Source organism: Aquila chrysaetos, chromosome 26 (assembly GCF_900496995.4).
Source record: "Aquila chrysaetos chrysaetos chromosome 26, bAquChr1.4, whole genome shotgun sequence".
Classification (NCBI taxonomy): domain Eukaryota; kingdom Metazoa; phylum Chordata; class Aves; order Accipitriformes; family Accipitridae; genus Aquila; species Aquila chrysaetos.
In genome coordinates, this window is record NC_044029.1 from 5,768,141 (window position 1) to 5,840,229 (window position 72,089).

Here is a 72,089-nt window from a genome sequence, read left to right on the forward strand (position 1 = left end):
ACACAGAGATGAGCTGAGCAGATGCTGATTGCAGTTTAATTTTAAGCAGCAAGAGTGACAGGTTGTGCAGGCAAGGAAGCAAAACAAACACACCCCCTTAAAAGACTATCCTGCAAATCGGATGTTTTAAAGGCCATTTGCTTACACTACCTTGAAGTTCTGTGAAGCTACCAGGATCTGTCTGTGTCTCTGTGTGTGTGTGTGTGTATGTGTGTGTGCATAAATTAGAAAAACACTTTTGGAAAACACCACATACATTTCAAATAGAAAGTGAAAAGCAACATTTTAATACTTCAGCTCAACCAAAAATAATCACAAAGTATTAATTTAGGTATTTTTCTTGGATACTTGCCTTTAAAAATATGGCTAATGTCTGACCTGTAAAATGGTAGAGAAATTCACATATTGCTCTTCAACCAGTAATAGTTTCCTTCATTGTCATGCTAACAGCATTCTGCACTTTTGCTGAACTGCTATCTGGGTTGACATTTTCTACAAGCTAATATTTTTTTAAAGATGTTTCCAAATATTTAACTGATAGAAATGGAGATCTGGCTAACATTGTATTTCACTCCTGTTTACAGTCACATTATTTTATAGATAACAGATAAAACAACATAGTAATTCTAACAGCTAAAGAAAATTAGTATTTTTCCTTAAAGCCTGTGAGAAAAATCTAGATCCTCACATTCTTTGTGCATTAGTGTCTCAAAGGACATGTTCCTAAGTCTACTCACAAAAGAAACAGTTTAAAGCAGAAATTCAAAACAAATAAACAGAAATATTGGCTGAAGGGTGGTGTGTCTCTTATTTACAGTGTCAGAGGTCCTGGAGTCAGGCTGTGGTTAGCCATGGCACAGACCAGCTCTGTCTGTCTCCCTCCGTGCGACCAGTTGGGTCACTTCTGCCCCGCGTTCCCTGAGTGCAGCATCCACCTCCCACCCTCCCTGCCGAGTGCCACGGTTCCTCCCGCACCTCTCAGCTGCGCCAGTCGGAGCTGACTGGCTGCTGTCAACTGGAACCAGGCACCCAAAGGCTGGAGAAAGCCTGAAAAGCTCTGTTGTAGTCAGGATTGGATCATCTAACGGGACCTATACGCTCTCAGAAGCTCTACTGGGAAATACATCTTTTTAGCCCGGTTTTAGCCTGGTCACCCCCCCCATCAGATGACCTAGTGCTGGTGTGGATATAGCCATTGTATCACTCCAGCTACCTGCATGCATCCGTGAAGCAGGATGGTCTTTCCTCTGGCACATGAACTAAGCTGTGAATGCTGTCTTTTGCTAGGAGGAGTAGTAAGGAGGGCTAGTAAAGTTGGTGTACCTTCTCCCTTCCCCCTCTTCCCACTCCCTGCTACCACGAGTGATCCGGTGGGCCACCGTGGTGAAGCTGCTCCCCTTCTCTACAGCTTATCTAAAACTCTTGGTGCTGTTCCTGCCACTGCATAGCAAGTATGGACCATGGCCTTTTTTTTTTTTTTTTATCAAATATTTCAAAGTCAGAAACTGATAGTTAACAGAAAAGAAAACTTCCATAGAATGGAGAGTGTTACGGGAAAAAAAAAAAGCCTTTTGTTAAAAACCCTCCAACAACTGACTCTATGAAAACATGTAATTTCAAAAAATTATTTCCATGTTATTAGAGTAATGGCAAGAAAACAAAATGTAGACAGTCAGTAGGACTGGCAATAGCAATCTGGCTGAAGTTCAGCTCACGTCTGGATATAGAAACACATCTATTTTGCTACAGTCACTTTCAGCTATCACCTACAGCTCTATTTTACAGTGTATGTATTTAATTAAATTCATTAGAAAAAGAACCTTCTTTGCAGACCTGCATATTTTGAAAATCCTAAATGTAGGGTTACAAGTTTTATTTTTTATAAAATCCTATGAAATATATTCCAATACTATATACATTTTATTTCTGTTTTTTGCAATGGGATAACAATACTTTTTAAAAAAATATTAAAATAAGTTTTAAGATGAAACCCAATTTTTTTGTTTCAAAACACCTGTAAAAATAGTTGGGGGAAAAAAGGGAACTATTTTACCATTCATATCCCAGCTTTATAAAGAACATTTTTCTAGTTTTTTTCTTCCAGGGGAAGACAGTCACATTCAATCCTTGATTCCATAAGAGATTAAGGGAATTAATATATTTCCCAAACACCAGACCAGAGCAACGTAGGTTAATGCCAGGAGATCTTCCCTTGAGATCAATCCCCTCAGAGTCACTAACTTGCTAGAAGAAACAATCAAAAGGAGACAATGCATAAATGCCACTGAAAGATGGCTCTTGCACTATGAGAACATGAGTGTCAACTGCATGTCTGACACACTGGTGCCTAAGCAAAGTATGATAATGACTGGTTTATACACTGCACTAATAATTCCCAGATTATGTTCTGCAGGTTGGAATAATTATAACTTCTTTGGATCACTGTAGGTGAGAATTATTTTCTAGTGAGTTGTACTGACGTTGTAAAATTTAAGATACTACAAGTAATTAATATTCATGCATTTTGAAACAAAGTCAAGAAAAACAGGGGTCATTTTTATGTTACAACTGTAGGATTAAATGAAGGCATTCAAATGCAAACAATCATGCTATCCTCTTTATAAGCATCTTTTGAACATTTTAGAAGCTCATTTAGAGGGCATAAAACACTGTAATATATGCAGTACAAAATGTACACCTAAGAACACACATACAATTTCATATTCAAACATCATAGGAAACTGGGTAAAATTTATGCCAATGAGAAAAACAACTTTAATTCATGACCTCAATTTCAAATTTACTCAGGATGTTCAGGACATTATGGCCCTCATTATGCCACATATAATCTTTTACAGTCTCTATCCATGAAATAAATATAGAGTAATAGTCTTCACTATTTCTTTTGAATAAATGGGTATGTCAACATACAATATATGATACAAAGCCTGTGCTCTAGTGAATTCCAAATCCTTGTCTTATTGGACCTTGTTTCTGGTTTATTTTTCCATCCCAAGCAAAACATCATAGATCTTTTAGTGATAAATATGATAACCCAGCTCTGAACTGTACTTGTTTAGCTAAGCAAAAACACTCTGAAGTTTTCCATCTCTGGGGCCAGGAACTGCTTTTTCCTGAAAGGGTCTAACACCACCAGTCCACAGGCTGGGCTGGAACAGCAGACAATAGCTCTGGATGTTAATAAAAACCATTCTGTGACACCACATGCTTGCATACTCAGCAGTGCTATCTTATGTTCAACTATGATTAAAGAAAAAACAGAGATTTCTTTCCCAACTCCTTCTCAAAACTGATGCAAATTATACCTCTTAAACAGCAAACTGTAAATTTGGTTTTAGAAGAATGGCAGTCTGTCTAATGTGAGTGGAATATAACCCAAGTATGTGAGTCTGAAGCTCTGACTCCCGTTTTCAGCCTCAGTGGGAATTCTTGAGACTGCCTTCATTAACGAGCTACAGTATAACCTGCATATATCTGTCTGCGTGCACATAGCTGATAGACCAGTGAAGCACAAAATGCACACTTGTTGTCACCCAATTAATTTCAAAAGTTTGAAAGCATTAGTAACAAGGTAGAAAAAACCTGACCCGTTATGATTTCTTCAGCAAAATCTTCAGAAAATACATCTCTCCGTGTCTCCTATGCATGTTTACATAGAATAAGGAAAAATGTTATCTTAAGCACCAACCTCAATTTAGATTATATTTCAGTATTACCTGCCAGTTGTGTCCAAACCGAAATTACTAAATATCCTGAGAAAAATACATTCTCTTGAGACTTTTGAATCAAATAAAAAGAAGTGGTGCAAGGAATATAATTTATTACAAAGGCTATTTCAGACCTGTTTTAGCTGAGTTTGAATAATTAGAGTTCTCTGATTTTCCAAGTGCTTTTCTAAGCTAACCATATGGTTTATTTGTATATAATATATAGCAATAATCTGACAAGCTTTTCATCTGCTTGAAAATTTATAACATACAGAAAGAGTGAACAGCATGCTGTGATGGATTTAACTTATGGGCTGATTATACAACCAAATGTTAGAGAGGTAAAATTGGGAATGTATTTAAGGAGAATCTTTGAATTTTACAGGACAGTCAAGCCAGCAAGCCTGGCTAAAGATGATTAAAAGTAATAGTTTTTGGATCATGCTCATAGTTTGAAACAAAGTTTAATAATTTCAGAAGCAGATACTACAGGTTCTAAATCATCCTTTCCAAAAGAAAAATGGGAACCATCCATTCCTGCTGTTGTAAATATGGATTTGTTGTTTGATTTTAATGTAAATATGCATCGTCCTTGTTAAAGTTAATGCTTTATTTGTAACAACTAAGAAATTCCAGGTATACTGAATGCAATGATGAATCAGAGCCTAAATAGATACGGGCTTTACATAAGCAAGAAAACAATACTCTGGGTGCTCATTTAGAAAAGCATCATAGTTTGGTAGACCAGACTGCATTAAAATATTCTGAGATTACACTGTTAGTAATCAATATTAACCAGATCCAGCATACATCTGACAAATTTTAAATAGGCATGTTATTTTTTTTCTGGAAGATTAAAAAAAAAAAAATGCAGCTGGACGGGCAGTACAAAGAAGCAAAAATTAATATTTGAATGACAGGAAAAAAGTCTTATACTACAAGATGTGACAGTTTACATCAACCATGGAAGTAAGAGGTGACAATAAAAGTAACTTTAAAGGAAAAGAATAATAGTATCTAAGCATACGTGAATTGAAAGGGAATTTGCCATCGAGAACCAAAAATCAGGCAAACTGAGGTAAGAAATAAGGCACTTGAGTTGATCCATATGTAATGGGTTTTTAGTTATTTCTGTGACTCATTAAAAAGCTTTTTTTTCCTCCTTGCATTCACTGTTTACACAGAAATAATTAAACCTAAACAAGACTTTACTAGTAAAAACAATTGTAGCTATCTCGCATTTTCTGTTTCACTCTCTTTTTCCTCCTTGGAAATCCTTATGGTGATTTGCACAAGGGATGGAACAGTTGGAGCACTCTAAATCCTTCTTTTGTACTTTGTTTAACTTTGATGAGCAAAATGGAAATGCTAATCCCTTCTGCAGACACATGATTTCCTTCCTTTCTCCTTCTCTCTGAGACATTTGTTTTTCTGTTCTCCAGCCTTTGTTCCCTAGTCCCAGCGAGGTTCATATGATGCACTCCTTTTCCCAAGGTCCTAGGGTGAACGAGGGTCCACAATCCAGCAATTCATGAAATGCAAGTGATACTGAGACAGGCAAGGGATCTATCAAAGCAGCTTCCTACCTCTCCACCCTCTCACTATGCCTTTAGAACAAACAAACAAACAGAAAGAAGAGTCGGCGTGTTCAGTATCTCAGAAGGAAACACTCTAAAATACTGGCCTGAATTTTAGCCCTGAAATTGATTGTAGCTAACTTCAGTGATTCCAGGATTTCCCATCGTGACTTCTCTTTGATCAATAGAATTCTGACCACATATTTAAAATTGGAAAATAAATAAAAATGATTCAGTAAATAATAATGTCACATACCAAGAACAAGCTGAGAAAAACATTTGATTGGACATGAAGCAGACTCTCTGGTACAGTATATAACATTCATGAAAATGTTGGAGGATTCTAGCGTTAAAGGCCTGAGGGAAGTAGGATGTCAAAGAAGATGGATCCAGGTGCAAAAAGGGAAAGCTCTTTGCTATGTGCCTTCGTAAATTTCTTCATGAGCATTCAGTGGAAATAGTTTGGAGTGCTAAATACCACTTTTATTTAGAAAGCTAAAGACTATCCAATTGGATTAGATTGAGGTACCTATATGCAGGTTAGAGGCTACTGGCTGAAAGATCATATTTTAAATTCTAAAATAAAATTTTTACAAGTTCACAATAATAGGTGTCTTTCCAAATAGTTTAGAATGTCTGTAGATGGAGTTACATCTACTTTGCAGTCTATTCTCTGCAGTAAAGTCAAAGAAAACAAGCATTCATTGTGGGCATTTTATTAATAAAGGGCACATGTGTGCCACCAAATAATCTGAAACCTGACCTAAATATATAACAGCTTATAGACATTTAAAAAGGACCAAAAATTTCAAAAATTGAATAATATATATAAAACTGTAACCAAAGTGACACAATGTATGACATTTTAGTACTTCAACTATGAATTCTCTCCTACCATGTGAAAAATAAACTACAATAAACTACATACAGGGCTTTTAAGGCAACAACACAAAGTTGCTTTTTCTAGAAATAATCCTTCATAGGTTTAAATACATAAGGGATCTGCCAAAAATATCAGTTTTGAAGTTTAAGACCAATGTTTTTTATACCCACTGAGGTGACATACCAACTTTATTCGGAATAGGTGGCTCTTGCCCCTGCTTGGTGAGCCAATCGTACAGTCTTTGGCTTACACCCAGTGCTTTATACCAATTAAACCTATTTTTTGCTGCCTTCTTTTGTAAGTGCCCCATATTCACTTCCTCATACTAACATTATTGTTAACAAGTTAATGCTAACTTTAACATGTTAATGTTACCTGTGTTTTGGTCGTGAGACATAGCATATCTTGAGAAATGAATACTTATGGACCTCCCACATACGACCAAAACACAATTGTCCCCATCACATAATGCAAGTGACCCCATGTTATTCCTGTGGTGGATGCAATTCTGGTTACAGAATGTGGAAAAGAGTTGAGGGAAACCCAATGCGTCTTTTTAGGAAACTGTGTTGTCCAAGCAGCTGAACTTACTGTCACCAGTACTGGAACACTCATGTATTTCCTCTCCTTTATGTAGATGGGTCCCTGGCCCAGGAGAAGGTGATCTTTCACTTTGTTACTATTGTTTTATATGAAAATACATCAATATCTTCATTTATTGCTCTTACTATATAGTTTCAGACTGGAAGCATCTTTTAGCCAGGTGCCAAGTAGAAACAACTAAATGAATGACTCATTTGGGGACTCCCCTGTGACTCCTTCCAAAGCTGGATATTATCTTGCCCTCCTTGTTAAAAATCAGCACCAGAACTTTCCAGAGCTGATGCAGTACACTAAAGACCTGTATTTCTATTCAGGCTGGCAGACCGAGAAGGTGCCAAGAGGGAAACTCGGTACCACACACAAACTCTTTCTGAGGGTCAGACAGGATTTTTCATTTTATGGCAAAGCTAGTATTTCTCCCACATGCTCGTTCTTATCACAAGTTCCTGGGGATGAATCTGTGAAGCCCAAAAGAAAACAAAGCAAAGAAAAAATTATATTTATATCAAGTGGATGCTGACAGTCTGAATCAAAGGCTCAGTGCTTTATAATCAAGGTTTTGGAAAAACAAGAATAGGACAACCCTGAGGCTTTGGCATTGAGTTCAAGAGCACAGTTAGAAGTCATTGCACCTCCAAGAACTGGGAGAACTGAAATGGAAACAAAGCCCTCTCAAAAACCAAGGGAATAAATTAATTCATTTAGCACTGCCAGCAATTATACAATGGGAATGCATTTAAGCTAGGAATGTGTTAGGCAATGCCCACAGCTGGATATGCTTCCAGCTGAAGTCATGCTCCAAAAACCACTGGATGCAATGGAACTCTCCATTAACTTTAGTGAGCTTTTAATCAAACCCAAGTTAGTAAGTCAGACAGCAAGATTTAGAGACAACTGAAGAAGTTTGCAAGACAGTAACTTAAACTGCACAAGGCCAGAGCATCTGGAAAAAAACCAAGTGTCAGTGAAGGGACTAATTAGAGGACATGAAAACATCACTCCCAAATGTCCTTTAGTCAGACTCAGGAATTTCATTATCTTCTGTGATAACAGGATTCAGAAAGCACAAGGCACTGATCTGAATCAGTTCCTAGCTCAAGCACAGATTTTCTGTGAGCTTTTTTAAATGCTTATCTTTCTGGTCAGCAGCACCACAAGAGCTATAAGTAGTCTTTCTTTTCCTTTGCTTTTAATGGTATAATATTTTTGAACTGCTTAAATGTTGGGTCTCTTGGGTTTCTAGCTAGTCTATGGTTGCTAGCATCAGGACTTCTAGCATCCAAGCTCGAACAAAATGCCAAACATTAATTCCAGCATCAACTAAGGCATGTTCCCTACAGATATACCACTCCGTCTCCAAGTTCTGGTTCTTTAAAGCATAAATTGAGACAAACAAAACTGTTTTCTTTGACTCTTATTGGAAAAATTTGTGTGCCATATGAAACATCATGATCATAAGCTTGTAAAATGCTTTGTATAAAATATATCTTCTTTCAGATAAGTTTCCATAGGTCTAACAAAAAATAGAAGCAATTTCAATGTTTGTAAGTTAACATTTGCCTTCAATTAATTTTACTTGCTTAGTGTTTCTGGAAAACAAGATCAGGAAAACATATTGTAGTCTGACAGGAATACAGTAAGCCACTAAAAACAAGACTAAGTTAAGATCCAGAGCCAGAGCGGTTTGAACTTCATTGGTGTTAATAAAACAAAAAAGCAAACCTACAGACCAAAATATACAAAAGTTTCAGGCCCTAGGTCACAGTATGTCTAAATCAACTTAGTCGTGCAAGAATGAAGAAAAAACACTAAGATAGATATGAAGAACTTGTTGTAGATAGATAAGAATTTTCCTTTAGTAAAGAATACAAGATTGGGGTCTTTTGTACAAGTGAAATCAATGAACGCTGGGCCTGTCTAGAAAGAATAAGCTTTGTAAATGAAGAAGACATATTAGGAGTAAGGATTTAGTAGAGTAAATCTTAAATGACCAAGCACAGCAGCAAATAAAATACTTAAAAGTGAAATAATGTTAATTACTCCCACATGTGAGGCAGCATAAAAATTAACAGTAGCAGTAAGAAGGTGAAATGATGCATTTTGCTGCAGAAGATACAGCTATTTGCTTTGTTGCCAGGAAGGAGCATACATAGGCACTGAAAGCAACTAAACCACTAACTAAAGGAGTAAACTGAGGCCAAAGCTACTGACCTGAAGAAAAAGAATCAAAACAGGACACAATAGTGTAGCACTCCCACTGTACTTATTGCTCTGATTCTTCATGGAAGAAGCTGCTTTTAGAATGGCAAGGGACTGTGAATGAGGAAATTAAAAATATCTGATTTAATGATTAAAGACCCCATTTTCATAAAAGCAAATCATGCTGAACCTTCCTTAGGAAGAAGTCTGTCGTCCATGGTACTGTAAGGCACTGCAGACTTTACTTGATTGCCAAAATAGCACATGATAGATACCTAGTGCCATTTGATATGTCCTACAACATCCTACCTTCTACCTATCTGCTAACAGAGCTGTTGCTTTTCAACCCTTTGACCTATATATCTGCCAAACCTTTTCAAATGTCTTAGAATCCCTAGACTAGCACTAAAAGTTTGATGTTGGACATTCAAATTATTGAGAGGTGGCTTAAAAATCTTAACATGCTTTCAGTGCCTCATACAAATTTGGCTTTCTAGGATGGTCTCCTTACTGGAAAAATTTTGATCTGGAAATTATATAAAGCAAAGGGAATCAGGTTTGCTTAGCACATTGGAATCTTCTACGTGAATCTTATATTCCTCCATAGATAAGGAATGGGTTCTGCCTTTTCCTCACTGTTAATATAGGACATTGACAGTATTAAGAGGTATATTTCATTGAAGAATTGGAGAAATGATGAAAAAGTTCAGAGGAATGGTTATATGTTGTACAAAATACCAGTAATATAAAAGTAAGCATAGAATTATGGAGGATAATAAAGAAAATACCATTAATAAGGAAAAGAGATAGCTTGACTTCTGCTAACATTGTAAAACCTATTTCTGGTGTAATAAACTGCATGATACTACAGTGTATGCCTACCGTTATTTGCAGCATATTATAGCAGTTCATATGTATTAAGAAGTGGTATTTCCCCTTCAGAAGGAAAACATACTGGAAAGAGTAGATCCTATAAGTATTGCCACATAAGTACTCACAGAAAAGTAAAGAAAAAAAAAGTACCTCTAAATACATACCAGATAATAGCCACAGCACATGGAAATTCATTAAACATTATCACATCCAATAAGCCCCAAAATAGAAATGTTACATATAGGAAAAAATATTCATATGTAATCCAATTTGCTTAAGCCTTGATTTTGGATGTTGGAAAATATACATTTCTGGATTATCAGGACACCCAAAAGATTGTTTCCAGAATGCATTTGAGAATGTTATTGGTATACTGGTATATTGGTAGGAGCAGTAACAAATTTGAGGGGAAGGGGTAAAAAGCTGTGAAATGAAATAAATGCCATTTGCTTAGAACAAACCTTTGTTTGACCTTGCTAAAATTCAGTTCAGCAAAATCAAATATAAAGGTGTTTGAAGTCAGAGAAACTCCCTGGGCTGAGGTCTCCAGTTGAGGGTAGAAGCTGTACCACCTCCCACAGCCCCAGAATGCCACTGCCATTGGTCGGGGTCTAATACCACTGGCTCTGCATTCTGAGTAACGCCATCCCATTTGAGAGGTTGGAAGCTAAAGGTAAGTTTTGGTACTTCTCTCTTAGAACAGTTAATTGGATTTTTAGCACTGGAAATATTTTTATAGTATTTGTTTTATTTTATCATGCATATACTGATTCAAAGGCTGCAGATTGAGGAGACTATTTATTATTCCCTGGATATGTCTCAGTTCCTTCCTGTGAGAGGAACATAATCTTCATCAAAATATTTGATCTTACAGCTACTGCAGATGCCAATATCATTACAGTGTGTTCCAATATATTACACATAAGGGAAGTACAGAGACATGCAAACTCTTAAAGTTAGTGAGGATACTATAGTAATAGGTAAATAATATTTTTTTTCACAGAGATTCTCATCATATTTGCTGGTTTTGCCTCTATATATACAAAACGAAATACTTATCAAGCCCTGTACCCTTAAAAAACTTTTTATTTCTAGGCAATGTGAAATTAAACCAATTTTGAATAATGAGTAATTAGGAATTGTTTGTTCACAGGAAAAATTACACCAGGTATGTTAGTATTACATTTTGGGTTAATAGATAACACCCTTTATAGCTGAATCATTTGGGATAAATGACATGCAAAAGAAAAGCAAGACCAAAAACTATCCTGTCAAAAATAGGAAGCTGAAAATATAAAGACAGAAAAAATCCAAGCTCCAGTATACTTCAGTTTATTTCAGAGATCGGTTGCATTTTTATTTTATTTTATTTTATTTCTTTTCATTTTTTTGTAATGAAGCAGAATACGTTTAGTAATATTGGAAGCTAATACTGAAAGGTGCAATTGAACTAAGTCTTCTCAAAGACAAGCCCAAGTGACTCTAGCTTCTCCCAGCAGCAGCTGAAAAGTCTTTTTGAATAAAGCAAATGAGGGAAAAATGAATGCCTTGTGTTGCTGACCATCCCCAGAGGAATTTCATATCCTCATGCCTAAACCAGCTTCATAAAGACCTCTTTTCATGAAGCTAAAATTCAGCTTGTTGCTTAGCGCACACATTCAAAAAAAGTCTCATGCATTTCTTGTACTTAGTCTATTTTATGTAGCTACAGTTTAAAAATGAAATATTTAAGTGTGTGCATTACGGCATCACATCAGGAGTACAATTTACTAGACTCATGCACTACTCATTATCACTGTCTATGCTTCTGGTGAAATTAGTGGGAGCTGTAGCTAAATCAAGGTGTAAGTAAAAAATGCTGAATAAAACCTTTTGTCAGGCATCTTATATGTTAATAGTGAATACATCACTTACAAGAAATAGGGAATGCATAAACACTAACAGTCAAGCCTAGCGTGAATTTTCTACTATTCTACTATAATATATAACTGTTAAATGGGTGATAATTCAATTTTTACAATTCTATTCTCCAAGCAGAACAGGTGACTGTACTACGCTACCATTTCTCACTACTTTAAAAATGGTGTTGATTGAATAATGAGGGAATACAGAGTACTGTCACTTACAGGGCTATGGAGGGGACAGACTACTTTTTATTTTCCCCAGACCTTTGCAGAAGTGATCGTCCAAATATGCCACACCATTCAAGCAATTAAAATTATATTCTGGAAAAACAACGACCAGGTGAAAAATGTTTTGATTATGCTCATTCAGAGGCAACAAAGAAAGAGGTCCTAATGTTTTCTAAGGTTTTTGGGGTTTTTTTTATGGTAGAGGAGAAAGACAAAATTACATTGTTGTACATTTCAAAATGTACATTATTTATTGTGATAGACACAAATAATAAGTTAGCTTTTGGCTAGTTTCTCAAAAGTTCTTCTCTAATGGTGCAGTGGAAATAGGTGAAGTTAGATGAAAGGGGAAAAAGATGAATATATATCCTCTTTTCACCTTTTCAGGTACTTTCTCACTGAGGCCAGTTTATTTTTATACCAATAAAACTCAATAGGTCTTTCCTAAATTATCTAACTGTTAGTATGGCCAAAGCAGTCTGCAGAAATTCTCAGATCCAGGGACTCTTCATGAAGCAAAACAGAATAAACCATCGAGTCATCATGAATAAATATGAGTTATTGAATAGAAATATTGTTGCATACATATAAGTACTGTATTTGTGATATTAAATTTTCATAGATTCCTTGCAAATACCAGGCTACCCACATTTTGTCCATTTTCTTCTCTTTCAGAAAAGAAAGCAGAATGCAGACCTTTGTAAATATTTTTCTGGGATTTTTTATCTTCGAGTCTATTGGAGCTGCGCCTATCACTGATACTGTAATTTATGATTCTGAGTTCTACGACATACCGCTTGGAGAGCTGCCTCACTCATTCATCTATGATGAAAATGAGCAGTCTGACCAATTAGAGGTAATCAGAACTTCATTTATTCTATCTTTCCAAAGTGCACAAATGCAGTGGCTACTGATGAGTTTTTGTTGGCCATAACAACATTTATGAGACAAATCTACTCATGTGGTTGCTATTGCCTTTGGCTGATCAACAGTTTTCTGTGCTAGTAACACACCATAGTTCATTCACATTTTCCCTAATCTACAAATGTGGCCAAAATATTTCCTGATTATTTTTTTTTTTTGGTGGTAATCTTTGAAAGCAGGTAAAAACTACCATGCTTCCCTCAGGTCTCCTTGTATTGCCACAAATTCTGTTGGAGATTGTCCTTGTGATTTATCTGTCTGGATGAGGCACAGAGGCAGCTGAGATAGGACATCCAGCATTCTCCATTAAATGAGGTTGTAAAATGCTGTTTCCTGAGGTTCTTTCTTATAGTAATAGATATTTTCAATACAAGTATTTCAGGCTATAAATGCTAGTGGTTTCTATTTCTGTTGGGGAAGTGTGCAGAAGGAATTAAAAAAAAGAAAGGGAAGTCACTTGAATTGAAAAATAGGAAAGTAAGATTACTGAAGAAAAACTGTTAAAATTCTGTTATGAGAATATGAGATAGTAATATGTGTTGCCTGTACAAGCAAGGGACTCCATTTGTTGACTTAAATGCCTCCTTCCCCTCCTACATTCCTGCATTTCTCTACATTACTAAAAAGCTACGTTAATTTAATCTCACTCTGCTGCTTAGATACGGACACAACTTCCCTGAAGGTGATATATGCATTGTATGATTCAGGATTGAGTGTGATAGAAGTTGATGGAAATATTTAACATTTAAATAATAATATGTGGGTTTTGCTATTACACAGAATATTTTAGTACTTTTTCAGTACATAATTCCTGAATTCAGTACAAACAATTCCTTTGAGTGATCCATGATTGCAGCAGGAGGGACAGGAACTAGTCTTTCATCAAGTTGAGATCAAAATTGGAGAGCAGCCTTAAAAATCAAAGGACAGAGACAATCTAAGAATAAATATATCCCAAAACCAGAGAACTGAAGAGATAAAAATCACCTCAAAGTTTGCACTAAGATCAAAACCTTACAGTTTGGAGGAAATAAATTTTCTCATCTAAGAAGGACCAAGAAGATCTTTGCTCTAAAGAAATTACTATGCGTTTGGCCTGCTTCCCTGGGCCATGCAGAATCAAAGCTCTTTACATACCTATGTGCTTGAGCTTTCTTCCCTGATAACGTCACCCCCACTTTTATTCACCTGATACTTATGCTCTATTTCGCATTGACTAATAAGTCACAGTTCTTGTCTTTCTTTGCTCATAAAAATGAAGCCTTTATCAGTCCTACAGAAACCGCTTCCTTCCCAGAAATGGGAGAGGTTATTTTGTATGTGCCTCACCCCAGAGATTTTCTCATTCAAACAACAGATTTCTTAGTAATGAATGAATGGTAGGTGGGACTCTCCTGTGCTGTGCTCTCTCTGTGAGGTCCTTTGACACTGAAGCATGAGGTGGCCCCTTTCCAAGTTTCTGAGTAAAGGATAGAGACAAGGCAAGGCTCCTGTGGTTCTTTTCCAGCTGAAAGAAATTCAAGATGATCAATATTGCACCCAACAAGAAAAGATACAACAGGTCCTATCACAGGCTGCTTTCTTTAGGGAAGCATGGAATAGGCAGAGTCCAAAAAGTCTTTTCATTTTGTCTTGTAAACTTCTTTTCCAGAGCAGGATTGTCTCCCATTACTGAGCTCTTCAGGCAGCCTTCTTAAAATTCATCAAGTGAAGGTCATCCATCATAGCAGTTGGAAGGAATGTTACTTTGCATATGGATGAACCTCCCTGTGAGAGCCTTTTTTTTCCTCGATGTTTAGCCAAAATCTTTTTTTGCTTACATTCCTTTTACCATGTACCACCCAAAAGAAACCTAAGCATTCACAATTCCCCTAAACCCAGGAGAGCTCAGAGTGGTCAGTGCTGTAGAAATCAATCAGCTTTTATAGACATGCATGTCAGTCTTGCAAGTTATCTTTTAGACACTGAGTATTATTGATGTCACTCAAGTTTTAAACAGAATACATTTGTTTTCTTGATCGCGGTTATGACTTTCCTCCCTACAATCCTGTTATCGTAAAGATGTGAACCACACAAGTGGCTTTATGTGTAAAACCCAGGATTTATGCAAGGTCACAGGTTAGATTTTATTATGCATAGCTTAAATGATGAGCAATACCACAGAGACCCAGACAAACAGCAGGACTTCCTCAGATCTAGCCTGTGTACAGTAACTCTTTAGGGCCTGATTTAAGGCCTGCATTTCCTTTTAGAGACTCTGAATCATGTCTTTAGTCTTCTAGTGGAGAAAAAACGAAATAGCATTTTCTGTTGTTGCTGTCTTCAATCTAAGATTTTAAAACTCAGTTCTGTGCAAATAGAGATCATTCTGTTTAACACATTTTTAGACTTATTGGAGAAATGCAAACTCTTCCAAGGTTGTGCGTCCAACTGATTTTCAGCAGGTCCTGGAGACTGACTGGTTCTAGGACTTCAGATGTGTTTAGTGTGTCGCTCCTGTTGGTTTCAACGGGAATTAGGCATCTGTGCACCTTAAGGAATTAAACTAAAGCATCTGTGTCAATATGTCCTTTCCAGAATGTTACCCATTGGGTACTGTAATCACTCATTCAGTGTGTAACCACCAAAATGAGGGACGACCTAGAAGTAATTAGGGAGGGATTCCTCCCACTCATTCTACCTAGCTAAAATTAGGCATTGCATCCCAAGACCATCCTCCAAGACCAGTGTCCATCATTCCCTTGGGATATCTATTGTGGTGGGTTCACCTTGGCTGGCTGCCAGGTGCCTGTTAAACCACCTTCTCACTCCCCCTCCTCAGGGGGAGAAATTAAGATCAAAAACTCGTGAGTAGACATAAAGGCAGTTTAATGAAGAAAAGCAAAGGTTGCGGGCAGAAGCAAAGCAAAGCAAAAAGATTCATTCTTTACCTCCCATCAGCAGGTGATGTCCACACACTGCCTGGGAAGTAGGGCCCCAGTACATGTTGCAATTGCTTCAGAAGACAAACACCTTAATAATGAAGCCTGCACCACCACCACCGCCACTCTCCCCCTGCTTCCCCCACCTCCCTTCTCTTAGCTTTTATTTCTGAGCATGATGGCATATGGTATGGAACATCCCTTTGGTCAGTTTGGGGCAGTTGTCCTAGGCATGTCCTCTCCCAAACTCTTCCCCACCCCCAGCCTACCAGCCTTGGGGTAGGGAGGGCGGTTGAAGAGACAGCCTCGATGCTGTGTGAGAACTGCTCAGCAGTAGCCAAAATATTGGTGTGTTATCAACACCATTCTAGCTACCAATACAAAGCACAGCACTATGAGGGCTGCTATGGGAAAAGTTAACTCCATCCCATCCAGACCCAATACACCTATCTTCCTCAAATAACTTTAGATGGACCCTAGGCACCTGTTTCAGGCTTAGCACCAAAATTTCAGCTTAATAAAGTTAATCAAGGGTCCATGTTCATGACTTCTTTTCTACTTTTCATACTCTGGAAGTATTTTTCCTTGTGAAGTATGTATACCAAAAATGAAGTGTATGTGTGTATATATACACACACTTCATTGGCTTGCAAACATTTTTCTGACAACAATTTATCTAGATAACAGCTGTTGATATTTTTCCACTTGAAATCTGTCTGTTTTGCTCACAGATTTTAGAGTAACTTTAAGGTCTGGAAAGGTTACTTAACAATGGAAATCAGAGGTTATCTAGCATTGCATGCTAACATCATCAGATCTGTTTCATTTCTTGCATTCTTTTCATTGTATTCAATATGTGTACATGGAACACATTTTTTAATGCAAAGATTTTGCAGGGTGAAAATACTCATAGCTGTGAATTACTTGGGAGAATTGTATTGAACCCTCAATCAAAGCTATGCATTGTCGTGTCTTAGATGGGTCAAATCTGGGCTATAAAATCTGTGGTTTCCAAGTTCCCTGGTCAGTGAGACATGGAAGACCTAGCTAAAGCTTTGCATCCAAAGGGAAATTGTTACTGAAAAAACCTTAAGTAATATATTACTCAGAAATAAAATGTGTACAGAGACTTTAGAGAGAATAGTATCAACTCTTTCACAGATAATGGTAAAAAACGCAATGTAAAAGAAAATGTATTACCAAGGAAGAAATTCCAAGGTCCTAAAGCAGAAAGAGGCTGCAAAGGAATGCCACTGTAAGGTAGTGTACAAAGTTTGTGTTGGATTTATCTTTGGAAACTGACAGTTACAACAGTATAAACATGAGCTGCTGTATCGCCCCTTTTCTTCACAATAAGTTTCATTATTTATATCATTATAGGGTCCAGAGGTCCCAGTCAAGACTGGGTCTTCATTGTCTCAACTGCTCTGCAAACATATACAAAGATAAATTTCCTTCTTTAAAATGGATACAATCAAACCAGACTGCCAAACGCATTCCTGTGTAAGTTTCTTGCTGGTAAAACAGAAAGCTCAGAGTTTTTTCATCTTTGAAACTAAAACTTGGTTTGGATAGTGTGTGAGAAAAACAAATTCTGGAGAGAGATTCCCATGTACATCAGCTACTAATGTGTAATAAAATCATATTGCAAACTTGTGATTACATTGCCTGTTAAACATAACCAGTCTATTTTCCTTCAGGTAGGAAAAGCTAAGTTAGAAAAATAAGAAGTGAAAATATAGTGGCATCAGAAGAATATTTTCATCAATCAGATAGGCTATCAGTGAGGCAGAGAAGCAAGGGAGCTATCCTAGCACTGAATAAGCAGCAAAACAAGGGAGTTGAATACAGGTTGGTCCAGGTACACAGAAGAGGTGAGCTGGAAAGTATGATCCACAAAATAATCAGAAACAAGCACTGTGAAAGCCTAATATTTGAACCTGCATTAGCTTGTTGAATTTGAATCAAACTGATAATAGGATATTCAGGTGCCTGCACCTGAACTTGAGTCATACACACACATTCATTTATATGTATGTATGCATACACACAAAGCATCTCTGCTGTTGCCATAACACACATGAAGATGGTTACTTGTGCAAGAACTCCCTCTTGCCATTCTGCAGAGTTGAGAGAGGTTTACCCTGCTGTTTCCATCTTTGTGGCAGGTATCTGATTAAATAAGAGACTTCAAGGTGGATATGCAATGACTTTTCACAACATGTCATATACACTTAAAAAACCTTATGAATTGGTACGAGTAGAAGTCAGATAACTACATAGTTGAAAAGAGAATAAATTTACCATTTGAAGCTTTATCCCCAAATAGGAATTCTACTTTTTCAGAAAGGTTTTGACTGCAGCTGTTATGTTCACTTGGCTGTTCATAACTGATTCCATATGCTTCAGTACAGATATCTTCACAAAAGGTGAACGTTTCTGTGGATTAAAAAGTAATCATGAAATATCTGAGTGATGTTTCAACTATTTTGTCATATAGCAAAGGCAAATACCACAAGATGAAAAGGAAAGATTTGAAATAGCATGTTAGTCCCTAAGTTCTAGTACAACAATCCAAGAAGAGCTCGTCTCACCACTTAGCTATCTGAAATGTTATAAAGACTAAGTGTACTGGCTAAGACACCTAAAACTCTGATACTGGGCATGCCATTAGTTACAACTGCTTTAGCTGAACCGAGTACCTACATCCTTTCTCTTGCCTCAGACTAGGTGAGAGTCTCTAAGTAGTTGTCCTGATCTGAAAACACCTAAATTGGTCCATCTAGGGCTCATTGCTTGAGAGTAACTATCACAATGCTTGAAATTCCTGTGAGGGGTCACAGCTGAAACTCCACAGTGAGATTACATAGACCTTTTACAGTAGATGCTGATACCTTGATTTCCCTGTTCACTTAAACTTTTTTTTTTCCCCAGACTTCCAGTTTTGTGGCTTCTTCCAGAAAGAAGTAATGTGCATCATCCCTACTGATGTGGTGTATGAAACAAGGATACAGATATTTTAGAAAATTACCCCAAATTTCTAAATTGTACCCATGGCTATATATTTTTTTTTGAACACTGTCAAGTTAAATAACATGTGCATTTCTATCACATTTAAAAATCATTTAAGATAAGAATAATTTTAGAGCCAATCAAAACAGAATCCAGAGTGTGGTTTGGTGCACAGCTCAGAGAGGGGAGTGTTGTGTCTCTGCTCTGAGTCTGCTCTGAGTCATTTCTATCTTTGTTCATGTTTAGTGATTATCTAATGCATAGGACATTAATAATCCTTTGAAGAAGGTCCCAGGTCTCAGTTCCTTTCATATTAGGCTAATCAAGTTTCCATGAGGAAAATCAAGGCCATGAGGTTTGCCTCTTTGGATGTATTCTGGCTTTGTTTTAACGTCTCATCCAAACTCTTCTCTAGCCCCCATTTGATGATTAGGATGTCTTCTGGAAGAGAGGTTTTTGGGGTGCCAGCCTCCTCACATTAGCAACTTACAACTCAGCTCCTTTGCTTGGATGAACGGAGAACCAGCACCTTGTTTTCATCTTAACTGAAATGTAGTAAAACAGTTGTGCATATTTAGCAGATGGGTTCTTTGAATTACTTAGGTGCAGGAATGCCTCATTCCCTACACAAATAGCCTTAAGTGTGAGACAGATAGCTCAATAAATTCTGAAGTTGTGCTTTAGAACGTGCACAACTGTAAAGCCCTAATGAAATTTCTGCCTGAATCCTTAGCTGCACAATATGTATCAGACACCTGAATTAGCTAAGTAAAACTTCACTGAATTTCTTTCCCTAGATTCCTCAGTGCAACCTAATATTTTGTTAGATGCTTAAAGACTTGGTGGACTGTCCACCAGTATCAACATAGCTGTTGTTTTTAATGAACTGTACCATTTTTTTTTGTTTTGTTTAAAGAAAAAAAATAGTATAGAAATGGTACTGCAGGAATTGCGTGTATTTCATAGCAGCACAATCCCTATTGTGACATTACAGAAATCCGGGGATTGAATATTTACTTTGAATGTTATTTCTCAAGAGTGGTTTTGGCTCTGGCTTTCTTTATAAGAGATCTAAGCCTGAACCAGCTTCTAATTTCTGCTTTTCAACTTCCACTGCCAACTTAGCTCTTATTAATAGAAGGGGAAATAGTAGCAGTGGATAAAATAGCTGCAGCTATCGATCCCAGACATAAAGTTCAGACCACAAGTTCAAGAAAAAGTAGGAAGTACAAAAAACTAATGTGCAGGAAAAAAAAAATCTCTTATTATTATTCCTTTTTTGATATTGGCGTTCCTTACTTTTACAGTTGTGTAGCAATGCCTATTGTTATGATGCAGAATGTCCCTCCCAGTGGCAGGAAATGCATCACACCTGTGCCCTTGTCCTCAGCACTTTCTTCCATGCACCATATTCATATCCTGGACCTGTCACTAAATGATTGTTAACTGATCTTACACTGACAGGGCATTTCTATATAGCATAAGAGTCCACACTGTGAAGATAAACCTAAACTCTTAGAAACTTCCCTAGTTCTGGAGATAGAGCAGCTTGTGAGCACTATGTCTGTATCACTATGTCTGTATCACTGCAGGCTACATGCGTGTACTGGATTGGATCAAATCAGATGAAATGTCTTTGCACTATAAGCTGTAGAAATGAGAGGAAGAGCAGATCTGACATCAGACTTCGGCCCTGATGTCTGGTAAAAAATATGGTTGCTTTTATACGGTCTCCTTTACAGCCAAACGAAGGTGGAACAGCACCTCAGGGAGTTGATTCACAACATCTGTGTGCTGAACCTCCCTCACGAGATGATTCTTCCTCCACTGCCTGCACTAGAAATGCAAGGAGACTAAGCTACTAAATAGGACACTTAAATTCAATGTCTGAAGTGGAGTGAATCTGGTCCTTTTTGTTTGTATTTCTAACACTGTTTGAGGCAGCTCCTTACCACAGGTCTGAGGGTTGACAATGTTTCTGGTAGATACTCTGGTCATCTGAATGATCTCCAACTTCATTTGTCTGGCTGTGTATGTCTACTCTGTGGCTTGGATCAGCAGGAGGTCCTGTGGAAATCTTCATTAAATAGCTGGGACTGGGTTTCAGTCCTTTTGTCCATTATAATAGTGCAAACAGTCCTGTTCTGATTTCTAAAACTGGCATATTTCTCTTTGAAATTTTATGTCTTGCAAAACTTCAGCACTGTTCCAAAGAAAAGCATCTGCTGTAGGCTAACTTAGATATTACATAGCCCTCAAAGCAGAATGTTAGAAATAAAATCTGTAATTTCAAACAGTGTTGGAATGAGACTTTGACTTCCTTGGTACTCATGGAAATCCAGATTACCTCACTTTGTACTGAATTTCTTCATTCTCAGACAACAGAATTAGTCAGTAAAATCTGTGTAGCAATGCTTCACAGCATAAATGTTTTTACTCAGTTAAAATCAGACATGACATAGATACACCTGCTTTTGAGACAAGCTTTAGGATATTCTGTGGTCAAGGTGCTAAAAAGACTACTTCTCTTTCTAAGACCAATTAAAAGAACCTCAGAGTCTACCTATATTTTCCAAGGCAGAAGCCACAGACATTAATTTCTGGAGAACTGGGTTACAACTCTAGAGCTCTGTAACTTTAATATTAAGGTTGGTCTGTCTGAAGTATGAATGGAAATTTATGCATGTATGTGTTCTTAAGACCCAGCAGAAACAACAAAATAACTTCCAAAAATTAGAAGGCTTAAAGAGTTAAAAGAATGGCCTGCGTTGATAATGAAGGACACTGTACCCGTCTGCACCACTTCCAGAACACTCTTCCTAGCAGCAAAACTGAGGAATGTGTTTTTTATGCCAAAATCAAAGGTCCTGCACCATGATAATGTCACAGCACAGATGACTTCTCAGTGAAGACCCTTCATCCTGCCACCAGCAGACAGGAAATAAGGTTGCAGAATATATTATATACAATTCCTTTCCATGTTAGCCATCATGAAATCACACTGCCAATGAGGAAAAGGAGGCAATGGGCAGCAACCTGGTGTAAGATTCAAGGATGCTGGAGTATCCAAGACTCTTGAGGAAAAGGACTGCCCCATAACAGCTGGTAAATCCTAAAGGAGATAAAAACCTCCCCAAAGGTTAGTTTTCAATGCTTGTCAAGAACTCCAGAGGCACGAAAAGGACTCAGTAGCTTCTGTCCCTTGTCTTCTGTGTTGAACACAGGTGATCCTGGCCAGACCACTCGGGCATACACATTTAGGTATGTGGGAGTATGTGGGTGTAAATGTGCAAGTGATTAAAATCTGAGAGAATGAGTGTGAGTAGGTAAAATCAGAAACAAATATCACCTTCACTTTCCCCAAGATCTCACTGGGTTTTAATACACTAATTTCTCCACACAGCTTATTTCTGTGGCTCTGTAGAAGAAAATGACAATTTATCTGAGCTGCACAATTTGCAGTCTAAGTAGTTAGTGCATGAACATGCAATGGCTCACAGATCTATTTATTTTTAAGATAGAACAACAGGAGAAAAGGAGACCTTAAATGCAAAATTCAAGAAGAAACAAGTATAAGCCACTTTTGGAAAGGAAAACAAACCAAAAACCTCTACCATAATTAGACATTTTCTTGTAAGCCTTTGGTAGTTTCAGAACAGCTGTGGGGGAAGCTAGTTCCTTTTGATGGGTCAGTGTGTGGTACAACTGTCCCTTCAAGTTTATAATGTCTCTTTTTAACTTCTGAACTTCTGTTTGCATTTTTAAGTGTATTTTTTGCAGTAAAAGAAGCACTGAAACAGGACACGCTTCAGATTCTCCTGTGGATTTAAACTTATTACATGTAACATATCAACTTTGATCCTAAAAGATGTAGACATAGAACAATAGACAAAACATCTGCCACTGGAATTACACCACCTCAGAAGAAAAATGTGGCAACTGATGGCTTCCAGCCTTGCCGTTTACCTCTTTAAACCTATTTATTTTCTGTATTTTATTACTTTGCATAGATTAGGTGGGTCCATAATCCTCAAATAGGTTACTCTTAGCTACGTTTCTATTCTGTTCCACGCCTACTGACTTCTAGCCCACACTCTTTCATCTTTTTTTTTTTTTTCGACAGCTCAGCCTCCTGAGCCATTTCTAATCTTAAAAACCTTTTCATTTGTCTCACCTACTTTTCAGCCAATGGTGAAAGACAGACACCTAAAGAGCCCATCCTAAAAGAAACATCTGTGGTCAGGGGCTGGAGCTGCTTTTCAGAAGTTTTGTCTTGTTCTCTGCTGACTGTGAAAGGATGCTAGCATAGACTAAATGCCTAGCCTATTGATGGCTGAAGTTACTAGCTGATACAGACTTCTGTGCTCTCGACTTTTGCAACTTCCTGGTCTGAAAGTGCCTCTAAATTGGCCATCCACATTAAGCAGTTTCGTTTGTAAATGTAGTCACACTGGATAAATATAGGAGGGGGGTGGAAACAGATACTGGATGCAGTGTTAGGAAAGATATTGATCTCCTTTGGCATGCTCTGTGGCTAATATTCTGCACTGGTATTCTCTAGCTATTTTGATTGATTCCAAAGACAGAGTAGGGTAACTATTAACAACATGGTTAGATGACTTAAGGCAGGTGATGTGATTCCCTTTCAGTGTTTTCTTATGCCATGTATTAAATCTGGCTTGGAAGGCTGATTATGATTTGAAGACTTGCAACTATTGGAAAAGAGAAACATGCTGTATTGTATTTCTCTGCAATATTCTTCCTGCTTTGTGATTTTTCATAGAGAATATTACTTAGAGTAGCAAAGGAAATACAACCCTACCCCCACCCCCCCCCCCCCCCAAACCTATGGAGAATAATACCATTAAGTGATATAGAATCACTTCTGTTTCAATTTTTTAGTAAAGTGCATGTTGCCAAAAATAAACAAACATCTGGAAGATGAAGGATCAATCTGTACAGTATATAGTCCAAGAAACATCTTTGTCTTGTTACAGTCTTGCGTGATTTATCAAATATGTAAAAGACAGAAAGCTGCATGGATCAGATGACCAATAATGGGAAACAGACTTTTACCTTTAGGTTACTGGTTCAAGTCCAGCCTACGTACAGCAAGCAAATACTGCTCATGCTCTGGGTCTGGTATGTAATACACATGTATCAGTGAATTCCTATTTCATTACCCGTGTAAAAATGGCAACATCATTAAATTCACTGTAATAACTAGTATTTTTATGACATTCACAACTGGTGCAGGAGACTGAATAGATAATGCTAACTGCTTGTAAGATTTTCTCTAGAACCCAGATTTAGCACACTGACAAGGAAACTATGGGAGGCTTTCAGCTGTTCACCTCCAAAACAAGATAACATCCTGTAATAAGAGAGAGAGAACAGTCTAGAAACAGAATTACTAGAAGTTAATACCTCTGCTTTGGTACCCAACAGCTACAGTGACTAATCAACTAAGAACACCTGAAAAAGCATAAAGCAAATCACAAATCCCAAGCTAGTATGTTCCATAAAGTATACCCTCAAATATTCAGAGAAGTGGCAATCAGTGTAGGTGACCTAAATCCCATGACAAGTGAAAGGAACATTATCTTAGGTCTGAAACCTATTTACAAACTATATCTTGAAAATGCTTTTCTCCAGAATATTATTTTCAGTAGAACTGCCACAAAAGATGCATAAAAAGCCATTAATAAGTCTCAAAATCCCCGGATTTTGTTCCAAAGTTCAGGACAGGGACTCTTATCTGATTTCCACAAAACTGGTAAAGAAGTAGACAGCATGTGCAAGCACTTTAGTGCAGTACTACCCTGGGTCAATAAAAGTCTGGAATGCATCTCTCCCTCTAGGCTTCCTCCATTCGGAGAACATCTGTCCCATTTCCTTTGTTCCCAAAGTCTTTTGATTTGTCCCCAAGTCCATTCCTGGTTAAGCTGTCTTACTGTCGGTGCTACAGATGGGAACATTGTGTATTTGTCTGCACAAAGCAACAAGGTACATCCTTACTCTTACACCAACAGGTTACTCAGTCATAGTTCAGCTGAAGTTCATTTTGCTCAGTTGATCACCCTGCATTTTGGAAAGTTATGATCCCAGTAACTGTATCAGGACATTTTTATCCATAAACCCTACTTAGTAAAAGTATCTATGTCTTATTGGAATACAACTAAAGAAGATACAGAGAACCTGAAGTGTGCTCAGTCAAAATCTGAGTCTGTGAGGTTCAGAGTGCTTCCTGGTTTATCATTGCTTCCATATTCTCTGTCTTCAGTGAAACTAATTGATGCAAAATATTTTAAACTATGGCCACTATATAACTTAAATCAAATCATTTCTATGCAAAAAGTAGATTTTAGATGGTTATTTAGATGTTCTCAGGCAGTCCAGGATCATGATGCTTAATACTGCTAGTAAAGATACATAGCTACCCTGCAAGATCCAGCGAGTCTATTACGAAGTGTAAAGTGTTTTCTTCCAAAATAGCGGTAAATATATATACACATATGAATACATATATATACACATACGTATAGTCTACACAGAAAGCCAAATTTAAAATATCCTAGCCACTTGTCCAGTCTGGATGCAAGCTACTTTTACCTGTCTTTTACAACTAGAATTATGAGCACTAGTGTGAGTGATTTCAACAACCAGTTCTCCATGGAGACAGCAAAGCCAACAGTAGCTGGGGGATGATCTCAAAAAAGGAGATGTTTGGTCAGGTAAAAAACTCAGGATTCAATAGTTTGATGGCGGTGGTGTGCTAGAAGGCTGCAGTGGAAGAAAATCTTTATTAAAGCATAATTTTAAGCTTCAGTGCCTTTGCACTTGGGATAAAGATACTGTGACAATATTCCTAATTTTGGTCATGCCTTAGATACAGGCTAAGGAGTGTTAACTGCAGCACAGGGGTGCAGCACCCATAGGGGTGGATGTATTACCTAACTTTTTAACAGTACCTCAGATATGCAAAACCCTATAAGGACACTAATTCATTGCCTGAGATTTAAAAAATAAAAAGTGCATTTTCAAAAGAGGCCCTGGTGCGGTCAAAAAATATTATTACACATGGGGAAATCAAGGTACAGTGGTAAAGTAACTTGCAAAGATCACACAACCAGAGTGGATTCTCAGTGTCTGGGTGATTACAATAAACCAGTCTGCCTCTTTGCAAGTGTAGGCCCCTCCGCAACAAGCCTGGCAAGTCTGCAATACTCTTTTTCTGAGTGGTGATATGATGCAAGAAAATTGCTACATCTTCATTTTTAGCCTGAAGTTGTCATACAGCAAAATCAACAGAATGCATCTTTAGAATTAAAGTTAACACAATAAAATTTGCTGGTTTGACTCATTACGTTGAGTGGAGAATTAAAAATAAGATTTCTAGTCCCATGAAAGGATCTGCCAAATTTTATAGGATTTTTCCAAATCAAGATTTTATCTAACATTTTTTATTTATATTCTTAATGTTTCATACTACATAATGCAGCCACTGATGAATGAAGCTAATCAGAGCCTTCTGGCATTCAGATTCAGAAAAAAAATTGACAAAAATACTGTCAACATATTATTAGCACGTAGGATGTGAACTTAGACTTCAGAATTCTTAGATAAGATTTTTAAAGCATGTTAGTGTTCTTAAAACAAAGCCTGCACAGCTACATTGGATTTGGATTTATGCTGGTACAATTTACAATTTTATGGTCAAATAACTTGCATCTTTTTGATGTTTTACAGCAAGTTTTAATTTGTCACACAGAATAAATCAATTTTTATCACAAATCTAATTTAACTTTAAATTAATGTGGAAAAAAGCATTTTGTTAGTACATGTTCTCACTAATGAAGTATATGCATGTGTGCATAGAACAAAACATTTAAAACACTGAGATAAAAAGTGAATGAGTATGTTGGAGTTTCATGAATTGTTCACACATCATCAAGAATTCATTATAGCTGCCAGATAAAATGCAGCTCAAGCACTAAACCTCAGAACGTATGTGACCTCTAGTGGGAGAATATGAATAACTGGAAGAGAAACAGCTGCCAGTGGAAGTAAACAGTAACATTTCCTGTTCCCTCTTAATTATCCCCAGACAGAGATTGGGACAGCACTACCTTCCATAATTCAAGAGAGTTATTCTTCCGCACCATTGACAGAAGAACCTGAGGAGGAAGCATCAACGCCAAAATTAGTTGATGGCTCTTCAGCACAGGGGTCTGGGGTTCTTGGACCCCAGACTCAAGACGGTTAGTAGGAAAGAGAAATGAGTTTTGCGTGTGCAGCTTTGCTTTTCAGTGAGCCCACTTTGGTTGCTTATGAATGTCTACCTCTGTAAATGAAGAGGAGTTATAGTTTCTGTACCTCTCTTACTGAAAAGGGGTATAACATGCCTATCTTGAATGCTCTGAAATCAGATAGGTACCTAGTCAAAATGCTTCCATACTATTTCACTATGAAAGTAACTGTATGTCAATGAAGATTTTTTTCAAATAAAATTTTGCTTAACACTTAAACACAACTTAAAAATTTGCTAATGGTTGGCAAGTGCTACCAGTACTTTTTCTATTGACTTAGATTTCAATATCATTACCAACTACCTTTATTTTATAATGATTTTTACATGGTTTTTTATAAATATGTTCATACACAATATAATTAAAAAGTTGAAGAATTTTTGACTGTGAAAACTAGAAGCTGTGAAACTTAATGAAAGGGAGCTGTTTAGAAATTTTAGGTGAAGCTGATATTCTGTTCATCTGACTAACTATAGTGAAATAAGAACTTTCTACATCTCACAGGGGAATTAAAATTGTAAAACATAATCTGTCCCTCTCCTACACAGACATTGTAATGCTAATAATTGGCATTTGTTAGCAGCTACTCTAAACTCTTGTAGTTAAAGCTCAGTAGAGTTACCCACTGCTCTGATGGGTCTTTGTGCTGTAGGGTGATTAACATACAACAACAGGAAAATCCTAGTTTTCACTATGCCTAACACTGTAACTGAGTGCCATAGAAGACAAATGAAATGGGGAAGAAAAAAAAAAAAAGAGTTCATGTTTCCAAAGTTGTGTGTTCAGTATCATTAATCATTCCTAGTCTTGTTTTTGTACATACTACTAATGAGCCTTGACCTGGCAAAAAAAAATACACTGATGTCAAAACAACTAAAAATGGAAATGAGAATTTCCTAGGACAGCTCTGAAAAAAACACAAAGTTGTCTTCAATTTTGAAAGCTGCAGGTTGTTACAAAACATTTCACATAAATACAACTTATTATGAATTCTGTATCTGTCAATATTTTTGAGCACTGAATGCAAATCAACTAGTGCATCAACTAAAGGTATGCATGGGAGGCTCAAGGCTGTAACATACCAAATCAGGGGAGTTTTGTGTCTTTATTTTTTTTAGCAACATATTTTCCTGTCAGATGTTGCTGTTGTTCTTGGCTTGGTACTGGATAGAAGACTACAAGGCTCAGGAACATCAAGCCAAGTTCATTTTTCTTATTGATATCTTCTTGAATCCTTCCCATACCTCTGTCCTTTTTCAGTCTACACCAGCCAGAGGTGACAAATACCCCTCCTCCAAGATCAAAAATAGGACAGAAGGGGAAACTCTCTTCCTGTACTATGTTGCAATATTTTGAAAAGATGTCAGCCATCCTAAACTCTACATTCATTTAGGCCTAGATTGGCTTGAATGGTTCAAGGTGTGACAATTTATTTTTTCCCTCTGTCAGGCTTGCTCCCTGTAGCTAATTTAAACTGTCCTGTGGAGGAAGTTAGAGAAAGTATTAAAAGAGTCTTATCTCCCCAGAAATGTTATTCCTGGATGCCCAAGTAGAGATTCTCAAATAAAAGAGTACTCTGGTCACTAATTCTTTAATCTTGCGTGAAAAGACAACAGATATATAGCCTGCCTTTCAGTTAGTTACTGCTGCCTGTTGGTAATTGACACAGATTAAGGTGGCAAATCTTCCATGTAGCCACAACTGATTTGGAGAAAAATCTCATTTGCAAAAAACTCCCATTTTCATACTCATTAATTATCCTACTATTCAATAAAGTAACCAGAACAAACAACAGCCATCTGCTACAAGGAGGAGGAAAACATGAAACAGAGAAGTATTTCTATGGGATTAAAAGCTGAGAAACAGATATGCTGATTTATACCCATAATCAAAGAAAAGATGTATCAAAAATTCAACACACATAGCAACTTTTCCTACTGAAAATGACATTCAGACAAACCAGTCAGTGTCACAATTCTCACCAAATTTGAACAGTACCATCAAAAGAAACTTACGAATTCACAGTATTCATCCAGCTTTATTACTGAGATGAAATGGCTTAATTTTTCATTTTCATGAAATCCTGGTGGTAACCAAGTATTTTGTTAACATGGTCTCCAAGTTACCTTAACTCAGACTGATAGAGAAATTTTTCATGATGTTAGATTTCTGAATCAGAAAATATAATTAAACATGCAAAGGAAATTGAGGTTCTTCTCCATAGATTTGTAGGAAAATATTAATTTCCTTACAAATTATTCAGAAGTACTATTTACAGAACCAAACTTGGAAAACCATAACAAGTTTCAGCCATCAGCTGTTATTTCTGCATCTAGATGGAAGTGCACCCTTCCCAGCTTAGGGGGAAATTGATCTTTGGTTGGCTGCTGCCACCTAATAGTCTGTTGTTACAGTCTGAGAAACACTGTATCAGAACAAGTTAAATGATCTTCTAATAGGCATAGCCAGAAAAAAAACTTTGGTTTTAAGCAGAATTTAATCACTTTCTTGTTGCAATTATATGGTGCAGTGATCAAAACAGAATGGGAGTGAACATGAACAAAATCTTATTATGTGCTTAGGTGAGCATTTCACTGTAGTGATTTACATGTAATTTTTGTACTTTTTTTTTTGTAACAAACTGTTTTCTTTTAAATTGTTTGATAGGTCTTCCCACTTGCCTTTTGTGCACATGCCTAGGGACCACAGTCTACTGTGATGATCATGAGCTTGATGCTATTCCACCATTGCCTAAGAAAACAACGTATTTCTACTCACGCTACAACAGAATCAGGAAGATCAACAGAAATGACTTTGCTAACTTAAGTATGGAGAGTAGTATTGTTGCAATTAGCTTTAGTTTCTATTATTTCTGGCACATACTAATTTAAGACACAGTGATTCATTTTATGTAATGTTTGATGATGGTAGGATTATACACATAAATGCACGTACAGAAAAGTGGTTTGCTACTTTTGAATGTAAAGGTCAATACTTCAAATGCAGATTCTCTGTGAAATTTTTGAATTATTAGAAATAACAACGTTCATCTATCTTTATGCTGTTACTTGTAATCAGCTTTAGAAAGGTAGAAAAAACCCCAAACCTCGTGGAACATTTGTAGCATATTAGAAAGTACTGTTTTCCTAAACAAGATGAATTCTCAAGTACACATACTTTCAAATATTTGCAAAGTATCTGTGTGAAAGGAATTTTGCCTTTAAGTTTTACCTTTAAAGTATATGTTCATTGGTTCATATGTTCAATTATCTAGGAAAATCTTCAGTAAATGAAAACTGCTATTCCAAAACAATTTGTGGCCTAAAACTTGCTAAAATTGGTGATTTAGGGAGCTTATATTTTCATATTTCCTACTTGAGATTCTTAAAGATAACTGATTTTTCAGGAATACTAAGCTACTCTGTTTAGAGACAGGGACTGCTATACACGCCCCAGCTTGAATGTCAAGATACACTCTTTGTTTTTTGTTTTACACTTAACTTTGTGTAACTAATGCTTATTGATTTCATGATGAGAAGTGTGGAATCAGTGCCAAAAAAAAGCTACTACAATAATTAAGGGGAATGCAAAGATCCTTTTATGAAAGAAAACTATAAGGGTTTGGCTTGCTCAAACCAAGATGAAAGTTGGGAATGAACACAATTGGTATATAAAAAAAATCAAGGGGAATAAATACTAAGAAGAGAGAAAGTTTATTTAGGCCAAAATATACTGTTAACATAAGAATAAAAAAATAAAATAAAATAAAATAAAATAACCATGAAGAAAATTCTGGTGGAATTACAGAACAATGCACTTAAAATTAATGCCTATTAATGCACTAATATTTAGACATTGTTCTTTTTTGCCAAAAATAAGTTTCATTTTCTTTTTTTGACTGAAAAAAAGTGTTTGAGTGTATTTTAGAAAAAAAGTCAGTATAACAAATCTCTCATATATAGGAAAATGTTGAAAACAAAGAAACATGGAACAAGATGGTAGAGAATATGTTTATTTCCCTTTAAGTGTTATTTTTCCAAAAGATAACCATTTAAAAGGTTCCCAGAACACAAAGAAATTTTAGAAGTATTAACTTGAAGGTCTTTCACTGAAAGATGTATGAAGAATGACACAGGCAATTCGAAACAGTATGAGAAGGAGATGTTGGTCCCCTTCCTTAGGAGAACTGTTCAAATACAGATTATTGCATTATATATAAAGAGAGAGAGAGCTGACACATAGTGGATCAGGAATGGATCTGATTCAAGACACTTCACCTGTAATTTAAATAGCCCATTTACCTTTTTCTTTTTTAGAACTTTCAGTAAACACATTCTTACATGTTTGTTTTGTCTTATTTCTCTGCCAGACAATTTAAAGAGGATTGATTTGACTGCAAACTTTATATCAGAGATCCATGAGGATGCCTTCCGGAGATTGCCCCAACTTGAGGAGCTGGTGCTCCGTGACAATAGGATAAGGCAACTCCCTGAGTTACCATCTACCTTAACATTCATCGATGTTAGTAAGAACAGGCTTGGTCGCAAAGGAATACGTAATGAGGCATTTAAAGTAAGTCTGGGTTTGATGGGAAAATCTTTTCCTCCTCTCTCCAAAGGATATGGTCAGAAGAGCAGCCTAAGTGTCCCTCTACAGTAGTAAAACCTCTAAGATTATAGGCACCATGACTGTGCTGGCTGCTGGGTAATTTATAAAGATGGAGCAAGACGTATGAGCACTATCAGCTGGACACGAGAACCCTTTTTATTCTTTTTTACAAAGATCTACACAAGACATGTGATGCCATTCTATGTTTGTATCTATGAACCAACTACCTACGTGACTAGCAAGACTCCAGAAAGCTGCTTGATATTCCCTTACAAGTAGTCAAGAGGAAAGGGCAAAGCTACGGGATGCCGCTGCTTCAAACTTACTTTGCCGTGTATCTACATGGGAACTTGCTAGAGTATTCATTAAATGTATATACTTTCTTTCCACCTTGAAAAGCAAGGAAATTGGAACCTCTGAGTGATAGTCCTTCCTTGAGAATTTTGGTGGGGAGAAGCAGCCATGTACTGCTCCTAATTGCATGTGAAACCTGAAGTCGTTAGAGAATCTAGGCTAGCTTCGTATGTTAGACCCGGCTCATATGCACTATTCAATTGCATCTAAGAAGGTAGCTGTAACCAGCCATCTCTGAATTACTCCTTTGGAAAACATGTTCTTAATGAAGCAACCAACAGCAGTTATTGAATCAGATGTTTTCTCCTAGCCCAACATAAGGCCAGTGTTGGCAATAGGAAAGATGGGAAAAAATCAGTCCCCCAAATTGAGACTCAGGTCCAGCACCTTTTTCTTCTGCACTTTCCTGATTTTAGCCATGAAGGAGTCTCAGCCTTTATCTTCCATATTTGCCAAGAACCTTCACCCTGATACCTCAGAGTTCTGTCAGTAGGAATTAAACTAGGACACTGAACTCAAAGAAGTAGTTAGGTACCATGATAACTTGTGTGTGTAGAAAAGGGGCATAATGAGAGTATTCTGAGTATACTGAGCCTTACTGACGTAGCCAAGTTTATATCTTACTTTTGTTATAATTATCAGATGAAGCTCCTTTCACTAAGTCAAGGGATAAAATTATTTACCTTTTCAAATGGAATGAGAAATTTATTTTTAGCTCAGGCATTTCTTATGCAGTTATAATTTGCTTCAACACCAATACAGTTCTGCAAAATTGAGTAAGCTTGTCACAAAAGCCAGAAAGCAGACAGAATAGGAAGCCTTTCTGCATAATGACTGGGAGAGGCAGTATTTCGCTTTAGAACAACATCATTGAAATTACATCTCTAATTATTAAGTCTCTAGACATTTCAAAGAATTTTTTTCCTTCATTTTAATCCAAACACCTAATCTTTAACAGCAACAGTTCTCAGCCTGTGCAAATGAAATAGTTTTTTAATTTCTGCCTTTTCAACCATATCATGCTGAAAGAAAATGTGTTAACATCCAGCGGTGCTCATTACAGTGATAGGTTTCAAACTTACTTCCTAGAGATTTTCAAAAATGTCTATCATTTTCCCCTACCTTTTGCCTTCATCCTCTAGGATATGCATGAACTGCAGCATCTTTACATCACCGACAATAACCTGGATCACATTCCATTGCCACTCCCTGAAAGCCTCCAAGCTCTTCATCTTCAGGTAGGCTATGAAAGTAATGGCTCTATATATCATGTTCAAATAGTAAGTAAAACTGACAAGGGCAACTATTGTCTTGTTTCTTCTGTTTATCCAAAGGTGTACTTACTGGACTAAACAAACTATTGGAAACATACAATTACCTAGTGAATGCAGTATTTGAAAGATGTAAAATTTAGCTCAGCTAAGCATTAAATATTAGAATTTGTAATACAATATTTTTCAAACATAAAATTCTAGATTTATTGTTAGTACAGATTAAAGTTAGGTTCACAGCTGTCAAGAGCAACGTTAGTCTGAGAGACTTCAAAGACAGAAATCACTCACACTGCTCATACGAATCTTCCAACAGGAATACTTTTAGATACCCAAAGAAAGTTGCTTTATATGTTGGTTGTATCTACACCCAGTGCATTTCATTCTTTTAATAAAGGACATTCCCTGTTGTTAACATTTTTTTCAGCCAAACATTTCCATTTGACTATGTTGGAACATCCCATCCATCATCTTTCTGTAATTCTTTTTTTTTGTATTTGCTTTTACATAAACCTTTGTTTCTGAATTCTTCCTTTCAACCTTTTCCATCTTTGCTTCCTTCCCTTTATCTCCTTGTGTACCAATGCCCAGTTTTGATTATCAGAAGAGCTTTTTGTTTATTACATAACACAGCAAAACCCCTTGGAATATATAACATGATGTACCATACATAATTTGACCTCTATCTTTCAATAAATAAATCTATAGAAATACTCTGCCTGCTAGCTGACTATTTTTTTCACCTACCCATGCCTCTAAATTAAATATTCAGTGCTATGTGCTACAGACCAAAGCTAGTGAGGTGGACTTTTTCCACACCAATTTCTGACTAGCAAAAGAATGGAGAAGAGAAGAATTTTCAGACAGCCCTCATTTTAGGAGACTACTTTTTTAGTCTCAATTTCCAGAAAATATTGTATTCTAGCAATTCATTGTTGAAAATGGTTTACTTCAAGAACAAACGCTCAGTAAAGATAAGGTATATAAGAGGAATTTAAAGCAAAGGACTAAAACCTAAAGCATTCAATTTTCCCTATATATGTACAGATGTGGATTAAGCTAATGTGAGAGGGCCTGAGGGAAGGAAATTTGTCACAGATCAAACAGCAGATTTGTGCCTTCGCAGGTTGAGGCATATCAAGCTGTCAGGATGATAACTATGGTTCTATGATTTTTGGACTGGCCTATGCTGATTCCAATTTGCGTTAATAAGGCTCTTCAATATGACCCTGGAAATGAAAATGCTCTATACTTCTACCAGTCCCCTCCTGCAAAGCCTGTCTCTGCTACATGCTTTGAGCTACTTAGTTTTGAAGTTTTGCACTGGCCAAGAAATTTTCCCCCTGCTTGGAAGATTTCTCTGTTGATTACTTGCAGCCACAATCTGGTCCCTTGGGTTCAAATAAGTATCTCTCTAGGCACTGAAAATACATCCATAAATTGTTCTTCAAAGAGTAAAAAATTACTTTCAGGCAACTATTCTGACAGCTTTTTTTCTTTTTTTAGAACAACAACATTCAAGAGATGCACGAAGACACTTTCTGCAAAATGAAAGATTTTACTTATGTACGTAGGGCTCTTGAAGACATCAGACTGGACGGTAATCCCATCAACCTGAGCAAAACACCTTATGCATACATGTGTCTACCCCGTTTGCCAGTTGGTAGCCTCATCTAAGTTTTGACAGAAGCTAATACTATCATACGCTATAAGAATCTTTAAAGACAAATTATTAGCTCCCTGCTACACTAAGCAAGATGCATTTTTTCAAATCTCATTAATTTGGGAAATATTTCTGTTAATAATGAGATCGATTATTGAGATACAAAGAATAATATGAAATGCTAAAAGACAACTCCATTATCTACCCAACTGTAAGTTGTATAGCATTATCAAGAAAAATATTTTACTACAAAAACTGTACTGAAGGCAATAAAAGAGCAATGTAAATGCAAAATTTTATGCTGAATTATTCAGAGCTAATGTATGAATTTTAAAGTTAAATAATTTTTTATGTTAAAATCTAACTATGACACAGTAAATAAAGAAATAAAAATAAAATGTGTAAACAATTGAATATTTACCCCCTTTTCATTTGATTAAATATTTTTCTCTCTGAGACACATCCATTTTTCTAATTCTTTCCTTAAAGGTCCCTTCATTAGTACTAACAATATTCAAAAAACCATGTTTTCTTTAGCACACAGAATGTTTCCTTAAATCAATAATGAAATATAGAGATTAAACTTGTATCAGATTACCCCTCAAAAGTACATAAACTATTTATTTATACCTTTGCAGTAATAACTGGCCTTTGTAATGCTGATGAGGCCCAAAGCTCTCTCCTGTATTTTTGATAAACTTGCCTGCAAGATTATCTGGCTAATAAAAATCTCATGTAAAATAGCCTTTTTTGAGAAATACTGAACTTTATTCTGCATAGGAAGTGGAAAAAAACTCCCCTTAACATAACTACACAGCCACATAAAATATTGCAGTTCAATATACTAAGGACCAGAATTCAGGGACCCAAATCACAAATATCCTTGTGGAACCATGGCTCAGTTTCAAATTATTTGAAACAATTTCACTGAGCTTTTCTGCTTTACTGTTTAAGAGCCTTACCAGTTAAAGATTAGGAAATTACCTCCCTTTGGATAGTTTGAACATTTCTCCTCCTTTTGTGGAGGAGCTTTAATATATTTTTCTAGGGAGAAAGCCCCCAGGAAAGATCCACTAGATACAAAATAGGTACTTGCTCATTCTGTTCTACAGTGACAAGCTGTAAATAACACCTGCACATCTTCAGTCATAAAAGTTTGATGAAAGACTTCAGCCAAAAAAATCCCCATAAAACGTAACAAATCCTTCCACTTACCCAAGTCGATATTTGTTTAATATCAAAGTTCCCTTTCACCTAACTGAACATACATGCTCATTTAAGATGTAAATGCAGCTAACTTGCTAAATTTCTGTCAGGCTAGGCAATGGAAACTGTTCACAGACACCACATTCTTCATCCTCACTGCCACTTTCTAGAAGAGAACACACAGGGAACATGAACAGCAGGTTTACAGGAAACAACCTGTGACAGGCTAAAATCAGAGTTGAAGAAATACAGCAGGCTACAATGACTGTGCCTTTTTGACCATACTTTTACCAATTTGGCAGTCTTACTTGAAATCTAGATAGGCAAAAAAAATCCCCAAACCAAACATAACAGCTGGACCCTTCACTTCTGTTTAAAATAATTAAAATAAATTATACAGAACAAACTATAGAACAACAGCTATCTTCATTTTAGCATTTCACTCCAAAGACATGAGTTGCTCTTAGAGCTGAGACAATATTTTTCTTCCATCCTTCCAGTTCTCTCTAATAGTAACTGAAAAGTCAATGATTTAAAAAAAAACCCTTCTGAGCTACAGACATCATTTCAGGCCTAAAACCTACGGGACTGTGTTTGGTGGTCAAAGGGACGATGTGCAATACATCCTTAAATACACAGAATCTACAGTGCTTTATCCTGTAGCCATTTTGTCTTACCTTTGGGACTCAGTTTCCCTGTTCTGTCAATCCGTATGTAAATAACCAGCTTTATATTGTTTTGTCAATCAAATGAAAACTAGTATTGAGGAGGAAAAACATTTGTTCTGTTGGGCCGTTCTTTTCTTTGAAGTCTCTGTCAATGTGTTGCACTGATAGTGGATACTGCCTCTAGAAGGTTAAGATCTCTTAGGGTACATACTCATTGCTTTCTAAATACCAGCCAGAGCTTGCACCGACCATCTCTTTCTGCGTATCTGCATTGCTTCGGCACATGTCTATGTTCAGACACATGGTTTTGGGTTTGTGTGGCAGGGTTTTGGTGGCGGAGCTGCAGGGGTGGCTCCTGTGAGAAGCTGCTAGAAGCTTCCCAGCTCCAAGTCGGACCTGCCTCTGGCCAAGGCTGGGCCCATCAGTGACGTTCTCTGGGAGAACGTATTTAAGAAGTGGAACCGGCAGTGATTAGGGGGATTGGAATGTGAGAGAAAGCCCTGTGCAGATACCAAGGTCAGTGAAGAAGGAGGGAAGGAGGTGTGCCGGAGGAGGGGATGCTCCTGTAACCCGTGGTGAGACGGCAGGCTGTCCCCCCCCAGCCCATGGAGGGGAGCAGGGAAGCAGATGCCCACCTGCAGCCCAGGGAGAGAGGAGCCCACGCTGGAGCAGGGGGATGCCCTGCAAGATGGCCGGGACTCCGTGGGGAAGCCCACACTGGAACAGTCTGTGCCTGAAGGACTGCAGCCCACGGAAGGGACCCACACTGGAGCAGTTCCTGAAGGACTGCAACCCATGGGAAGGACCCAGGCCACAGAAGTTTGTGGAGGACTGTCTCCCATGGGAGGGACCCCACGGTGGAGCAGGGGACGAGTGATGAGTCCTCCCCCTGAGGAGGAAGGAGCGGCAGAGACAACGTGTGGTGAGCTGACCCCAACCCCCATTCCCCGTCCCCCTGTGCCACTGGTGGGGAGGAGGTAGAGAAAATCGGAAGCAAAGTCCAGCATGGGAAGAAGGGAGGGGTGGGGGGAAGGTGTTCTAAGGTTTGGTTTTACTTCTCATTATCCTGTTTTGATTTGATTGGTAGTAAATTATATTGATTTTGTTTCTTCCCCAAGCTGAGTCTGTCTTTTGCCTGTGACCATAATTGGTGAGTGATCCCTCCCTGTCCTTGTCTCTACCCGCCAGCGTTTCTTTATTTTTCATCCTCATCCCACCGTGGCTGGAGGGGGAGAGGAATAAGCGAGCAGCTTTGTGGTGTTTTATTGCCAGCTGTGCTTAAACCATGACAACAAGCTTTAGGCAGGCTTTGGGGCACACTTTGAAAAACAGCCATGATTCCGTGTTGGGTTTAAATGTCTATGCATTTATGTCCCCAATATACAGACAAATTGAACATTGCCTAATCTACAGCCATTTAGCCTGCAATATTAACACATCTTTCGGAGCTCTCACAGATGTGGCCAGTACCATGCAGACAAACTTATTCCTAAAAGAGTCCTAATATTACAGTGTAAATTTATCTCCAAAGACACCCAAAGGGAACTAGCTAGTCAAGTTCACATGGCTAACATAGGTGCGGACATTGCCTTACTCCAGTTCAAGTAAAGTGTTTTCCCAGTGCCTAGCAGGTAAGCAGAAGTCCCCAGAACTGGCTGTAACCATGCAGTTAATTCAACAGAGTCACATAAATTAAGGAAATAGTCAGAAAACAACTGATCCTGAGAGAACATAAAAAAAACCCAAACAAACAAACAAACAAAAAACCCAAAAAAACCCACTCTATTGCAATGTTTTATGGTAATCTGATTAACATGAATATTAGATTCCTATGGAACAGGGACATTTTCATGCCCAGCTGTGTTTCATTACCTATAAAATGTATGTATGGATGTCAATCTCCACCGGTTACTTCACACCCTGATTGTGAAGCTCTTTCCCCTCCAGCAAATGGAGGTGTAAGCAAAAGAATTCCTAGGTTTGAATGAATGACTTGCCTACCAACGGCAAGTAAATGGATAAATAGCTTTTAAAGGGTCACAGAATACAATGCAATAGAGGAAACTGTGCTGCCAAAGAAATTGTGGGAACTGAGTAGGGGATGGAGCTGGGATGAAGGAGGTGAGGTGGGGCAGGGACAGGATGTGGAGTGACATGATGAAGCAAGAGAGGAAGAAAGCAAAGTCAAGAGCAGAGAGAGATGATTATTGTTCTCTCCTGTCTTGCTGAAAGGCAGAGGAGAGCAGCAAAATCCCAGAAGTCTGACTCCAGCTGCATTTATTTTTATATTCAAGAGATTCTAGCCTTTTCTTTCCATTCACACCTCACTCCTCATGCCATCATCAGCTCTTCATGTTGTCAGTGGAGCACATGTGCTCTGGGAAAGATGAAAATTCACGGGTTGAGGGGGAAGTAGAGTGAGGGAGACCACTAAAGACCTTTTCACAGTTGCTGCAGTAGGTTGAACCAGCTCGAGCTCTTGTGCAGAGGTCAAGCACCATGCCATGGTGATGGATTTGCTGCCCATACCACATCTCTTTCAGGGAAGATTCATATCAGTCGAAGAGGGCAACCCTTGCTAATCATGATGAGTATGGTGCACCACAATATACAAAGGAATGTGGGTGTTCAGATATCTGGTCTCCAAGCATATTCTATGGTGCACACGTGCAACTTGAAGACTGTTTTACAAGTTACTCTCAGATCAAGGACAGTGAGGAAAGGGTATCTTACAAAAAAAAGCAGAAATTTCTGTAGCAGATAAAAATCAACTATTGTACTCCAGAAGTCAAGAAATACTGAATGGAATATAAACTCTCTGAACTCTGCCTTGGAAGAAACCTCTAAAACCACAGACCAGAGCTCTATCCCTTGTATAGTGGACAGCTGTTCTAATCTAATGCAGACCTTATCCAGTTGTGGAAATCTAGCCAGGGAGTTCAGTTTCTGTGTATATATTTTTCTTTTTCGTGTGGTTTCTCTGAACTTCAGTCGTTGTTCCACATTACAAATTAGACCGAGTCTCATGGAACTCAGTTGTCATGCTCAGGTGCAGACCTGCTTCACGTGAAGAGACCTCCTGAAGGCTGCTACTAAATTCCATTGTTCAGAGGTTTGGGAGAGGTGCTTAGCATGCTGAGCACATGTGCCACCTGCTCTGCTACTTTTCTCTGTCTGAGACTTAGTTTCTCTTCCTCTGCAGTTCAGTATCCTGCAACAGCACTGCCAAACATAAAAGTCTAAGCCTATGCTTGTCAAACAGTCTTGCAGCTTCCCATTCAAGTGCATGCCAAGTGTATGCCTGTGTTAGGGAAAAGAAATGTTCTGACTTTTGCAGCTGTGAATGTGTGATACGGGGAAAAAGTCAATGTGAAATTTTACCAAAAGAAGAAGTAGTACCAAAACTGCACTGAAACAGAAGCAGACAAAAACTCCTACAGTATGTCCTTTGGTCAGAAATGTCATGCCTGACATCCACCAGAAATAGAAAGAGTGCTGGAGATGCAGAAACTATACAACTCTATTCTTACTGGCTTCTGTTTCCAATGACTGAAGACTCCTAGGGACTATTATCAAGGCCATGAGCACTAGTGTAGCTGTCATTTTCCACTGACTTTTGTGAGAGAAAAGCTTTTAGAAATTTTCTACTCAAGTTATCTTCACACTACTTTCACAAAGTGAATGTGCATGGACCTGATTGATTTTAGCTAAAAGAGAGTTAAAACCAGAACAACTAAGAACCTTGAAAAAACTGTGTAACAGTTACAGCTTTAGAGACTGTGCCCAGTCCTGTGCCCATACTATAAATCTCTCTATCCTAGGGAAAACAAACAAACCAACCAACCCATTAATAAGGACAATATTCTGGTGCAAGTTCACAAGGCCAAGCATACTCACTACATTCTCAATTTTATTCATTATACATATAGAATATCAGCTGTGATCCCTTTATATTGTGAGTGGATGTTAATGCAAAAATGATAATCTCTTCTGTTCTCAGCCACTGAGTCTACCACCTTTCACCATTCATATTACTGACATCTGCAAGAACAGTATCCTCACTGTTATTTGGTTCCATTTAAAAATGATGTTTGCATGAGTTTCTGTAATTATTTCAAGAGAGATGTATGAGATTTGGGGTTTTCATTTATTAAAAAGAAGGGAGGCTAACCCAAATTTCAGGCAATAAAATAGAAAACTCATAGTAGGTAAAAGGGTGTGTGCCCAGGTGGGTGGGTTTGAAAAAGTAAGGAAGCCAGAATGACACAATAAAGGGAGAGAATCGTATTTCTCTGAAGTTGAAAATGCAAACACTTCTCTCAGCAACTGAATCAGGCACAATTTTTAGGAGCAAACCCAGACCTACACCACCCTAACATCAAATAATTGCTTCAAAATTAATTCATGGGATACAAAGGGGTACATTTTCAACACAGGAAGACAGGTCTACTGCTTTAAATTCTCTGCCCCCCAGACTGAAAAGCATATATACCCTTTGTATGCAGAGTCAAAGTACCTGAGTGACAAATGAAAGGTATTAGATTTGCAGATAGTTCTCTTTGCCAAATACTCAATATTGGGGCAAGAACCTGGAAAGTCTGTTAAGAATAAAGAACTGAATAAAAAATAAATTAATTTAAAAAACAAAACCAAAGAAATGGTGATTCCCAGCTTTTCAGTAGCCAAGCCCTATTTGAGGCAATTGGCTGTGCTTCACTGAATTCAGTTCCTTATCTCTCTCCCTTGATCCTTTGTGCACTATTCTACTCTTATAACACAGAATTTGGGTGCCTGTGGAAAACACCCACAATGTTTAACTTATTGGCTCCAGAGTGGGACACAAAGCGAGGTGTCTGATGCCTTCCATGCTGCAGGACCTTAGTGTCATGGAACATAACCAAAACAGCTGCAGCTCCCACCAGTCAGTTACTACGACACACTGAGTGTGGCATCAAGACTTGGAACTTGCCCCATCCTGTTTTCTGGGTTGTAGGATGGTATTTCCACTTGTTGTGAATCCACAGTCTGAAAACGTTATGTTCTGCCCTAAATTCCTTAACTGACCAGGCCTCACACTACCCTTATAGCATGAGAGTGTTATCAGAGGTAATACAGTTGATGCTCTTCCCACTTCAGAAAATACTTCGGAGGTTAGCACTAATAATGCCAAGGTTAAGTGCCTGAGTCCTCTATGGGCCAATCTGCTGCTGTTTTCCACCACTTCTGTCCGGACATGTAGCAAAGTCCTGGAAGTGGACAGAGCCCTGTCTCTTCAGGGGTAGTTTCTGCCAGTCCCTCTCTGCTAGGAAGTTCACCAGTTAAAACCAGTGCTGGTTTTAAAAGAAAAAGATTGCTGTTACATTTTATAGACAGTTCAGTGTGGCAGTTGTGTGTTTGACATCATTTGAGTACATCTGCTGGGACTGTTGCAGGATGAATGAATAACTTGTATATCATCTTTTGGACTGGGGGACTGAACTGTGCTGGGAGGACATCAGGTGTCTGAAACAGTGGAGCTATGTTACCCTTGCACCCTTCTCAGTAAACCCTCTTAACCTAGGCTTTTTGAAGTGATGTAGCTATTTCTGCTGCTAGGTTCTGGAGCTGGGAGGATACAGGGTTGTCTCAGCAGCACAATCCATTGATCAGTATGAATGTTCCTTCAGCCACAGGACCAACCTGACTCAGCTTGGGAGACCCGTGACAATCTCAACCATTCAACACTGTGTAATTACTTCAGGTTACAGGGAGTTGTTGTTAAATGTCTAGTTTCTATTAAAGAGCTGCTCATTCAGAAGGAGATCTGTGCAGATACATTCTGCAGAAAGGCTGAAGCTGTCAGTGTTCAACAAGGAGAGAAGTAATGACATCAAATCAAATCAAACTGATCATTGCATTAAGCTACTTTTACATGTCTAAAAGACTTTTTCTTGACATATTGAAGATGAAGTGACAATGCAGTTTGGAAAAAGTTGTATTTGCTTAGTCAATATGTCTCTCCAGCAAGCACCTTTGATACCTCACTCAAAATTGATCACAGATAAGGGAGCATTATTAGCTGAATGGGCTGCTAAAGAAATCTTTCTTTTGATTTGGCAAGGTCCCTGAAGTGCTACTGTCTGACCAGGAGGTAAAGAATGACTACAGAACCTGCTATAGTTAACATGATAAGCCAGAGAAAGCTTTACAAAAAGTCACCATAGTTAATGACATCACCAGATTTCACTTTATACATTGAATTTGAGATCACAAACTAGATCTGGAATAACAGTTAGGGCCACCTTGATTAAGAAAAGACTATGAACTTTCCTGGTTTTTCTTTTTTTTTTTTTCATTCCTCTGTGGAGCTGAGCTTGGTAACTGTCAAGATTCATAAGCAAAAACTGTAGTTATCTCTAGAAAAAAAAGGTGTAAGAGAGGTTTTGTTTTACTAACATACATCAGCTAATCATTTCATGGACTGCTACTGCCATCGTGTGTTGATAAATAGTAACACTTGCTATCCTACCAAAGCCTGACATTGAGGGTAGATGTGACACGTCTTTGTTCATGTTTGGTAAGCTTAATCCTATGCACAATTTTTTGCCTTTCATCTTTAATGAAAGCTGAAGGAACTGGAAACTCTTTCAAGAGAAAAAACAAAGGAACATTGTGTGGATTTATTTGTTGGTTTTCTTTTAAATCAGCCTAGAAAATAAAAAAGGAAAAAATTTTCCTTTTTGTATGCAATATTGCACAGAAATTTTTTGTATTTTTAAAAATATTCTACTATTTTTCTTATTTTGTATTTAAATAAATAGACTAGAAATGCCATCAGAACAATTTATGTCTTAGGGCATACTACTATACAGATGCTCTAATCATTAAGTACAAAAATTCAGAGTCCTCGATGACATTTCTCAGCAAGAGATGGACACAGATTCTGGTCTAAATGTGGATTTGCATCACTTACTATGAAACCATAAGCCTGATCTGACAGTATCAGTGGATGGAGAGGGGGATTAAAAGAGTAAATCCCCATGTCTTCCTAGCTACACAAGCCTTGTGCACTTCCACAGAGACAAACACACCCACAAAAAAACCCCACCCTTATCTCTGTGCGGTGAGAATGAGGACACACCACCTGTTTTTACATAAATAAGTGTATTGTGTAACACCCATCTTCAACCTAGCTGTCTTTTATAAAGCTTGTTCTCTCACCATAGCAGATGAATTTATTTATTTATTTATTCTATACCACAGGAAGAAAAAAAAAGGGATGTTACGAATAGCACTTGGTGTGGTATAAATACAGTAGGTATAGAAAATAAATCTTGAGATAGGCCTGCTATCCATCTTGCTACCTTTCACAATAAAAGGACAGGAGTTGATTTCAACAGGTGATGTAAAGGACTGGATGCAGGATTTTGAGTCAGGAGAGTGAGAAGGGCTTTTTGGCAGCTCTGACTTACTGTGCGAGCTTGTGAAAGTTACTTAGTTCCTCCGCATCTTCCTCTGTCACATGGCCAGAATAACATTCACTCACTTCTACGAGGTGCTTCGAGGCAAGCAAAAATTAGTACTGACTAACATTAAAGCTAGACCTGGTCTGGGGCCTGGGCTTATGCGGGAGGAAGGCACAGATGTGCCCTGTCCCGCTGCTGCTCGAGGCTGAGGTCACAAAGGCTGGTGTCCTCGTCACAGCTATCACCCCCCATGGCACGAGAGTGCCCCGCCGGTTCCACCGGGCAGGGTGGCGAGGCAGTCTGTCACTTTGCCCCCGGGTCAGGCCTGGCAAAGACCCTCCGCGGGACGGCAGGGTGTCAGCATGGGGCAGGTAACTTACAAGGCTCTCTCCCCGGCCTCCCGGCTAAACGTCCCCCATGGGGACAGGGATGCTGCCCTCGCTGCAGAGCCAGACCCCGCCAGGAGAGGAGATCAACCCCGGCACAGCCCACCCAGCCATGCCACACCACCGGCCATGGTCAACGCTGGGCAGCAGGAGGAGGCACGGCAAGGCAAGGGCAGTGGCAACAGGCAAGGGCAGGAGGAGGAGGTACAGGTGGACTACGTGCCCCTCGTGCTCTGGTGGCACATCTCGGGTGGCAGGGGCAGAACACAACAGCAGCAACAGCGGCAAAAGCAGCACAGGGGACAACGGTATTTTAACAGAGACAACGAGCTAGGGCAACAGAGGAGAAAGAAAGACCTCATGGAGCAGGATCCCTGTGGATCTCCACAATGTGGGCAGCGTGGGGAGGCACGCTGGCGGTGTCACAACCGGAGGAATCAACAACAACAACGCACTAAGCCCCTCCACCAAGACCAGGCAGGTGGACAACATAAAATGCTGTTCTGGAACGTGAAGAAGCACTGCTGGGTCACAACCTCGCGCATGCCGGCGGCAATGCTACGAGAAGCAAGCACGCACCTCCGCCCCATGAACATGGCGGGGTACTGCCTGCCAGGGATGTGTGCGCCCTACAACACCAGCCAGTACATCATGGACCAGCATGAGTACACATGGAGAAACGAAGAGGAAGAGGCAGCGGCAAAGTCCGGAGAAAGCGGTAACTACAGCACTGTGGGTGAGGACTTCCTTCTCACTGTCCCTCTCCCTTCCACAGCCCAGGAGGATGAAGGCTTATTAACAGAAGAAGAGGAGGAGAGCACACAGCCTGCCCACCAAGGCTAGAAATGCCAAGATGATATCTCCTGTGAAACCTAAAACGGAGTGACAGCACAAGGAAAGCATCTGACTTGTACAATCATCAGCTATTAAGAGCAGGCAAGCTCTTGACATTCAGATCCCTAAATAAATACATATCTGCACTTCTAACCCTTCTGCCTACTGCCTAGTGATTCACATACACTGAGATAGGGCTGGCAGAATAAGAACCAGAAAAACAAACAGGTTAGCATTGCATATGCCGAAGTGGTCAAAAATGCTACTGCAGAGATTTATCTTTTAGAGACCCCGTGTTCCCCTTAGGTTATATATGTCCCATTCAGGAAGGCTTTTATGTATTTTACCATGTTATACTGAAAACAGAAGGCCTTACAAGATGATTTAAACCAAAAAGCCCCAACATATATTTCAACACACACTAGAATGCAGGCTTTTTTTGGACATTATAAAAAAGAAAGCATACTTGTTAGATAAATATACTTCTGATATAAACAGACACTACAACCTGCTTATCCATGGCTAAAGTGTGTATTTGCATATATACATGTAAGCAAAATAAATGCAGCTCAAAAATAGGAGAAAAAGAGCAAAAAAAATCCCCTTTGGGGCACAACAGCCCAGTCACAGACCATGCACCTTGACCTGTCATGAAGGCTCATATCATTTTCCTTTTACCAAAAGTCAAGAAGAGAAAGAGGCTTGGTGATATGCCCTAGCTTCATTTTTTAAGGTGAGTGAAACTATAGCCATGGGAACTATCACTCATATGCTAGTATTTCTATCTCAAGGTGAAAGAATCCTATATGTCTACTAGCTATCATAAGAGAAAAGCAGTAGTCAAAACCCATCCTGGTGTGCATCAAACACAGCATGACCAGCTGGTCAAAAGAGGGGATCATCCCTCTGTATTCAGTGTTGGTGTGGTCTCACCTTGAGTACTGTGTGCAGTTCTGGGTCCCATGATTTAAGAAGGATGTTCAGGTCCTTGAATGCGTCCAGAGGAGTTCAATGAAGCTGGTGACAGGGCTGGAAGACATGTCGTATGAGGAGCAGCTAAGGACTTTGGGTTTGTCTAGTTTGGAGAAAAGGAGGCTGAGGGGCGACCCCATTGCTCTCTGCAGCTTCCTGAGGCGGGGATGTGAGGAGGGAGGTGCTGGGCTCTTCTCCCTGAGGTCCAGGGATGGGACACATGGGAATGGTTCAAACCTGCTCCAGGGGAGGTTTAGACTAGACATTAGGAAGCATTTATTTACAGACAGGGTGGTCAAACACTGGAACAGGCTTCCTAGAGAGGTGGTCGATGCCCCAAGCTTGTCAGTGTTTAAGTGACATTTGGACAATGCCCTTAAGAACACACTTTAACTTTTGGTCAGCCCTGAACTGGTCAGGCAGTTGGACTAGGTGATTGTTGTAGGTCCCTTCCAAGTGAAATTATTCTATTCTATTTGGTTGGAAGGTTAACAAGAACTGCAGTGTCACAAGACCAGAAAAGAAAGCTTCCCCAAAAGCATTTCAAATGTAGTTCTCAAGTATTTCACATTCTTATTCAGAATGTTTCTATTCAAATCTTATTTGTTTTTAAATTGTAAGATTAAGATAAAAATCTTTCTTTTCCTTTATGGATCAGGAGAGATTTGTCTGATTATTTTTAAGTAACTTTCCCTATCAAGATGATTGCTAAGACTGCCCGAGATTATAAGACAAAATTGTTCTTCTTTCTCCCTCTTAATTAACTTTTAGTTGTATCTAAGAGTGAATCTGTCTGGAGAAATACCGTGGCAAAATTGCAAGTGATGTGATGCTAGCAATCACTCAAAAATTGACATTTTGGTCAAACTGAGTATTCTATTAACCCAATCTATATATTATTGGGGTATTTATTTTGATGCAATTTTCAGTTCCAATGTGCTGAAAAATATTTGGTTTATAAAAAATGGCAGAAGAAAACTGTTCATTTTGACAACAGAAATCTATGGAATTTGGTAAGAAGGTATAGCTGATATGAAGCTTGGGGTAAGAATATTAACCACAGGTTTCTGCTAAAATGAGTAGTGATGTAGCACAATGCTGATTTTATTACTTATTATATCTTCACTGACTTAATTTTGAAAATTGACAGGAAGTTCAGACTTCCATGTTTTATACTAGGGGGCGGGGGGGGGTGTATGTTTGGGTTTTTTTTAATTGTTCTTCTACTTACACAGACCAGGAGTATTAAATGATCACAGTTTAGCAAACAGTTAACTGTTAGCAAACAGTTAAACTGTGGAGTCTCCATCTCTGGATCTTCAATACCTGACTGGGCACGGTCCTGGGCAACCTGCTCTAGCAGACCTTGTTCTGAGCAGGCGGGTTTGACTCAGCAATCTCCAAAGGGACCTCCCAACCTTAGCCACTGTGTGATTCTGTAAGTACTTCACCTTGGCTGTATTTTTCTCCTTTGGCAACACAAAGTAGTTGTTAATCACTACTCTAATATACCTGCAATTCTACTGAAAACACAGCTCTACACCATTAATGATTGCATAATAATGCTCCTTTGCATTTACCTTCCTAGTGATCAAGAATGAACTTTTGAAAAGCAAAGAAATTCCTGCAGGAATTATAGATTAAATGGAAGGTGTGGCTTAGAATATACATCTGAAATGTAAACATTAAACAGTACTTGTAACTGTTTCCAAATTAAGCCACATAAACTTAAGAAATTACAAGGTTAAGGATATGCTTAAAAGAAATCCAAACAATGTAATTTTTTTTTTTTCAAATGAGACATCCACATGATTTATGTACTATTATGTATTGATATAATTTCAAAAATACAAAAATATAACATCCTTCAAAATCCATGAAATCTAGTCTGGGACTGCAAAGCACTAGACTGATTATCATTTGTGCTGACTGCTGTTATTGCTACACCAGAACAGAGATTTGCACACCTCGCTTTGACAGATGTTTAGGACATGAGTATACAGTATTTGAAAATGATATAGTTGTTTACAAAGACTGCAGTTAAATTACTTTCTGATCCCTGCTTTCCCCATCCAGGAGCTCTTCAAGAATGGGAAGCACTTTATCTAAAGCCAGCTCTCTCCCAGTTTCCCAGTTCCTATTTAGGCACCTTCCTCAGTCTTCTCTTGTAATATTCCCAGATTGAACAGCTGAACATTTTCCCTGTTTCCACCTCACTCCCACCATAAGCCTTCATCCACACTAGACAACTAAAATGCTCAAGGTACTGCTGTGCAGCTCTCCACACCATTAACACAAAGCCTGGCATCATTTTGGCCAGAACTTCCAGGCAATACCTGGAGTTAGCATGGGCTGGAGACCACTCAAAGCCAGCAGTCTGGATGTGGCCATCCTATTTGGGTGGGAAGGCATCTGAGCTATTTAGAAATAAGCTGTGCTGTGTCAGTTGGCCTCAAGGCCAGAGGGGTCCATTATATCTATTAATATAAATACAAATTCAGAATCTTTGTTCCAATCTGTATATTCTTCCTTTCCTTGTTTGATCCATCTTTCCTCTCCTTTTTAAAGAGAAATTAATTAAATTAAATTGAATTAAGTATTTTAAATTAAATTAAATATTTTCTCCTTGGTAGAAGCATGAGGTCACATAGAACAGTAGCAAGCTTTCTACTCTGAGTTTAGACCCCAGCCGCAACTGAGCCTGCAGTAAATCAGAGCTGCCCAAATCCTTTTGAACCCATTCCAACCCTGCACTGGAATACGGGCTGGTATGTGTGCCCATGTGGATAGCACGTGTGCGCTCAGGGCAGGTGGAATCCTCAGACAAACTGCAAAACCTTCACAAGTCTCCTATAGTCATAGCTAAAGTGCACTTTCTTTAAAGACTCATAAATGGAAGAAAAATGAGTGATTTTTTTCATTCACAACTGAAGAGGTATGCCCTAAACCAAAAGCCATTTTTCAGTTCAACATTGAGTTCCTGCTCTCAAGTACAGGAGGTTGAAAAAGAAGGACCATAAGGATTTTTAACAGGGACATGACCCTTTTTCACAGTCTTGTTCTCAGAAACAGCTAAAACAAATTTGACTAAAAGTTTCCCAAAAGTTAAACCTGAAGAAGATATCCAACATGGAAAATTTCAGTCCTGTGCTCAATCAGTTACAGACACGTGAAGATGGGGTATTATAGTAAGAGTCACCATTGATAACAGGCAGTGCTTAAAATTACAAACCAGTAAGCTACCAGCAAAAACTGCACATGTGAAGTAATTGCCCCCCCTGAAATTACACCTGAATAAAAACATATTCTGAAGAACACAATAGTATACCAGATGGAATAAACAACTTCGGTCTGTGCCAAAGTTTTCACACCTAAACTTGAGATGGAAATCATCCCACCTAACTTTAGACATCTACAATGTCAGTTGTCTGCTACAGGGCTTTCAGAACATGATCCAGGCACAAAAGAAAAGAAAAATGAGCCTGAGCCCTGCAAGTCCAAGATACATTCTCTAAGTCACACTGAGCTCAGCTCCAAGCCTCCTCCACAGCATGGCTAGCTTTAGCCCTGAGAGCAACAGGTGATTTCTGAGGCACGGAGTTTCTGATTACGGAGTTCAAATTGGTGCAACAGTTTGGCGGACTAATGCATGTATTACAGAGATAGTAGCAGGATGCAGTATTTATGTACCCACTACTTAAGATGCCCATGGAAAATTTGGGTCATCAGGGTAAGAACAAGCCATACAGACCCATGAGTTAGGGCGTTTTCAGTCAGAGGACTGGCCAGGTTGTGATACTTAGCTATGACAAGTTTGAGATCCCAGTACTGTACCGTTTCTTCATAACTGTGGCTTAAATTATCTACTTCGGGAAGGCAGCTGGAGGGAGGCGGAGGCAGCTCTGGGAAGAAGATAGTGCCTGCTCCTTGTCCCTGCTCCTTCTCCCAGCTCCGGCAATGCTGCCTCTCCTTGCCGCATCCTTACAGCTCAGCTGCGGGTCTTTTCCAGCAGCGGCATAATTCCAGTGCATTCAGCTGCAAAATTGGCGAGTGGAGGCATTTCAGCATTATTAGTTTAACAGGTATTTTTCACAAGGAAAGTGGCAGGCCTTCTGCAGAAAAAGGTTTTATTTGTGATTGTAGCTTTTTGTCAGATCCATGCTTTCATTCCTTGCACTGAATCCTTTCTCTGTTCAGCAAAGCTTTTTGCACCAAGTGGCAGATTAGAACTTCAAGATAGCCTTTCAGTTTTCCTAACAAATGACACCTGGGCACTGAGGCACTACAGTATTTGGGCATCAAAGGGACAGTCCTCTTGAGACAAGTCCTAAATGGTTTAATAGCCTTAATAGTTTGATACTTAAGAGACAAAATAGTTCAGGTAAGCATGAATAATGTGCCCACAGCCACGCAAAACCTGAGTTTTCATCTCCACTCCAGTCCTGGCATGCTGAACGATGGCAAGTGAGTTGCCAAACTACTTTGAACTTTCGATTCTTCTACAGGTAAAATAGTGATCTTGTACTTGATATTACTAGATATCCATTTTTAATCCATTCATAAACTGTTTAGAAAGCTCTGGATACACACTGCAAAAGAAATACAATTGTCTATGTACCCCGGGGTCATCGCAGCTCTTATTTGGGGTGGGGAGTATTTTTAACTGTTATTAAGAAGCAAGAACTGAAAAACAGGAGAAAAAGCTGGTTTCAGCCCCAAAGAGGATTGAGGGTTGGGAGTGGGAGGAGAAAAATTTTAAGCCAGTAAAAATTCCTGGGAAGTGAAAAGCATCAACCCCCTGAATCTCGCTGCTGGTGGGAGTAGTAGAAGTAGCTTTCCATCTGCTCAGCTCTAGTATGCAGAGCTACTGGAGGGTCAGAGGGTCCAAGAGAGCATTTTCCTACTTGAAAACACAGTTTGTCAAAAATGAAACACAGTTCAGGGTCACACTGACAAATTGTCATTGTTTAAAAAATAGCAGTGGTGACAGAGGGGACATTCTGCTAAAAGCAAAATGGAACAGATTTTGGTTTTGTTTCCAAATAATTTTTCATTTCTGTTAGGATGAGTTTGGGGAAACTGAATTATCTATACATGATAAGACCAGGATCATACACCCCAAAAGACTGCTCAAAATGACCATTATATTCCACTGTCATGTTTTCTGGATATGCCACAAAAAGTGTATAAAAACTACTTCAGAAATGTTTTAGAAACTTGAAAAAAAAATCCACACACTGATTTTTTAATATCATTGCTTCTATAGAATAGAGCTTGAGAGCTAAAAACCATCCTATATGTGAAGTACAGTGATGATTTGATGCCCATAGGCTGAAAAAAACCATAGACATTTGTTTATAGAGGCACCTATAGTTGATACAATATGCCACTGAATTTGGCAAAGCTGCACCCACAAAAAAAAATGTTACCATTCTAGGGCTGAATCTTCTCCCTTTTAGGCTCAGCAAAATACAGACTAGGGATGTCTCTCCTCAAAAATGTAGAAGAAAACCTACTTATAATCAATTCTCTGAGGAGACAGAAGCATATTGAAATATAACTAAGTTTCAGAAAAATGGGGTGCCTGGCCAGAAAACTTGCGAGGTTATGGAAGATTCATGAGGACTTCATGCACTGGCAGAGTAAAAAAAAACCCTATCTGTTCTCCTCAGAAGTCTTTCTCTTCATAATTTTGCATCTTTTGTAGGTAATCAAGCTCATGCAGACTTTTTAAAGGCTAGCAAATTGTCCAGTTTGCTGTAGATTTTCAGCTGAATGGAAGGTGCAACAAAATTATTCTCCTCCTATTTCAGTGACTCCACTGGGAGGCCCTCTAACTGCCTGGAGAACTAAACTCCCTGACTATTTATATAATTTTATTTTCCCTCCCTGCCCCCACCACCCAGCCCATGATAGCAGGTAGCTTAGTAGTTTGTTAGATAAATTACAATAACCGAAAACACATCAAGCTTAATTCTCAGGCTGTATTAATAAGGATGTCATTTAAATCAGTGGAACTCTATCACTTCATACAAGATACACATCTCACCCATGTTATTTAAAATCCAGGGAGATTTATCTTGAACTTGTTTTCACCAAATTTCTCTGCCGCCTTGCCTAATTATCAGAGATGTCTTGCCTCTAGAGAGAAAGTAATTTAATATGTTTTTCTAGTTGCTACAGTAGCTGAGTCATAATACATGGTTTGTGAAATTACATCCTTTCTTTGGTGATGGGCAATAAGATAGAGGGAGCTGCATGAATTAGTATATACGTAGGAGAGATTCAGAGAAGAGATGGATTTTGGCAGGGTAAAGTCTACTTTTAATCCACAGTATCTCTAGTGTAGAAAAGAGGACTAAAAAACCCATGGGCAAACTAATGGTTTTGGCAGAACATTTCTCCTGAAACCATGCTCTGGTGTGAATTGTCTCTAAAAAAACCCTCAGATAATATACTAAAATAAAGTAGCTTGAAAGTACTTGTGCATTTTTACATCCCTAAGCACATACTTTGTTAGATCATGTTTTAAAAAAAAGGATTTCTTTAATGAGAAGACGGTTAATTAGAACAGACATGTCCAGAAATTACATAACTGCTGTAATATACTGAAAAAAATCTTCAAGGGGAATATATTTTTTCTTTTTTAGCATTTAATCTTTTAAATAAATGCCTATACTGATTAAGATATCTATCTTGGCCAAATAAGCATCCAATTTTTATATTAATTGACTATAAATCTCTTCATTAATTGAAAATATTTTACAATTAAAATTCATTCATTCAGTGCTCAGAATGAGGGTTTACTGGGGCAGATTTCTGTTTGGATTATCATTTGACCGAGAAGAGTTCTTTTTAAAATTAGGATTACATGATGGATCCTGTCTTACCTCAAGAGTAACAATAATAATAATATTAAAAGTCTTTAAAAAAATAATAAAAAGAGAAAGGAAGATACCAAATAAGCTGAGCAGCCTTGTAACATGTCAGAATAAAGTTAAATGCCTTGGAGAAGGAATTAAGAAAGCAATCAAACAGAAGGCACAACTGAAGAAAGCCCTGTGACTGGAGGGCCTTCTAATGCGGCACATGTTCCTACCAGTCAGCATTTCCTTTGAAAGGCTGGAACACCCTTGTTTGCTCTTTAGTGACAGATTAAGCACAGATGGTAATTCAACAGTCTTGTCTGCGCTTGTTGGCCCAGAGAACGTGACCTGCATCTGTTTTAAGCAACAGACTAATGTGTTTGCTCAAGACAGCAGCAGGCATTGCTGAGTAATCCTTGGATTCACATGAGAGCCTCTTTTCTTGCCTCTGAGACTTTTCCAACATGGAATAGCAGGTGTTCGTATGTGCTTGTTCTAGGATGAAAGATGGCTTTCTGGAACACTGCTGAAATTTCTATTTTGACAGATTTTTGTGGAGAATGTGAAAATGAGCACATTATGTTTCAGAGAAAGGTTAGTGGAGTGCTATGCCACAAAAATTTTGTTCTTAATATGTTAAGGCAGCAGGCCGTGATTCAAATATGCATTTAAAATAAAAATCAAAATATTTGTCTCAAGTCTAAGAGTATTTACTATGTAGATGTATAGCATTTTCTGCAGACCAAGATTTTTTGTGAAGTAAACACAAATCTAAATACGGCAAGTTTGTCATCTGTATTCCTACCTCTAAAAGGGTTCTGAAAACAGCATTTGCCTTCAAGATAAAACTGAAAGATGTGCTGAACTACCAGAAATTAAGGCAATATCTATAATATCCTTGAGCTAGCTAGACGCAGACCAAAACCTGGTACACTCCCAAACATAGCTCCCTACCTCCATATTGATCTCATTGTTCTTTGCTGTTGAAGTTAGGCTGTTCCAAAATACTAATTGCTTTTGAAAAGAGCCTAAGAAGTACACTACCCACTTGCACTCCTGCAAATTTCTTGTTGGACACAGGTCTGGTGATATCGCTTTGAGGGCAGATGGTTAGAGGTCTGGCCAGTGTACGCTGGGGCCCATCTGTACTGCACTTGTGAACAAGCTGGCATACGTACAGTAAAGCTGAGACTCTTGTGTAGATGTGTCAGGTATTCTTCACACCCACATCTCTCTGTACTTCTGAGAGTATGCCTCACAAACTGTTCTGCAGTAGAGGCAAGTGTTGAAACTGTTCCAAAATATCAGGTATTCTCAAAATGTGCTTTTAGTCTTAACAGGAATGCTTGCTTTTTGTTTAAAACAAAACAAAACAAAACAAAAAACCCCAAAACCCCCCCAAACAACTAGAAAAGTTTCCGTGTTGTGTACGTTTCTCTGCAACAGTGGATAAAACTTAGCATGCAACTCGTCCTTTGTTCATGAAACTGGCTAAGATACAATTAACATGGAAAATAAGGATTTTCTGGAAAGAATTCTAAGGTACTACCCCAGAGATTTCAGAAAATGCTGAGGTCTTAATGGCCAAACTTGGCTTTATTTTTTTGAAACCTAAATGAAATCTTCACCTTGTGAGTAACATTTAAACAATTACTATTTCTAAAAAAATTAAATAAATATAGAAATAAAGCCCATTTTGTTTCAAGACTTCTTGTGCAGTCAAATTTCAAAGAGTTAAATGGTCAAACCTCATCTTAGTAGGGACTTCTATCTGCTTCTGTCACAAGGTACTTTTTTCCAAAATCAGTTTTATTCATCCTTTTTCCACTGTGATGACATTGCATCAGAGCAGGATATGATTGTGTAAATTTTGGGGTGTTATGGCAAAAAGACTGAGGACTGCATCATGGAAATAAAGAGAAACTATGCATAATTTAGGGACAATGGTAATTTTTAGGCATTTTTGTTGTTACATCACATATTTTTCTTTCAAGGAAAAGAAATTTCACTCTTCTCAGATAATTCAGTTAGCATGACCTGCAATTCAATAGTTAATTTTGATACTAATAACTTGACTTTTTAAAATCAGTTCATAAAACTCTTTAGACTCACAAATAGAATTAACTTGAAGTTCAGTCTTAAGAGACCCATAATTTAACAGGTTTTTGCAATTCCTCCAACTCTTTTTTACAATATTTTTTCACTACTGCTTTACAAGGAGAACAGGATATAAATTCTACAATTTTAAGGAACTAAGAACAGGAGGATTTGGAAGTAGAATATTAAATCATTTCTTGATACAAAACTCCTGAAGCACATCCTTACACTCTAATGAATGTCTCAGTACACAATATTCCTAAAAACAAGATAAATCTTATTTTTGTCAAGTTCCAGCACTAAAACCTTACAAATTCATGTAAAATCAATAGTTTTTTCTAGAGATGGTAGCTGAACCAGGTAGTATTTTTCTTCTGAAATCAAACTCTGGAGCCAAGTGGCAAGACCCAATGAAAACCACTAAAGAAAATCCCTGACCACTTTTTTTGCTTTCTTTGGGAAGTGTTTTTTTGGCAAAAAAAAACCCCAACAAACCAAACAACAGAACAAACAAACAAAAACCCCAAAACATTTATAAGAGAACAATCTGACATTGATTTTTACATGTAACTTGCTCTTCAACAAAAAGTGTCAGAAAATTAAAACTGACTATAAATTTTAAGATCACATCATTAAATAAATAACATTTAAAAAGAAATACAAGTAATGGTCACTGAAAGTGTCTGCATCATCCCTATCTTAATGATACTTGGGGGCTTAAAAATGAATCAAGCAGTCTTCACCTCATAAATACCATTACTTGTAACAGTTGGAACATATGCTTAGATTATTTTTTTTAATATAAAGACAAAAATAAAGAACTAATGAGGATATATGTCGACTTTTTCACCTTTTCAGCATTAGCCAAATTAATGGGTAGCATTAGAACAATAGAGATTTTGTGAACTAGAACTACTGTTTTAGTTGATAAAGCTATTAAGAATTATTTTCCTGCTAATTTACAGCGTGTATTCCATTCCACTTCATGGAGTTTAGTTTACTTTAAAAAGAAAACTGTGTTACACATTATGTGAAAAATAACACCTTGCTCTAGCAAATGATTTTTGCAAGTGGTGCCATATACATTACCAACGTGTGTATTAGGGATATTCTTTGGTAATACAAACTGTCATATCCAATCAAGTCAGTGTTGCCAGAACTATTTATTCCACTTAAGGACCTGGATTCAACAGAGGTTTCTGCTTTCAAGTTTTTTTTTATTAATCGATGTGACACCGAATACACTGATTGTTTATTAGAATTTTAACAAAGAACGCTATTTCTGTAACTACCAAACCAGGCTCACTGAAAAAAACCCAGCACTGACCAGAACTACCACAATCATGATTTGACCCAGTGCAGCTTGAAACATCAACCAAAACAACAGCAAAGACTGCGACTTGGACTGTACATATATAACAACAGAAAAATACCCATTGTTCTTTGGCAAGATGTTTTCAAATTCTGGCAAAACACCAAATAAAGCATGTGTCTGCTAAGAAGGCAAAAAGAACAATGAAATGGCTGTAAAAGCATCCATCTAAATAGCTCTTTTTCTGCAATAAGGCTCATACGGGTTTATTAGAGAGAGAAATTTTATGATGCTGCCTTAAATAAAAAAATGCTATAGAAGAGGTATATCCCACATACAGACTTGATGGTTTGATAGTGCTGAGACTGAAGAATAAATGTTAACACAGAAAAAGGCAGGAAACTGCTTTTATTACCAAAACAAAATAATTACTATTGACAATGCTTAATGTGATAAATATTATTTATGTTATAAAACCTAGTCAGAATAATGGACTATTTTAATGCCATTCTTTTGCCTTAGAATCAAATGCATTCAGCTTTGATATGAAGAGGTTGCTAAATACAAGTGTATTTTTCAGGAATGCCAAGGAAAGGCATTTGAGGCAGTCATCAACAGGAGAGAGCTGAAGAGCAGACAAGCATCGGCAGTACTTCAATGTAATTAAATAGGTAAAGCATCTACATGAATCTCTGTTACTTCTTAAGAGTTCACAGCAATCGATTAAGCTTTTAAGTCTGTCAAGCAAGAGAGGTATTTACCTAAGGTGGTCCGGCAGTCATACCACATATTCCTGGCCAAGAGATCTGAAAGTTTCCATGTACCATATTCAAAATTACACCACCAGTGTAATCACTTTCAGCCCTCAGTCACAGAACTGCCTCTTTCACTGTCTCTTTGCACACAAGTCAGAATTCCCTGCTCTAAACCTCTACTTAGTCACAAAACTCCTGTTGTATTCATATGGCTTAAGAAGATTAGACTTCTCAGAAAACTGTTAAAAAATGAAATAATTTTAAATATTGCACTGTTGTTGTGAGGTAAGGCTGTAGCAACTGCAGTCCCACCCAGACCTACAGATATACATCTAAATTCTGATTTATTTCATTACAGGTTCCTCCAGAAGATCTGTGAAAAGTGAAAAACAGCATTGACCTTAGCCTATGCAAAAGAGGAACAGCCTTAGGTGACCGTGTTCTGTGCTATTAATGATTAAGGGGAAAGAAAAAAGGAAAATAGTTCATCATTTTTCACTGGTGCAAAATGTGGTGGTCAGCAATTTAAGACACATTGTGTGAGATACTGAGCATCCCTGCACGGTCCTTTACAACCAATGTTTCTGTGACAGATTACTTTCCTTGACAGAGAGACATCACTGCTCACCACAACCCTTGACTACAATTAAGAATGGGGTTTAAATGCCACTTTAAACCCCATTATGAATAGGGTTTAAATGTCAAGCAGTTTTCCTCAGAGGATAATGGATTTGGTTCCTGCTTTTTTGGGGAATGCTTGTTGCCATCTTGATATGTATCATGATTAGAAAAAGGAAACTAAATTAAAGCAAAACTGATAGTTTGCTTAATACAAATACAAGTCTATGGGCTTATATTTCTCATGAGCCAAACAAGAGGAGGCATTTTCAATTTAGCTATAGAGGGGAAAAAAGTGAATAGCTTAAGAACTTTGAAAACCATCTCCTTTACAACCCCTGTATTTTTATACAGGCATCTACTTCCCATGAACAGGCAGCAATTCTCCAGCAGCACTGAGAGCACTCTTTGACAGTATCTCCCAGTTCAGGGCTGTTACCCTGGCTTTCTAACCCATCCTTTTTTTCTGCTGCACAAAAGGCTTTGAGAATAGTTGATATTTCTAGTTGGTGGCAATGTTTTTTTTTTAAACGTGCAGTCAAACTAAAATGATTTCTCTTAGTTTCCAAAGTGCTTGACACCTTTTAAAACTTTTTTCACCTTTTCTCCCACATTTTCAATTTGTAAATGAAAAACCTTCAGAACTGACTCTTTCTAAAGATAACAACAACAAAAAGCTATGATGTTTCCAAAATTCTCCACAGTCCAATTCTTTTTTTATCTGATCCTGAAATAGAGTGATCTTCACTGTCTGAGAGGGCAACGTGCTGCCTCACATAGACTTTGTAGTTTTCCCCCTGTCTGAAGGAAAGGCTATACCTACCTCCTTTTCCAAACTATTCCCAAATTAAATAGAAATATGTAAAGTACTGTACTTTAAAGTCTGACAAATTTACTTTTGAATTAAAAAATGTGGTTTGTACAAATTTATCACATGCAAACGAGTGCTTGGCCTTTTAATTTTTTCTAATAATAGCAGAAATAACACAGGGACCTTTCAGTACATTTAGATGGCACATGGTTATTCAAAAGAAATCTCACTTGGCTGACTTTACTTTTAGCTGTAGGGTTTTCTGTTCTAGGCTTTTTTGCTGATAACTATGAAATCCAGTAGCATATCTCCTTTCCATATTCTGGTCTCCTCTCCAGGAGATCGTGGTGCTCAGGCATTATAAAATTTAGCTATAAAAGATATTTTGTAGAGCTGGGAGTTAATATCATATTTCCAACAACTTGTGTATGTTTAAAACTTCTCTAAAGTTTCTGATTTCTGCATGACTTTCTTGTAGTGTACTAAATGAGGGTACCATGGTAGCTGTGACTGTTAGCTAATAAGATGATTATTTTTATCATCTGCAGTAGTTAATTGGAATGGGTCATGTACCTGTAGGCAATCAAAAAAGAAATCAAAAGGACCGAGTTAATCAGGTTAGACTTTAAAATGTCTGCAGGAAGATTCTTTCCAATATCAGAAGCTAGCTTTGAAGAAAGTGTCAAATGAAATAAATACAGCTCTTTGGAGAAGGAAAAAAATAGTTTTTGGTCTAAAACCTGAAATACAAAAGTGTCGTGGTTTAACCCCAGCCGGCAACTCAGCCCCACACAGCCACTCGCTCGCTCCCCCCTGGTGGCATAGGGGAGAGAATCGGAAGGATAAAAGTGAGAAAACTGATGGGCTGAGATAAAGACAGTTTAATAGGGAAAGCAAAACCGTGCACGCAAGCAAAGCAAAACAAGGAATTCATTCACCACTTCCCATCATCAGGGAGGTATTCAGCCATGTCCAGGAAAGCAGGGCTCCATCACACAAAATGGTCACTTGGGAAGACAAACGCCATCACTCTGAATGTCCCCCCCTTCCTTCTTCTTCCCCTAGCTTTATATACTGAGCATGACGTCCTATGGTCTGGAATATCCCTTTGGTCAGCTTGGGGTCAGCTGTCCCAGCAATGTCCCCTCCCAACTTCTTGTGCCCCCCCCCAGCCTGCTTGCTGCTGGGGTGGGGTGAGAAGCAGAAAAGGCCTTGACTCTGTGTGAGCACTGCTCAGCAATAACTAAAACATCCCTGTGTTATCAACACTGTTTCCAGCACAAATCCAAAACATAGCCCCATACTAGCTACTATGAATAAAATTAACTCTACCCCAGCCAAAACCAGCACAAAATCAAAAATCTTGTAGGAAGAATATTTAAGGCTTTTATTGATAGAGTTATGTTTCCAGTTCACTTCCTTCCTCACTGAAAATTGTTTTTCTGCTTAGTATATGTGTCTGAAATGAGACCAATAAGAGACTTGCCAAGGCTTGGATTTCACACCAAATGCTTTACATATGAGAAGACCTTTTCAAAATAGCAGTCTTGACTGCAGAGAGATTTTTATTTTAACTTGGTCTGATGATCCTTAAACTTACATTTAAATTTCTGCTTGCATGCTAACGAAAAGAAAGGTAGATTCATAGGAAGAGAAACTGCAATTAGACCTTTAGTCTCTATATTTCACTGCACTTGAGAAACAGCAAGAGGCTGACTCAGTACTGTTGTGAAGTGGAAAATGATACCTTTTTGAAGAATATTTTCCAGTACAGGAGCAGTTTTATGTGTTATTTTCCAGTAAATTATTTATTAGAGGTCACTCTTCATAGCTTCTCAAAGTAGAGCTGGATATTAGCTTCACAAACACAAGTTTTGGGCTGTTTTCTCTTCTCCTCTCCTCCTGACAGTCTCTGTTTCCAAAGCTTTCCTCAACGTGTACCACAGAAGTGTCTTCTGGGGAACCAGCTACTCCCTTTTTGCCTAGGATAGAGTACTTGAACAGTACTTGCTCACAGCAGAGGATTAAACCCTTCATTTATACTTTCTGGGTGGCTGCTTAACTCAGGGATGTTTATGCTCTATCACAAGTTCCAAGTGTGTCTCATGAGTGTCTGTGGTTTCCTCATTTTCCAGTAAACAGACATGCCCAAAGATGTCTTTTCATTCCTTAAGACATTGTTGATCAGTTGTGTTGTTCAAAAATCACTATGCTACAGCCAGAAAAATTAACATTTGATGTACAAGACCTTACTTTCTTTAGCCAGTTCTTTCAAGGGCAGTTGTACACCTAGTACTGGTCAGAAAGCAGCATCAGAGCTGAGTTATTAAGACTTTGATCATCAATAAAAAGGATCAGTCATTCAACCCTTAGAGAAAGTATCTACATGTTAGGTAGCTGGAGGAAACTGATTTAGGAAACAGACTTAGTGGCCATAGATAAGGGGCTATAAAGACCACATTAATAAGTGTTCTTTTTTTATTTCTGAGTGAAAGTATATGTAGAAGTTAAGGGTGAAACTCTGGTTCACTGAAATCAGTGGCCAAGCCTCCAGTTAATTTCACTGAGGACAAATTTTACACATTATCCCTGCAGTAAATTCAGTCTGAAATAGGCATGCACACGTTTGCAAATGCTGAACCACCAAAGGTTAGCTTTCATTGTCAAATCATAGACATGTCTGAGCATGTGCTCAGAAGCCCTCTCAGGTCACAGGCAGAATTGAAACTCAAATGGAAAAATGCTAAGGAGGATTTTAGATACATTGCAGAACATTTTTTTTAATGATGAAAGTAAAGAACAGAAATATATATTGTAAAACAGAGAAATGTGAAGGAAGAAGCAGGATTTGAGGCAGTATAAGTTGACAGGATGTAACCCTACTAACGAGCCCACTAGATAAAGTTTGAAACTGAAGACTGAGTCACCACCTTCACAGATTAATACTATGTCAGTTTAAAGTGTCACCCTTGCCTGTCCCCTTAGCTTTCTGCTCTGTTCTTCCTGGAAGCAAAAGGGAAGAAAGTCCTCTCAGCTGCCATACTTCACAGACTGGTGTATCAACATGAAATAAACTTGTAGGTGATTTAAGATAACATGTCAGCCTGTGATATGCAGTGGCTAAGCAGTAGCAGAAGGATGGAAAGACATCTGGATCCAGTAACCTATTAAGTCTCCACAGATGAAACATTACAGATCGTGAGTCAAAGCTCTGAGGAGTCATGTCTGCAAGTGTATTGCAGACACAGGGCTCCTGCAGTCATGGCCAGAGTGAGTTAAGTGCTTGGGGATATATGAAGCCTATCACTAACATGAATACTTTGTATATAAGAGATCTGAGAAAAATAGAATGTTCAAAGGTGGAGTTTGAGGGTACATTGACATAGCTACCTACCTGAGACAAACACACATTTTGAGTTTCTGCTATGCAGTGGTGCTGTAGCAAGAAGATCTGGATGGACCAGAGCTGGACAGCAAAGAACATGCCAACCAAGTCCAAATCAGATATTTTTTCCTTACAAAAGATGGATGTAGCTGATGGGATACACTGAGGTTGAAAAGAAAAAGCCATGATAAGGGATGAGAGACATGGGATTTTGCACACGTACACCAATGTCATGTGGTTATGTGACGCTCAGCGATGCTCTGTTGCTTGTATATTGAGGTCAGACATGGTCCAGGGCTAGGCCTATTGCAAACCAACTCTGGGGCATTGTTTAGACTGTGTTCTAAGGGGTAGACCATTCATGGCCATGCTGTCACACCGCACTGACTGCACATGGGCTTACTGAGAGATGAAATTGAAAATAAAACTCTCCTAGTTCATAGCTCTGGTTAACACAGAAAGGACGACTGAGATAAATTACCATGGTTTTGGGGTTTTTTTTTGGTTTTTTTTTTCCATTGGAGAAAGAACTCAGATTATCTTTCTTTAGTCACACAAATTAAATAGTTTCTAATTGATCCTCCAGGGCGCTGACAGCACTTTCAGCCAGTCTGGGAAATGGAAAGAACAGGGTTGATTTGTTATAGAAAGAAAAGATTCAGCTTTCAAATGCATCACAGAACAGTATCAAAAGATGTTTGTAGACAGGCAGGGAGAGCACAAAGTTTGTACCAGCTGCAATTAAAAGTTCACAGGTTTGCTAGAGCTAATTCCTGAATGCTGAGCAGACATGAATCAGAGCCGCAAGGTGCTTGACATTTTGATAGTGTGCTTCACAGACCTTTAATGAATATATAAAGCTACAGAGCAAATGGTGGAATAATGAATACATAAAACTACAGAGCAAATGACAGAATTTTGTTGAAGAATAAAGCTACATAGCTAACAAGACACAGCCATTGTATGTGCCCTCCAAGACTAATGGAAAGAAATAATCAGGTATACAAAGAGATGTTGCCTGGATTTAAAAATAGCGATTTTATGGAAGAATTCATATCCATAAAGATGTATTTAAAGATGGGCACTTTCCTATGGAGAGGCATCAAGTGCCTGATTTTGATGATCCCAGGAAAAAAAGGATTTAAAATTTTTAAATACAAACAGAAGCTGTTGCTTTGGGAACACACTCACATTGACCCAGCAGATTATCCTTTTGGGACAATCCTGCCCGATTAGGCAGACGCCCACTGGAGCACCACTACACATTCATGGGTGGTGAAGGAGACGGAGAAGAGATGGGAAGGAAGAGAAAAGGAGAAGATTACAGTTAGTTGTTGTTATCACCTGTATCATAGCTTATAGGTAGTGTAATGGCCTAAGCAGATCAATAATTACAGATTTCCCCTGACTGTTAGAAGCAGGAGATTGGATATCGCTGTCTGTTCATGGCTCAGAGCTATAGCAGAGGCCATGTGGGCACTCACAGCTCATGTGCCATGCCACCTCCAGCACTGGTGAAGAAGGCAAGGCTGGCCAGCAAAGGAAAAGTTCCTGCAAGTGCCGAGATTTAAGATTTGAAGACCTTCTCTCTGCCAAACATTTGTTCATCCCTTAAAAAAAAGTTAGGAAAATTAAAAAGGAATGATTATAGTGGAGAGGCTTTCTTTCAAATGCACCCTTCTCCCCACCTCCCCTCGGCCCCCCCCAAGGTCATAAAAGTTTACAGTGGCAGAGTGGAAGTGGAACTTTGATATCCCAAAATATTTGAAGGGAAGGAGCTACTGAATGCTAAAGCCGTGTGACCATCCTTCCCTGGCTCTGCAGAGACTGAGGAGAGAGGGAATTACAATTGACCTTGCACTAAAGTAATTTTATTAGGGACACCTCCTGTGGCAGCTTTAATTCCAGGAAGAGATTGAAGAGATGGGAGGGTCATTCATCTAGATGTAACATCTACATTCAGGATAAAATGCACCCCTTTGCCCAGAAACTCTGGTTTTATTTATAGAGAATTCTAATATACTGGGCCCCAATCAGCTCTCTGAAAAGGGTCAGCATGAGTTCTAGGCTTACAGTTCTGCAAAAATATCTGCCATCCCAACTTTCAAGTTGGAATAAATAAAACTTGCAGTAATGTGCTATCATATGTGTCATACTGTGTAGCTGGTAAGACCCTGGAGGTAGAAGATTTTTTCCTTTCTTGTGCTATGAAAGGTTTCCATGTTAACAGAACAATCAACTTTTTTTTTTAATCATAAATTGGCAGTTCTAAGCTGTTCAGTGTGGGTGAACACTGTCACTACTGTAGTTTTTTGCTGCAGGGGACTGTGGAATGAATAAATAAATGCTTATTTCTAACATCCCACTCCTCCTTGAATCTAACATCTGTCACTGAATGAATCAGGGAAGTCAAGCACCGTTGCCTTCCTCTTAATCCTTTCACACATCTACAGCTCACATACTCTCAGTCATCAGCTGAATTCATTAGATATTCTTTTAGAGACTTTTTGATCACAGAATTTCATTCCTGCAGCAGAAGCTTGCTTTAATAATAACAACAGTAATGACAAAAGTAGCAGCAGCATCAACCCCACAAGCCAAAAGAACTGAGAAATGAAGATACTAACTTCATCCTTCATGGGTGTTTCAGGTGTGAAGAGTTCATGAAACATCTGACTAGTATTAACAGGGATATTCCATCCCAGTGATTTAGAAATGGAACAAAGACTTCACCAGTACCATCAAAAGATAATTCAGTGAGTGTGTTCTCAGGGTTCACGTTCACTATAAAAATCAAATCAGTTCTGATCCAACTCTCATTCAATAAATAATCCTGAGAGATCAGTCTTATGAGTTAGGGCAAATCCCCTTTTTTGGACAACGTGAGAAGAAAAATGGATTTGATATCCTACTGAGTATTGCAGAAATGGAAGTATCAGTTAAAAGTACTGACTGGAACAGAAACAACATACAAGCTAATAAGTTGCCTTTAGAAATTTGGAAATAAGTGTTTTGGATAGTTCCTTTCTCTCTGCAATGACAGCAAACTGTTTTTAGTGCTTTCCCTCACACACCTTACTTACTAAGCCCCATAGACAGAACCAGCAAGCTTCTTAGCTTGTGGTTTCTCAGGCTCCTGGCAGGACCTGTGACCCCGTGGAGAGAAGAACCTACGCTGGAGCAGGTTTGCTGGCAGGAATCAAGTGCTCTCCAATGGGCAGTAAGACTTCTTGCTTAGGGGAGGATTTCCTTCCACGTCAGCCAGTATGGGTGAGTGGGCAGGGAAGAAGGTCAGCCTTACCTGGAAAAGAGACTTCCTTCTACAGAGCACAGACCACTAATGCAGATGCCTAAACCGGGCTAGCAGGACACAGGCTGTGGACTGAACAATGAATATTTGGGCCTTTTGCATTTTCTCCACAACAGCAAGACACTGCTCATGCCCCTGTATTTAGGCTGCCTGGAGAATGTATCTGCTTCCTTTTCTTGATCATGCAGGCTCAATGGCATTCTCAATGGCAGCATGCCAGCCTGTTCTCTCATCCTTACCCCATGTTGGCCTTCCACTTCTTTCCCAGCTCATGATTTTAAAAGTTCTGAGCCATGATTGTATACCTACTCCCAGCCTTTCCCTTGTTCATCTCCTTACAAGTTACAGGCTATGTTGGCTTTTTCAGGGAGCAGTCATGATTTTGTATGAACAGTTTTGATGACCCATTTCTGTTCAGCAGCAAATGTGCCCCTATTAGGTTTTGACTTTTGCTTACAGCTACTTTCTTTCTTAATATGAAAGTCTTTTGCAATAGATGGTAGAGAGTTGGGACAAGAAGAGTGGGTCCGGGGCTACTGAGTGTCTAGTATCGAGCCAGGGAGAGGAGGGAGGGAAGGGGTGCACAGAGGGTAAGGATACAAGAGCAGGGTCTGTGTGCTTTGAGTGAGCACAGATGGTGTTATCTGGAGAGATCAAAGATCTGTGTGAGGACCCTGTCAGGCAGGGACTGTAGGTTTTGGGATCTTGACAGTCCATCAGAATGCAGAAAAAACACGGTCACTCTCTGAATAAAGCATTTCTGCCAAAAGCCTAAGCATGGGGGAGAGGGTCCCTGACGGTTAGGTGGGAAGGGGCCAGAACAGCAGCTCTTGGTTCAGTGCAAGGAGGGAGGTTTTCACAGCTGTGGTATCCTTCCTGCAGGTCCTGATCAGACAACTTTGCTCCCTGTCTCCCCTGCCCTTACCAAGTTTCACTGCGCCGAGCCATGGCAACTGCTTATACAGCAACTTTCTGCCCTGCCTCCTCCCCTTCCCCTTGTCTCCTGTCATCTCCTAGCAAAGCAGCAAACAAGCAAACCCACATAACAAAAGGCTAAAAGGATACAAAGGATCAGGGAAGATGTAATTTGAGCAGCAATCAACCGTGCATTGTGTGTCACTGGGCAGTGAGTGGGTGAAGCAGGAAAGCATTAGAGGATTCAGGAAGGTATGAAGACACCCCAGATCCTTTTGGAGAAAGGTAGTAAATAGATGATACCAAGATATGTTAAGAATCTATTCCTCTTTAACCTTACCACTGGATTTATTACAGTACAAAAAGACTTTCCGTATAATCACACCCGCATTCCACTGTGTCCATTCCTGGATGCTCAGCATATTCACAGCCTTCACCAGTGAAGGAGCCGGCAACGTCTGACACACAAGTATTACTCCGGATGCTTCATCCGCTAGCAAAGGATACAGAGCGTAGTGCATACACGCACCAGAGAAACTGGTTCTCGTGGTCTAGATAGAAAGGCTCGCCTGGATAGAAATGTTATCTGTGCACAAGGTCACACAGTGCACAGCGAAGAGCTATGTTTTGGAGAATTCAGCAGTGCTGCTATCAGGTCTGTCACGCCATGCTTGCTGTCTTGCTACCTGAGATCAGAGCTTGAGACTTGACATAAGCTGTACTTAAACTTGTACAAGTGTTGTTAGTGTTCATCTACCTGTGGGTTTCAGGTTAAACCATTGGGGACAGTATGTCCAAAGGGGACATTTAGCAAAGGAATTTCAGTCCTGCAAGTTTTGGATTTGGTCAGCATTCACAGGCCAGGAAGCATTTCCTGCCCTCTTAATCTGGTCCATTGCTTGTTCTCCATATTAAGGAAAATAATGTTTTAAAGCAGTTTCTGTCACTCCTTTCTCCTAGATTTATGAAGAAACCTCCCAGCTCCATCCCTTCTTTTTTCTAGCAGTGGTTAGCTTCCCCACTTGCAATCACTAGAATTCACTGTTTCCTCTAGAAGAAAAGATTTTGTTGCAGAAGGGACAGGATGCTCAGCGGCCTTTGGCCCAGTGTCTCAAATGTTCTAATCCACAAAAATGGGTTTTATAATTTGACACAAACATATTTCCAGTAAGTAAACATATTTCTAGTCAGTTCCACAGCATATTCTAAACAGTCGGTGGTATTTTTGGTTGGTCAATTGTTTCAGAGTTGTTTCACAAGATATACTGTGGCAAATATACTGTTCTAGTCATGGCACAAGATACAGTCATAACCATGCATCAAGTTGTTATTTCAAATCAATCTCTTATTTACCAAAGTTATTTTGTAACTTTTCTGTTCTCAAAAATGAGACAATAAAAACCTTTAGAAGTTATTTTTTTAAACCTGGCTTTGTCTTCTAAAATAATTGTTCTTCATGGAAGATCTGCTTATCAGATAGTGTCAGTCATCCTTTTATTATAACAACAACAACAAAAAAATTCCTTAGCACCACTGCCTTATTTTCTTTGTGTTTATGTTCTTTGCATACATTTTTACTTTTCCTTCTTCAATTACCTCAGAATTTACTCTTCCTTTTTATCCTTACCATTACAATTCCATCCCACTCTCCTGTGATCTCTTTCTTCTTTCTTTTTTCCTTCATTCCATATGCAGTTCAAATACCTCATTCTCAGTTCTTACGTGTTTTCATGGTGCTATGCTTATCTAAATCTCTGTTTCCAGTTAACACAGTCTATTTTTGCACTTCTTTTTTACAACTTTTTGCCTTCATCCATTAATGTTAAGCACCTTCTTCCATTCTCCTCTTGGTATCTGGAACATCTTTTTGCTTCTAAAGTGCCCATCTCCTCTGTGTCTAGTCTAAACTGTGGGAGATGCCCCAGTATGCATAAGCTTACATTTTATTTTGAATTTATCAGTAATCTAGTTGAAGCAATTTTTTAACCTGTGCATATATGCATTACACTATTACCTTGTCACAGTCACATGTAACCTGATTTTCACAGACACTGAACAAATTGCACTTGCAGTTTTTCCTCCCTGCTTGCTAGTTGTAAAGAATCTAGTCACTTCACTCAACTGCAAATTAGAAGTAAATTATCATTTCCTTTCATAGTGAAAAAAATGCAGGATACAATTTTCTGGTACCTCTAGGTAATTTGAAAATCATAGCTTTTAACATCTCCCCTAGCAAAGTCCACAACAGAGAAACTCATATCCATGAAAATGCAAAGTTTCAGCAGAAAAAGCCCTTTAAACAAATTATTTCCAGGAGACTTTCTTCATTTTCTCCAAAAGAATATAATACATTGGGACTGTTTTTCTGACATCTTCATTTGTGTAGTCATTTAAACCATGACAAACTGAGTAGTGGAAGTTGGGGCTATCTTCATACCTCGTTTCTTTACCTTGCTGACAGAAAAATGGAGGAAGCATTCCTCTCTGCAAGAACGGGTTTTGCTGAGATGTACAGGTGGGATGAGCACAATGCTGTACTAAAAGGTGAATATACCACATAGCAGAGGGAGGCAGGAGTAGAGTAAGAAGTTTGACTGACAAAGAAATGGCTTTTTGTCAGCCAACAAGACCAGTGAGATCAGTTTTTATTCAAGAAACATGTATTAGTATAAATACATTCCCTTTCTGGTTAAACAAATTGCTTTTTTTTCCCCTCTCCTTTTTCCCAAGCTAAAAACCATGACCAGAGTTGATTTCCTCACCTTCACTGAAATGTTCTAAAAACATCTGCAGGAAAAAAATACAGCTTTACATCCGATTGCTTTAAATACTACTTGCTAGATGGTAGCACTTCAGGGACTAAGCCAAGTAATAAAGAAAATGACCTCATGTGAATTGCCTGTTTACTAAGAATGTGGCTACTAAGCATCAACCTAGAACAACTTAGTATGTGTTATTTTCACTAATGTTTGCTGTCACTGGATGTACTCTTCCTTTCTGTGCTCTAAATTATTTCTGAAAGAATTATTTCATAGCTGATATATAGCTCCATTGACTGATAAAAGAATATACAGGTCTTTGACAAAACCTTGTATGGGTAACTCCTGACCATAATTTTATCAGCATTAAATGTTCAATGCTTCTGGTTGCATTTCTGAAATGGATTGTTTTTTGCAGACTAATCCCCACATTTCAAACCTTCCAAGTGACCAATCTACTCTCTTACAGTTAGTTAGGCATGTTTCTTCCATGCTATGTTGAGCTGGATCACCACAGCAATCTTTCTTCCACTTACCCTTACTTCTATTGGAAATTACTCTTAATTCTTTTCCATAAACTTATCAGAAAGTTATGTTAAGAAGGAAAACACACTGCCTAACAATTTGGAGCCATTTTGTGATGTGTTTATGGTAACATCTCAGATGTGCACAAGTTATTGAAGACACGTCCAAGGACAATACCAACAACCAACTAATGCACCATTCTGTGACTTACTATTACACATTTTTTTCCTGAACAAGGAAGACATCACTCTTTTTTTAATATATAAATTACAAAAGTTTGCACCAGCTGAGAGTCTATTTTAGGATGTTTCATAGTATACTACTGGAACCTCATTTAGTAAACATTCTTCATGTACATCCTTACCTTTGGGGAATTGTAAGTTACATTTCACAACTGTTCTGAAATATTTGAGAAATAGATTGAAGATAACATAATTCTGACACTTTTACCCTTAAGCTACAATGTCTAAGGCTGCTTTAAAAAGAAAAATCAATTCCTTGTCTGACTAGAGGATTAGGATAGGCTTATGGAATGACATCTGCTTGACAAAGAAGATACCAATGCATCAGCTGTAGAACTCATTCTTTTCTGAAGCTGATGCATTGAAAATATGTCTACCTAGCTTAAACCATGCGTAAAAATAAGTGACTAGGTACAAATAGCTGCATAAGTGCTTAAGTTGTATTTCGATGCTGAAGTACTAAACAATAGTTCCAGTGTTCCCAGAGATCCTTTAATATATGCCGTAGAGAATACATATATCTTTACCCCAGACAATGAACCATGGTTTATGTCAATTATTTTGGAAACTAATTTTCTAGTTTGATTAAAACTCACTCACACATGTATACCAACAAGATTTGAACAAGGATCTGGATGATGCCATGTGTTTAAAAGTCATTGCATTTGCCGGATGTCTAGAGGATTGATTGCTTTGGATTTTTATATTCTTTCATTTGTGCTTTTAGAATGGAGCTCACTAACTATCATGTATCAACTACTATGGATATTTTTGTTGGTTTTAGTAGTGCTCAGACTGGAAAATCTATGTGTTTTTGTGACATAATGAATAGCATATACTCACAGATCTACATAGTGAAAGTACCATGCTTGACACTGCCAACACAGTGTTTCAGTCCTCAAACTTACATATACCTGTTCTTAACTTCACTTTTGTCAATTACTTCCGAGTTCACGTCTTGATTAAATTATATGAGAGTTAAGTCAAATGCCATGAAAACAATGTTTGCAGGATTGAGTCTGGGTGGATCTAGATAATAAGCGTATGTCTTATTAATTTTATTTTGCTGTTGTTGTGGAGATAAATTAACCTGAAGTATAAAATAATGTATCATTAAAATACATGCTATACTTTATGTATGCAGCATACAAATGTTGAATATGCAATTCTCATGCATTGTCATATATTTGCTCATATCAACCTACCTATTAGCATGAGTGCTGATCCACACCCAGACTAAACAGATTTGAAATTGATGCCTGCATTCACAAGCTAACAGATAGAAGCTAATTAAAGAAGTAGGATGTACATAAAAATAAGGTATCACATTCATAACAAACGCACAGGATCTTACGAATGTAAACATTTTAAACAGAACATTTTGAAAAGCATTCTGCCTTTTTATGAGCAAGAAACATAAAATCTGTGGGGTTTTCTCACCCATTCTTTAAAAATTTTACTTTATAGTGTGTTCATAGATCTTATTATTAAGAGAAATAGTAATTCTCATTACACAGAGAATTCTCACTAACATGTGATGTGGGTGGTGCTGCATGTTGTAAAATCCTCTGTGTATTTCTGACCCCCTGGTTTTATCAGGTCTTTCCTGACAACTGGTTTACATGGTGATTTTATGATCTTAAGATATGTCTGGTAAGAATAATATGATTCATATTTTGTTTTCACTCTGTGTTATGTGAAAAAGTAAAGCCAAGTTTGCAGACATGTGTTTTTAAGATATGAAACCATGAGACACTCCTATTTTTTCCTTTTTCAAAAGAAAAAAATTGTTGTTCTCTCTGGTTTGATACACAAAGATCTGAGTATGTTCACTTAACCATCTGGAATAAATACCACAAAACTTGTGGAACACCTGTATTGTTTTTTGTTAGTGTGATAATTCTATTATCAGTCTTAAGGTTTAAC

At 38.3% G+C, this 72,089-nt stretch overlaps 1 protein-coding gene across 1 annotated transcript; it reads left to right on the forward strand.

Moving 5' to 3' along the window:
* Positions 1 to 10,378: 10,378 nt before the first annotated feature.
* On the forward strand, positions 10,379 to 35,344 carry EPYC (epiphycan). Its single transcript, XM_030002638.2, has 7 exons — positions 10,379 to 10,536; positions 12,671 to 12,851; positions 26,960 to 27,113; positions 29,829 to 29,987; positions 31,531 to 31,733; positions 33,266 to 33,361; positions 34,901 to 35,344. The coding sequence occupies exons 2-7, from the start codon at positions 12,684 to 12,686 to the stop codon at positions 35,069 to 35,071; spliced, it is 951 nt and encodes a 316-aa protein (XP_029858498.1). The 5' UTR covers positions 10,379 to 10,536; positions 12,671 to 12,683; the 3' UTR covers positions 35,072 to 35,344.
* Positions 35,345 to 72,089: the final 36,745 nt, after the last annotated feature.

Excerpts from the sequence above, each read along its gene's own strand:
- EPYC (XM_030002638.2), top strand. The coding sequence starts at position 12,684 with ATGCAGACCTTTGTAAATATTTTTCTGGGATTTTTTATCTTCGAGTCT. Across the intron at positions 27,114-29,828 it reads TGGACCCCAGACTCAAGACG|GTCTTCCCACTTGCCTTTTG; the intron begins GTTAGTAGGAAA and ends ATTGTTTGATAG. Across the intron at positions 31,734-33,265 it reads TACGTAATGAGGCATTTAAA|GATATGCATGAACTGCAGCA; the intron begins GTAAGTCTGGGT and ends TTCATCCTCTAG.